Here is a 70,958-nt window from a genome sequence, read left to right as displayed (position 1 = left end):
GGAAAATACGTTGGGAAAACATTCATATACACCATTTTGACAACCAAACTGCAACGTTTGAATGCAACCTAAATAAAACTTTGCAACAACGTGTGTGTGCCCACTGGGTTTAAAAGTGCACAATTACCTATAAGCAACGTTGTTGCAACGTCCTTTTCAAACGTAAGACCGATGTTTCGCGTGCAACGTTGCAGAAACGTTCGGAAGTGGTTACTAATGTCGCAACCAGAATGCAACGTTTCTGAAACGTCCTTGCAACGTTATGATGAAACGTCCTGGTAACGTTTTGTATGCAACGTCATGGCAACGTTCGGTAATGGTTGTCGACGTTGCGACCTAATTATTACGTTTCGGTAACGTTCGCACAATGTTTGATGCCCATTGGGTATGCCACTTATCACCAAAAATACAAGTTGTTGTTTCATAACATTTATATGCATGCTACATTTATTACATTTCTCTTAGAGCGGGTTTTAGCACGTGCATTTTACTGCAATATTTTCGTTATTGATTCGGAACTATGTTCGAAACATTAAGCTCCGCCCATACATTAGCTCTATTGCAGAATAACCCACACTTGATTTCCTTCTTTGTCTATAGAAAACAAGTCGCGTGTAGTGTTAGAATCTAAAATTTACCATGCCCCAATGAACAATGCTCTCCATGTTTCAAAATGTTATTGATGTTGATGTTTTGATATAATTGTGGATGAATTGATCGTCTTTGAATCCCACAAATTTGGTCGATTTTTGTAATAAGACGTCGACTGGTCAAAAACAAAATAATTCTTATTATTGCTGTTCAATAATAATAACATTCGGTTGTCAGCGCATCATCGGGGGTATCTTTGGCTAGTTTATAAATACCTTTCAAAATGGATGTGGAACTATAGGTCGAGTAAAATTCGAGCATGCATATAAAACGTTAAATGGGACACGGAACGATTTTACTGGAGCACTTAAAGTTTTAGTGTACACAACGGTGTATGCATGTTAAAGAGACGTTAACAAAGTTTGGAAACATTACAATACATGTACAAATAAAATTGTGTAAACAATATTGTAATTTACCGCAAAACACACCTGATATCTTAGCTTTAGGGGAATGTGGTAGACTTCCTATATGTATAACATATATATCCCAAATTGCATCAAGTTCTGTTTGAAAATGACACGTATGGATAATTATAGATATCCTTAACAGTGTTATAAAATGTTAAACGAGTTAGATGATGCAGGTGGAAGGACATGGTCTAGTCATATCAGATAATTACTATTTAGTTATGGATTTGGTTATGTATGGTTTGCTCAAATTGGGCACGAAGACCATGTATACATCTGTTCAAAACACGAATAAAAGATTGTCATCTTCAAGTATGGGAATCAAAAATGGATAATTCTCATAATGCATGCATTATACAAAATTTTAAAACGATCTGTACTGTGAACCATATCTAAATATAAATGTGTCTTCTGTTTTTAGGAAAACTTTGTCAAGTTTTCGTTGCTCAGCGCATGATCTCATGATTAAGAAAGGTAGCCATTTATCAATAGATAGACATTAAGATTTTTTCCATTAGGTGTAACAAATAATATAAGTGTAGTTGAAGATGAATATCATTTCTTTTTTAAATGTAATGAATACGAAACATTTGGGCAAACATTCTTCAAACCTGACTGGTTAAGAAACCGATTTCATCAAATGTTTAATTCTATCTATTTATCTTTCTTTTTTATTTTATCCTACGCTTAAAAGATGGACATAATATTATATATCGCTAAGTGTTTTTCATAACTTGCTTGTAAGAAGAAAATACATTTTTAACATACTTACTTGAAATAGATTGGTGTAATGCTCTTTCTTACATTTAAATCATGTGTATAGATTTATCATTTTAAACAATTTTCTATTCCAGCATTAGTATAGTTAATGCTTTACATAAATTAAGTGTAAAACAACATGCTTTAATGTTCTTAATTTATGATAATGTATCACTCTGTTTGATATAGTTACATGTAAATAATGCTGAATTTTTGGCCGGTGGCCTATTTTACCTACAAAACATGTCTATGTCTAAAAAAATGTTGGTTCGTACATTGCCGTAACGGACGATGTTAATGAGAGAGTTTAAAACTACCACATTTATGTTAAATGTTGAACAACAATGTTAACAATATTTATAATAAATACATTGTTATTATAAACACGTGTGACACAACTGGCTTAACTCTGTGTTTAATTTATGATGATCTGTTTCGGACGAAAATATACATTTTACAAAGCGTTACACGTGTCATTTAAGTACGTTTTTTGGAGTTAACTTACTGCATGCAATTTTTGTGTAATTCACTGTTAAGCATGCATCATTGATTAATTAAGAGGTATATAGTAAAAAAGCATTGATTAGTGCAACAAAATTGTTCCCAAATATGTTTAGAACATCCCGAATTTGAGTCGAAGCTACTGGAAATGAGATGGAACTGACGTATAATGTCGGAAAAGGTATGTAGAGAAGAATATGATCATCTGCTTTATTAAAAAGTAAGGGTTAATTCAACAGAGAATAAACTCATATTCCATTTAATTTAATGTCACATATTAAACTATGATTTTACACCTGACGAAGTAACCAGGAGGAAACTAACAAGTGAGCCGAAATACCCGAAACATCTTTACATCATGGGAAATCCCCGTTAAAATCCATGTGTACTTACTTTCGATTTCATTAGAGACATCAACGGATAGCCGTGATACGCATATTTGAACGAAAATGTAAAAATTATTATATTTCTGTTAAATTATTAAATTTTGTTTAGCTATTGTTCCTCATTTGCGGGAATAGAGGTTTTAATTTTAGTAGTTACACTAGCAGGTATTCGAATGAGTATACATTTCAGTGAACATATTATTAATTGTATTGCATTCAAACATGTTGGTCAGTAAGTCGTCTCCTTTTACCATGCCATACCATTTATGAGAGAAAAAAACAAATACACCCTTTATAAAATGAATGCCATTTTGACAAATGATTCTCTAATGATTTACGCACATGTCATCATACTTTAGTAATAAGAAGACACATGTGTGAGTTAACAGCAAGCTGTTTTCAATATTCAGATGATTAAGAATTAATTATGCCAGTCATGAATATAATGGAGTGTACATCTTCAAATGTATTGAGGTATAATACATTTACCGGGAGAACACAAACATTTCTGGACTTTTGCTATAATATGTAAATATGTAAACCTGTATGATAATTCATTATATAGTTATAAACATGTATGCCTGTATTCAAATACATAGCATACTGCTAATCTATTGCACTGCAGTTTTTCATAGTTAATAAGACAATAAAAAAGCTACATTGAACCTACTACAATCCGAGTTTTTAATTGCTCTACTTTAATGATAATATTATGAATTGTACACAATTGATTGTTTAATCACAAACATTAAATGAATATCATAGAAATGGCTTAATAAGAATATTATACTAAATGTTCTGATTGCTGCGTGTTTCTATGCCTTGTTTCAAGAACTTTGAAGAAACATACAGATGAATACATTCATTCTTGTTTTTAGAGACCACTGAAGGGAGTAATCAAAAGAAGTCTCTTAATAAAATGGTCTTTAAATATAAAAAGGCCATTTGGGAAGAATGCGGACCTTCGATTTTTAATCCAGATGTAGGATTATCTCCTTTTGACACAATGATTTCAACTTTTGTAATCAAATGTATCTAAATATAAATAAAATGAACAAAACAATGTTTTACTTAAAATGTGTTTTATTTGTTTTCTCTTATTCTTAAATTTTCTAAATACAATGTAAATGGTCTGCACAGAAAATTTGGGGTTTTTGACTCCAAAAGCATTCACGATTTTACGTGCACATTTACTCTTGGACAATTCCAATACCCGATTTCTTTCATTTGAGATTTACACTTTCCGTTTTGAAAATTTAATTTCTGCATGTAAGCTTATGGAAATCTGACTCGATTATGGTACTAAATACTAAAAAATACTAAATAAACAGGCCTGTAAATTTACTAATTAGCATAATAAAAATAAAAAAACTAATTAACGGATTTCATCACATGTTACAGATTAATAGTTTATTTTTACACCTCTCGAGAACACTGAAAATGTTTGTCGCATCGGCGCATTGTTTCAGCAATTAAATCGGCGATCATGTTTGTCCCTTAACGTCCCAGATTGTAAACTCTTTAAACCTTAGACTGTGTGTTAATACCTCACTGTATTATTCAACGCAACAATATTGATACGCAGTCTGCATCAACAGAACAGAACAGAACAGCATTCTTTATTTGTAAATAAAGGCCCAAAATACATGTCATTAATACAGTTGTAAGAGTTTGAGTTGTGTCAAATTTCAATTTTAATGAGATATCAATAACATCAAGTGGTGCACATAAATATAGACTTTCCTTATAATATCAGCATCTTGAGATGACATCAGTACATATAAATCTTGAGGATCAATACCATGTGTATACCAGTTAAACAAATATGAATTTCTAACATCATCATATTCATGACATTCAAAAAAGGCATGAATTTCACAAACAATAACTAATGTGTTTAAATTATTTAGACAATAACTACAGATACGGTTTTCTTTCAAAATACCACTATGTCTACCGAGTTCAATATTTAATTTATGATTTGATAATCTAAACCTGGATTTGGTTGCACGGTATTTGGAATGAATGTCTAATAAGAAGTATTTAACAATATTTAAAAGACTTAAAGTGCCTATAGTGATAACATCTACTCGAATTTTCAACAGAAGAGTACCAGTCTAGCGTACAGCGATTGATAACACGCTGTTTAAACATTCCGATAAAGGTATTTATGTTTCCGACATCTTGACTTATCCATATAAACTAGAAGCCGCATTTGTATAAGAGAGTTTTAACCCAAGTCACCCAGCATTTTCTGCATACATCGTAAAGCGATTTTAACATATCGTAATATTTTTTGGGTATCTGTGTGATGGCATGGTTAATAAAGTGCACCAGTATCGAATACAATTGGTTACGTTTGTCGTGCATTAAGGTAATCTACCACAGTCCTCAAGAACCATACACGTGTTCGTGGTTTTTGCAACATACAGTATATTTTGAATTATTTGTTTTAAACAGCTTATATAGAATCAACGTATTCATAGCCCCAAATTTGGGACGCATAACAAAGAATTGGCTTCACCAAAGAGTCAAACAATTTAAATGAGTCTGGAGTTCAATAACAGCCAAAAGGTTTTTTTTAAATGTTTTGATCGGAAATAGAGCTCTTTGAGCTTGTGATATTAGTTTTGAATGGGCAGACGACCATGAGAGACTTAGCAATATACCCACACTATTCATAAACGCGATAAAACCAGTGTTCGTTTTTGCGAAGAGGACCGCCATTTCGAAAAACGGTTATCTCAGTTTTGTCCAAATCAATTTCCATACCAGATTCATTACAAAATTGGTCAATACTATTGATTTGTTGCTGAAGTTGTGAAGCAGTTACAGCACATCCGGCAACATCGTTTTCAAACAAAGAATGTCAGGGATATCGTCAGTAATAAATATACCTGTGCTACACCTGTTGCGTAAAAGGGCAGATAATTCGTGAAAAGATTGAAGATGGTCGAACTTGATTTGTTACCTTGACGCGTTCCGATGTTACACGGGAGCAAATCAGTGATGTGATTTTGAACCTTGATACAGGACTTAAGATTTGCATATATAGCTCCAAGGATTCGAAGAATGTTACCATGCACGACTAAAGAGATAAATAACTTGCTATGATTTATTTTATCAAATGCCTTACGAAAATCCACGTAGATGTAGAAGAAACGACCACCTTTCTTAGAAAGATATATTTGTACAATTGCTTGTAAACAGAAAATATTATCGACAGTTAAATAGCCCTTTCGAAAACCAGATTGTGATTCATCTATCTTTTTGTTATCTTCAGATTAATTGTACAATCGATTTTTTATAATGCCAGAAAATATTTTGTATAATGTGGTAAAATAGATACACCTCTGTAATTGCCAGAAATGTTTGTCCGACCAAATTTGTGAATAGGAGTTATGACACTAGAACCCCAAGATAAGGGGATACTACCGGTATCCTATATATGTTAAATAGAAGTATCAAGATGGGGGAAATGTCATCCGTGGTATATTTGAAAAATTCTGCTGATATACCATCAATAACGCTACTTTTTCCAAAAGATAAGCTAGAAATAGACCTTTGAATCTCCTCAATTGTGATTGGTTCGTTTAAGACAATGGATGTAGGATCAGCGAGATTATGTGAATTATCAGTATATGGGTCTACATTTATAACATTTTCATCATACAAAGGTATGATAAAGTACTGATACCATTTATACGGTGAAATACTATCATCTACTGTCGTAATCGTTTTATCTTTTTTTTTAAACTTTCCAAAAGGAGCAGGGATCGTTTCTACTTTCAAACAAGCATTTCTGTTGGATTCCTGAAATTTATTAACCGAAGGTCTGCAATATTTTTTGAAATCATTTCGCTATCTTTATATGTCCGTAGGTCAAAAGGAGAAAAGGAGAATGTGTTTCTCGAATTTTTCTTAATGCTTTATATGTTATCTGCATGAGGGTATCACATATCGAATTCCACCATGGGGGCTTGGAAAAGGTGTATTTACTAAATGTTTGACCAGCATACACTGAGCTGCGTTATATTACAAAAAAGTTATAGTAATTCTGGTCAGAATCGGTCATCAAGACAAAGGAAAATGGCTGGTGTGAAAACAAAACAAATATGTAATCGTACATCTTATCGGCTTAGATAAACCATTAACACTGATTTGTCCCTGAACGGTCAACAGATTTACCACTTGTACCGCTTAATTAAACATTTGGACATCAAAATACATTAAAAATCAGCGGTCGCTGATCGCGTAAGACAAAAGTTCCTTAATGCAATATGAAAATAAAGCGAACACGCTTGGGGGATTCAAAGTAGTCGCATATGACAAAAGTCGCTTAATTGGAGTGGTCGCAAGCGCAAGAGTGACTGAACTATTTTTTAAACAGAACAGGTGCATTTGGACTGGTCTTGACTTTTGTGCAGCACTTACTTTTCTTTTGGATAACTTGTTTGTTGAATTTAATGGTAAAATATTTAAACAAATTATTGGCGTTCCTATGGGTACTAATTGTGCGCCACTTATAGCTGACCTTTTTTTATATTGTTATGAAAGCGAATTTATGTTAGATTTATCTAAAACTAAGCAAGTAGATTTGATTAATTGTTTTAACCTTACTAGTGGGTACATTGATGACATACTTAATTTAGATAATCCATTATTTGAACAATATATTCACAAAATCTACCCAAAAGAACTAGTCTTAAATAGATCGTGTATATCCAATACAGACGCTGCGTATTTAGACCTACATTTAACTATTAAAAATAATTTGATCAAAACTAGTTTATATGACAAACGGGACGATTTTAACTTTGAAATTGTGAATTTTCCGTTTCTAGATGGCAACATCCCTAAAGGACATTCCTATGGTATTTACATTTCGCAGTTGGTACGTTATGCCAGAGCATGTTCGTGTATTAAAGATTTTAATGATCGTAATCTAATATTAACTAAAAAATTGCTAAAACAAGGCTTTTTGTATCATAACCTAAGAAATAAATTTGCTAGATTTTACTCTAAGTATTGTGATTTAATTTCAAAATATAATGTTTCTTTAAAATGGCATTTAAATAATGGAATCTCCCATCCATCATTTTACGGAGATGTTTTGAAGCGTGTCCGCAAATTAAAGTATGTTAAACCAAATGTTCATATTAAACTTTTCAATTAACTTGTTTTTATCAAAAGGATACGATGCTTATGTACTTAAAACACGTGTTTGATGGTTTTCGATTCACTATATCTTTCTTCCCTTAAATTTTGGAATCATTAGTGATATTATAGGCATTTTTCACTGTTGAATAAAATTATGCCATTGTGTCGTATGAACAAATCTGCATGAATACTAAATTATAGGCATTTTTCACTGTTGAATAAAATTGTGTCATTGTGTCGTATGAACAAATCTGCATGTAAACTACATTTGGACTCAAATCGTACATCAAATCATTTCTTTTTTCAGTTGTCAAAACACCTATATACTGTTTGATTCCAATAATGTCGCTTTAATGGAATTACCATTTTTATTCATTTGCTTCTTAATATTAAATCACCAAAGCTTGTTTTATTAGAAGCACAGCCCCATTAATATTTGTATTTAGTACTGCCCTTGGAATTTGTTCACGTCATGTCATTATGGATTTTTGTGACGTCATACGACCGACTTTCCCAGTTGTAATCTACATGCATAGGTCATTGGGTTTATAACGTTCCATTTTATTTATATTTTCTCTCTGATAGGCGTTTCTTGTTTGATTTAATTATTTTTAATTTGTTTAGCAGTCACATAAACAACCAAGCTATGTTATATGGAATTTTTACACCCATTATTGCTGCTTCTTCCTGTATTTGCGCGATGATTATCTGAGATATTAACTCTATGATTCTATATTCTCAAATCTTTTCTATAAAGAAGGAATGTAGTTGACAATTGTTAATAGTTTTATTTGATCGTTCGTCAAAAAGTTGTAATTCTGTTACTCTTGTATCTTCAATGCAATTGAGTAATTAAATTGAATGCGTTTTAATTCCCTTTTATTATTGTTTAATTTGAGTTACAATGCTATGACGTTAAAATTGTATTTACACTTAAATGTATTATGAATATTGCTGGGCCAAGTGTGAGGTTGAGCGCTGTATAACCAGGTTTAAACCCCCAATGCTTTGCATTGACCGTTCCAAGGCGGTGACCCCAGCTTTATTCATATTTTGTGTTTATGTTGGTTTGTATTGTGCTGTTTTGTACTGTTTGGGCAATCGGTCACTTGCCTTAAATAAAGGACCAACTAATTGTTTTGAATGAAAATTCAATACTGCTCCAGCAGCTGGAGTTTCACTTCTTTATATTGCCTGGGGATGACGATGGTTTCTATTGCGTTGTAATGGTTTATAAGTGTTCGAATTTACAAATAAACTGTACGCGCATGCGTTAGTTCGTAAGCTCAGACACGCCCTAATAATTACGCGGCTCTTTAAAACTGTCATGCCCTGCCCATATTGTTTCGTAACGCAGCTTATCCGTAATTGATTTTTTTAAATCTAAATATGAATCTTCGAATGAATTTTTTTCCGGATGTGTTTTTTTCTTCTAAAATGGACACCAATGCTGTAATTGAAGAATTGAAAAACTCGATTGGGATCAGGTCTTTTTGCTTTGGGATCGGGTCCATATTACTGATTTGTATTAGGGCCGGAAACACCCTTAAACATTTGAATACCTTACAAAATCAAGAAATGTCAGCACCCAGTCCTCAAACATCATATTAGTGCTGAATAATTTCGTATGCTCTCTACCTTGACAATAGGACTTAAAGGAACATTAATTACTATTTAAGTTGACTATGTAAACAGCAACACAGAACAACGTTTAGAAAAATCTTATTTAAATCAGTTTCTGTCACTATTGCCAAATATATTATGTTTATTTTTACCGTGATATATCTATCCTTGCAAATTGTTGTGTGGGATATGAAACCTTGTTTATTGATACTTCTAGTTTCTAAAAGATATACTTGTAAGGTTTGTGGAATGTTCATAGAATGTCTCAGCGACTTTGGTGTTTACTTTAACCATTGATTTATTTCAGTTTTGTGATTTTATAGGAAATTCAATTAATCAGATATGTGACAGGTTTTAAAATCTTACTTAATATCACATCAAAGTGTCTGTCATCAACACTCGACATTTTTAAGGTTTAAATACTTTAAACAAGTATAAACCATTCACTATTAAAGAAGCGAGTCCTATGTTAGTCAAAACGTACGTGCCAAATCACAGCTTTTCCACAGATTACACAGTATTAAAATGAAATATCTGTCTGATTTATGTGCGACTTTACATCGATAAAACAGCGTTTGTGATTGGGTGTATTGACAGGCAGATAAACGGATTTTAATATCGATTATGATTTATCGATCATGGCATTATCCTGTCAAGAGTAGTGGTTTTGCCAATGCATAGCTTATTCAACCCTTGCAAGATAAACATTTATAAAGTCACCAGCACCAAATAGAGACATCAACGGATTGACTTTTCACACACATTTAAACGAACAGGTAAGACAAGTTATTCATTTGTATTAACATGTTCTAACCGTAGTTTATCTTAAGCAGAAATGGGAAGTGATATATACGTAGCTATACTAGCAGGTATTTGACTGTCAACACATTTCTTAAATGTGGAAATTTCCAATTAGAACAACACCACAACATTTATGAGAGTAACAAACAAATTCAAATAATTAAAATGAAAATAACATCCACAGTTGGTCAAACTCTCAAAGAGGTCGCTTGAACTGAGCTCATGACACTTCCATTATTCTGACTTTTGAAAAACTTTACGAAAAACAAAAAAGCTGAACAAACATTACCTTAATAATAAAAATACAATTTTTACAAATGATATATTATGTTTAATTTACATGACATCATATTTTAGTAAAATGAGAACAGACGTTTGTGTCGACAGCCAGCCAATTTAAATATGATGATGGTTTTGTATTTAGTATACTAATCAAGACGATATGTAAAGTATTCCAATTAAGAATATAATTGAGTGAACATATACACTTTTTACTTTATCAGAATATTCGTGATTGATATAAATATCCGAATTCATTTGTTCTAAAACATATTTTGACTTCAGAAATGGCATCTTTAAAAAGGGAGCCCAACATTTGTTGTTAATCGTTAACTATTTTAGGACCATGATAATGATTAATATCAATAATGTTAAATTAAAATATATACCACACTTGGTTAGTTCTCTGTGTACTTAAATGTTTAATCCGATATGTGGAAGAAAGGTTAACTCGGCGAAGTGTTAACACATGTTCTCCACTTGGTCAGCTATATTAAACAACATCCGCCTTTTTTTGCCCCCGGTAGGGTGGCATATAGCAGTTGAACTGTAAGTCCGTCTGTATGTCAGTCTGTGATTCCGTCCGAAAACTTTAACATTGGCCATAACTTTTGCAATATTGAAGAAAGCAACTTGATATTTGGCATGCAGGTGTATCTAATGGAGCTGCACATTTTAATGGTTAAATGTCAAGGTCATCCTTCAAGGTTAAAGGTCAAAAATACAAATCCAAGGGAAGTAATAAGCTTTAAAGGGAGATAATCACCTGTACCTACCAAATGATTAAAAAAATCCAAGCGGAGCAGTAGGGGGCATTGTGTATCTGACAAACACATCTATTGTTTCAATTGTACACTTCTAAACAGTTAGGATAAGCGGACAGGCTTGCTTGGCAAACACAGACATGCCTTATGCACACACACACGCACGCACGCACGCACGCACGCACGCACGCACGCACGCACGCACGCACGCACGCACACACACACACACACACACACACACACACACACACACACACACACACACACACACACACACACCACACACACACACACACACACACACACACACACACACACACACACACACACACACATTTACAAAGTGTAAAATTTATTCTCAAAGTACTATTGCACAAAATCTGCACCAAAATATTTTTGCAAATATCTGGATTGGCCACGCTTTGACTGTTGAACACGTGACTGTTCAAAAAACAATTTGCCCCAAAAATAGTGTAAGGTGTTTTGCTTGTGATTCGTTTAATATGATATAGTAGTATGCATGCTTCAAGAAATAAAACTTATAAACGTTTGAAAATACAAATGCTCTTAAACGATTATTGGTATATAATATTTTTAGAATGTACGTGTTTGAAATAGTATAGTAAACGACAACTAAAATGATCTTTCAAATTATTTCTCGGGTCATTGTTTTTGCAATCTTTATACCTACTATACACAAATGTTAGTCTTGCTTCAACACGACCATGACCGCTGAGAAGTATGATATCACTGGCGGGATTCGACATATACGGTAGTTCGATTGTCCGGGACAACCAAAATATAAGTCCAGACAAGACAAAAACATTTTTTGCTAAACCTACAGTTCAGGTTAAAATCATCTAAGGTGTTCTTTTTCTCTAAAAATTAGCAAGTTATTCAGTTATGTGGCTGGTACTTGCTAACAAATATTGTTGTTGAAATTGAAACGATACAGCGCAGAATAGTCAGATACACACTATACTGTGCTGTTAATGATACATAGTTTATTTAGTTACATTGTAAGGTATGTACACATTACTTTTTGGTCAGGACTAGTGAAATGTTATAACATGTTGATAAACAGTCTTGTGGCCAGATGTATTTCCAAATCGTCATGAAACTTAGTCAGAACGTTTGTCTCAATTGTAATTGGAACAATGATTAATAAATATATATATAATATATATATATGTGTGCCATAGGCTACAGAAATCAGTACAAACGAGGAAAAATCACATTTTCGTTTTTTGTCATTTTGTAAAAGATAAATGCAAGCATAAGTCAAATCCAAAATTTTAGGTTTCTATCTATAATAGTTTTTGAGATAATGAGTTTTGAACACATGCACCCTTTATACGATCTTATAGATAAATAATGGTTTTCTATATCAATTGACATTGACAACAAACTTTTTTGTAAATACAGTACATGTATACATGTATTTACCGTATAGCATTCACACATAGATTTAATGCATTAGCTACACTGACCATGATTTTTACATTTTATGTGCGAACAAAAGCAATCATTTGAATACAGCGGTTGCTATGGTAACGAATTAACATAAAATACATTAATTTCATTTAAATTGTTTAAATATCAGGAAAAAAACTAAATTTTTACGTTTTTGTCAAATATATGATAAAACTGCTTATAGTCAATGATCTTTATTTCAACATGGTGTTTATTTAATACATAGTAACACAAAGAATCTAAGAAAATAGGTTGAGTTAAAGTGCAACATGTCCTTTTTTTAGAAAAGATCCACATATTTTACAGTGTTTTGATTTCAATCCATTTAAGACTTTGCACAACGTAAACATCATATCTGTAATTTAATAGTGCCATACATATATGCTGGTAAAAATGTTAATGTACAGACATTTTGCTGATGGTAACCATGGTTACCATGGCAACAAATAGATAAAATATCCATTTTTACTGTTTTTAACAGCAAAAACACCTAATTTTATTAGTAAATCATTCCCATACATATCAAACATGAAAAAAACAACATTATTTGACCAAACAATTTAACTACAATTTGTTTACGAAACCCACATACTAAAACCGCCATAAATAAACACAAATAATAACAACATGTACTTCTAATTCAGAACAATTAAAGATGAACATGTATTATTTTTAAGGCATTAACATATACATTCTATAAATCAGTTAAAATAAACATAATACCATTATCATATAAATAGAATTAATTCCATCAACAAATAAGCAAATGCCAAAAAAATGTTTCCATAGCAACCAACATTCTTATTTTACATGTATATAGGTTTCGCAATCATGGGTATGATGAGCTTCAACAAAACTTATATATTACCACCGGTCATAATAAATGAACACACATGGACAGTGGTTTATTTATATGGCTAAATGTTTTGACAAACTTTATAAATCATGTTTCAAGACATGACATTTTACATTAATAGCATCACATCAAAAGTTTAAATTTAGAAAATACCATACCACAGGCCAATTTAATATTAAAATTTTCACACTAGTAATTGTTGCTGAAAAGTTCACCAATGAACAGTTTATATAGTAAACAATAACATATAACTTGGTAATCAAAACAAATAATCTAAGGCTATTTGACAAACAGGATCATACAATTTTCAACCTAAAAACAAAGATAGGACAGGGCACATGTTTTTTGCAACTTCTGAGTTACACAGACAGTTTTTGTTTTTTTTACTTCGGCTTGGGACAGGTAGCTTGTCTACTGAGGTCTGATTAAAAAAATTGCCCTATTTCCTCATAAAGAACCATTGTCAGGCAATACTGAGTCAAGGTCCTTTAATTCAGGCTGGGCAAGACTGGCTAGACATTGATGGTAAGAGGTCAGCACTCTTTAAAGTTTAACATACAGTGAGTTTGAACTGTAGATTTTTCACTTGTTTTACAAAATACCAAGCCTGGTTTACCAGCATCAGTGAGGAAATGTTGGTACTTTCAAATGTTCTTCAAGGGTATGAACAACTGGGCAAGAAAAGTTTTCCAATCGTATAGGTGCACCGGCTACTCCAAATCACCAATCATGTGCGGCACATTAAGTCCAGACCTTGAGGAGGTGGATACAGTCTCAGCAACAGCTTCGATGGTCTCTGCATCACAAAGTCTGGAAAAGTGTGAGGCATGAACATTGGTTAAATATTGCAGAGCTTTATTTCCTTCTAAGAGAATTGCAGTTTTTCAAACATTTGATAAGCCTGTGACTCAAATGTTCACAATTTAACTATTTAACTAAACTATTTTTTCACAATTCAGAACAGTTCTCAACTCATTTTTTCACAAAATGAGGGGCCAAAGGCCACTTCACAAAGATGGGAAAAAGTCCATGTATTAAAAACATTTCTTATGAATACCGGAAGTAATAATTTTGCCAGTGCTCATTGCAATATGTATACTAACATTATCAGATGGTAAATCATTATCTACTGATGAATATACCTACACTTTGACTTCCATAATCCAAAATGCCAATCACGCTAGAACTTGATGTGGCCGCAGTCACCATCATCGAGTATCTCATTCGAGTGTGCAGCCCTAATTGAAAATGGAAAGAATATTAACATATCATTTTCACAATCTGTAAATAAAACCTAAAAAAACTTAAACATAAATATTATATCTATTCTAAGCCCTTCTTATTTGTTAACCATTTTATAACTAAATCCAATTCATCACGAGTGAGTTCATGGCAGCATTGTCTAAAAGAGATTGCTTGTTGAAAGTCAATCACATCGCTTTACGTTTTGTTATGAAATGAATAACAGCCACATGTTAGAATTTGGAATTTGTTTTGCTTTTCTTGTTCCTTTAATTGTTTAAATCAAACAAGGACTTCTCAGTAGGGACAGACACTCCATCTGTCTCTTTTAGCGCTGAATCCTGATAATTCTGTTTCTAAACAGTTTGACTCATAGTTAAAGGGATCTTTTCACGCTTTGGTAAATTGACAAAATTGAAAAAAGTTGTTTCAGATTCGCAAATTTTCGTTTTAGTTATGATATTTGTGAGGAAACAGTAATACTGAACATTTACCATGGTCTAATATAGCCATTATATGCATCTTTTGACGATTTTAAAACCTAAAAATTATAAAGCGTTGCAACGCGAAACGATTGAATAATTTGGAGAGTTCTGTTTTTGTCGTTAAATTTTGTGAAACTACGAAGATTGCTTATATAAGGTATAAAAAACGTCAACTATGTGTATTCGGCGGAATAGCTCAGTAGGCTAAAGCGTTTTTACTTCAGGACTCTGGCAGGACTCCAGGGGTCACTGGTTCGAAACCTGCTCCGGGCAATGTTCTTTTCCTTTTTTTAATTTTATTCTTGATTTTTTACTGAGGCTTTTACGATCCAATGTTTACATTTATCAATATAAAGCATTTAATGAATAAGTTAAAAAATGCCAAAATCTGTGAAAAGGCCCCTTTAATGTCTTCATCAGAATCTGAAGAGGGCACATTTTCATTTTAATAGTTCTAATACATGACGTATTTAGACTTACATTTAACTATTAATAATAATTTGATCAAAACTAGTTTATACGACAAACGGGACGATTTTAACTTTGAAATTGTAAATTTTCCGTTTCTAGATGGCAACATCCCTAAAGGACCTTCCTATGGTATTTACATTTCGCAGTTGGTACGTTATGCCAGAGCATGTTCGTGTATTAAAGATTTTAATGATCGTAATCTAATATTAACTAAAAAATTGCTAAAACAAGGCTTTTTGTATCATACCTAAGAAATAAATTTGCTAGATTTTACTCTAAGTATGGTGATTTAATTTCAAAATATAATGTTTCTTTAAAATGGCATTTAAATAATGGAATCTCCCATCCATCATTTTACGGAGATGTTTTGAAGCGTGTCCGCAAATTAAAATATGTTAAACCAAATGTTCATATTAAACTTTTCAATTTAATTAACTTGTTTTTATCAAAAGGATACGATGCTAATGTACTTAAAAACACGTGTTTGATGGTTTTCGATTCACTATATCTTTCTTCCCTTAACATTTGGAATCATTAGTGATATTATAGGCATTTTTCACTGTTGATTAAAATTGTGTCATTGTGTCGTATGAACAAATCTGCATGAATACTACATTATAGGCATTTTTCACTGTTGAATAAAATTGTGTCATTGTGTCGTATGAACAAATCTGCATGTAAACTACATTTGGACTCAAATCGTACATCAAATCATTTCTGTCTTCAGTTGTCAAAACACCTATATACTGTTTGATTCCAATAATGTCGCTTTAATGGAATTACTATTTTTATTCATTTGCTTCTTAATATTAAATCACCTAAACTTGTTTTTATAAGTAGCACAGCCCCATTAATATTTTTATTTAGTACTGCCCTTGGAATTTGGTCACGTCATTATGGATTTTTGTGACGTCATACGACCGACTTTCCCAGTTGTAATCTACCTGCATAGGTCATTGGGAATATAACGTTCCATTTTATTTATATTTTCTCTCTGATAGGCGTTTCTTGTTTGATTTAATTATTTTTAATTTGTTTAGCAGTCACATAAACAACCAAGCTATGTAATATGGAATTTTTACACCCATCATTGATGCTTCTTCCTGCATTTGCACGATGATTATCTGAGATATTAACTATATGATTCTATATTCTCAAATCTTTTCTATAAAGAAGGAATGTAGTTGACAATTGTTAATAGTTTTATTTGATCGTTCGTCAAAAAGTTGTAATTCTGTTACTCATGTATCTTCAATGCAATGCGTTTTAATTCCCTTTTATTATTGTTTAATTTGAGTTACAATGCTATGACGTTAAAGTGTGAGGTTTAGCGCTCTATAACCAGGTTTAAACCCCCAATGCTTTGCATTGACCGTTCCAAGGCGGTGACCCCAGCTTTATTCATATTTTGTGTTTATGTTGGTTTGTATTGTGCTGTATTGTGCTGTTTTGTACTGTTTGGGCAATCGGTCACTTGCCTTAAATAAAGGACCAACTAATTGTTTTTAATGAAAATTCAATACTGCTCCAGCAGCTGGAGTTTCACTTCTTTATATTGTAATATTATCATGTATAATGCTTGATGGTCTGTTTTGAAAATATTAATGTCAAGTTGTCAACCAAATTCATATCTTCAATAAAAAATATCATCCTGGCCCTGTGAGATTTCATATGGGATCGTGCTTGCTGAACTTTCTTGTGACATATTTACAATATAAATAAGTGCGCCATTACATTTTGTAACCAACAACAAAGTTTTCGTAGCGAAGTATTTTCTTCCGGGTTAACAGTTTCATTTTCAATGTTCTCTAAATAGGACCATTGTTTACCAAAATTAATGATTGTCAAGTTTATTAAAATATCTTACCTGATTTTAACTACGATCCTTCAATTGAAGAAATTATTGTCAGGATTGATTGACAATTTATTCCAAAGGAACTCGCAAACAAACGGTGAACAATGTCAATGCGTAGGCTAATTACGACACGCCATTTTTAGTAGAGGTCGCTCAACAAAGCAACGGTAACTTCCAATCAAATAAAAAATTATAAGTGTACATTGTCGATCAGAGCTCGGGGGCATTTCGTTCTTCGAAAATATGCATATATCTCAATTTTCAATAGGTTTTTCATAATATTTTTATAACTTTATTTTCATTTTCATAACGCCGCGCTTCAATCACGCGTAGCTTAAAATAACGTCGACCGCGTTTGTACTGATTTCTGCTGACGACGTCACACACATATATATATATATATATATATATATATATATATATATATATATATATATATATATATATATATATATATATATATATATATATATATATATATATAATATACTTTGAATTGCAAAACAACTTATCTAAACCGCTTAATCAAAAGCAGATTAAGCTCCCATGTTCAATGCGTCAAAACGTTCGTCATAAAAAAGTTACCCGTAATTTTTAATGTGTCCAAACATACTCCATACAAAATATAACCCGTAATTTTCAGCGTATCCAAACATTCGCAATTCAAAATTTAACCCACTACGTTAAATAATGGACGCAATTGCATTCAGAGAAAACAGCGGAACTGATCCAATTAACATGTTCAAAATAGTTAAAAATGTCCAACACAACGTGAGTAAAATTTAACATGAACAGGAAATGGGTTTACATGTCAACTTATCAATCAACTTTTTCGTTATCAGCTACCGTATATTCTGCGGCATAAATATAAAAGCTTGTTAGACATATACACGAATTGTGTTCTGATACGCGATCTTAAATTGGCAAATGAAAATGGACTACGCTTTTGAGATAAGCGAAATTGTAATGTGATTTAGCTACCTTGGAGTCGTGACACTAGCATGTTTGTTTTTGGTTGAAGTTGTGGACAGTTAGAAAGAAAACGAGGACGTTTAATTTCTTTTAACTTAATAATGTACCCATAGTTAGCAACGTGAATAATTCAGGTATGTAGTTTGATCACACGTCTTTTGACTAAGTTCTTGTTTGTTCTTTTGTTGTTCTATTCAAACCGAGAGCAAGTGTTAAATTTTCTTTTGCATATGTTAAAGTTTGGCTATCAGAATGCTATCGATATTATCTCTCGTTAACTTTCTAATGACAAATTATTGTTACAGCAGTAACAAGACACAGATAGCGTGGTTTAACATACGTATCAAGAGTACAAAATCCTTGCTTTTTTGAGTGAAATTTGAAACCATTTAGAGAGCGTATATTTGTTTCCGTGATCATGTGTAATATCAAGTAAGTTCATGTTTAAAACATTTGGTTAATACAATGTCAGAGAAGGAAACTTTTGACCATTTTAATATTTGTATGCACGTTTATTATGTGTTTCCTCAAATAATAATGGATTTAAGGAGAGAATTGGAATGTATGCTAGTTTTGGATGTGTGCTATTTTAGGATCGAAACCGAAACACTTACTATTATCTACTCCTTACACGTACATAAGTTATTAATATTATATTATTTTAAACATTATAAGAATTGAACGCCGCATGAAACGTTTACACAACTTACACTATTTGTTCCAGGAAATTAAAATTTTATACCACAAATAAAAAAGAGAATGCCGGATACGTGTAGTTTGTCTCTTTGGAAATGGCTCAAATCAGGCCAAGTAAAAACAACAAACCACAATCAAAGAAAAGAATGCGTGGAAAAGTATCAAAAATGTGGAAAGTAATTCGACATATGATAAAGAATTATTTCTATGTATAGAACACGAGCATGGCCACCCCACGAGCATGCGCGAATCATCCATTCAAATCGGACGGCGCGATGATAAACACTGTGCATGGCATAGATTATTACGAGGAGATCTAACCAGTTATTTGGCAAACTATTGCTGATTTATCTACAGTTTTACATTTGCATGCCCAAGAATACAGATTAAATAAAGATAAACATTTAAAATACGTTTGTCTAAAAATATGTTCACTTAAAATTCGTATGTAATTTTATTAAGGAGGCCTAGGCGATGGATAAACATTATTGACACATGTGTTTGTCTAAAATGAAGTTAATGGGCAATTCATGAGCCTAGTAACGAATCATTAAAATATTTTTAGCATTGTTTTCTACTTCAAAAGTTAAATTCATTTTCTTTCAATCAATTAATGTCATCTCGATGATCATCTTCGCTTTCATTGTCAATAACTTAACACTTGAACAACAATAGTCATGTTATTCAATAAAAATTTCAAATTCTCGAAAAACTGTCAGATTGGAAATTTGATCCATGTCACTTTTATTGTTTCAATTTTCCAATAAAAAAATGATTTCATCTAATGTTTAGTAGTTATCATGAATCATCAATGACAAAAATCTTGAACAATTCAAAATACGACACAATTAAAATATTCTTATTTCCCAAAAAATGTTTCTATAAAAGATACTTGTGGAAACATATCAAGAATTTAAACACATTTTTATAGTAATAAACACATTGCACACGAGCAAGTTATTATAACAAGTCTGTTTACTTATCAATTCTTTGTTTGTAGTTAATCTGAATCTTTCATATGTACTAAATATTTATTGCAATTATTTGCATAATCGACCATATTCGCAGCCATCTTGCGTATAATCTTTAATTTTATTTAAATTGATTCACTCTCTAAACATTAACCATCATAACATCATCCAAACAGATCCAACAATAATGGATAAAGTCATGATTATATCACCAAATACGTTAAAATGCTGAAAGCCATCTTGGACGCCATCTTGGATTTTTCAAAACCGCCAAAGATACCAGCCCGGCATCATTTGGTTTCTTCATCAGTAGCATGTTCCCTAACAAAAACACTCTTACATTTACTCTACACCACAATGTCGGGTATGTGTCATTTTCTGCCGGACTATAATAAAGTAATTTTACTGTCACCACATGACATGTCTTTAACAGGCCTTTCGGTTACGGTATACTAAATTAGTAAATTATCGTTTCATGTAAGGCTGCACTCTCTAAAAAAATATCATTGTTGATTCGAAGGCATGTCTTACACTTTAAACTCTTGTTCGGGTTATATCTTGTGAGATAGTTGTAGGGCATGAATAGATGTTCACTACTGAATCCCTGATGAACTTAGAGACTTTAGACTTATGATAAACTTAGAGACTTTAGTATAGCATTGCACTAAAAATGGTTACATTCCCCTAAGAAACGCCCGGAAAAAAGTTGCGAAAACAGTCGATTTTGATTTGAATCGGGTTCTTTCTTGGTATGAACATGACATTTTTTTTTTATTGCATAAGCCGATTCCGCTTAGAATGGTCTTTACGAAAAGTTATGTTGATGGGGGTCTCTATGTGCAAAATGTTGATTTTATTTTCGCTTAAAGTTGTCGCTTTTAAATTGATTTATTAAATGAAACTATTTAGTATATTACGACCTTTTTACTGTATCATTGACGGGTCCGTTAAACTAACCCATTCCCAAAGAGAATAAGTGAACAAATTCCCAATTTGAAAACAACTCTTAATTTAAAAAAAACTGTCTTATGGTTGTTATATCTTTATTTATTTTTTTCAATTACATCTAACAACGTATATAGCTACACTTTATCTAATTGTGTTCTTAAAATATTAGTTATTAAACAAAATTCACAAATCAGTGGACTTTTCCTCAACAAATTACCATTCCCCAATTTATTGTTCCCAATATGGCCAGAATAAGGCCTGTGTTAATAGAAATTGAATTCCAGGGAAAGAGTTATAACCTGCATTTCTTTTAAAAAACATTTTGCAAACTCAACTGAAATCGTAATGACGGTATTTTGAATCTTTTATTGTATTTATTTACTTTCATATGCGCATGTTGATTTTACTGTGTAACTGCTTCCAGCTGTGTAAGTGTTTTCATTTGTGTTTATTGTTTTTATCTGTGTGATTGTTTTTGTCTGTTTAATTGTACGCCACTTTCTTTCTTACCCACCAGTCTGAGTTCCACTTGTTAAACGTTTACAAACTATGGATACAGATGTCACATTAAACTATTAAGTACTTACTTTTATTTGATTTTATGCAGATATTTAAGATGTATATTTGCCTATTTTAACAACACATGTAATGCAATATCACTGCAGTCGGTTTATTAAGAAGATTTAACATTTACAATTTTTCAAAATATTGATGTTTTTTATGTAACAGGGTGCGCGGTAAGTCCCATAGGGGACAAGCTATACATCGTCGACCATTTTAAGCACAAGCTCCTCACCCTGGCCAGCGATGGAACAGTCCTGGCTACCTTAACAGACCCAGGACTACGAGGCCCAAGTTGTGTTCATGTCACCCCTGCAGGCCAGGTGCTCGTATGTGGACATAAGTCCCGTACTATAGTGCAGGTGGACAGTAAAAATAGCAGGAAGCTGATCACTCTTGCTACAGCGATGGATGACGTTTGGAATCCATTCTCAGTCTGCTACAGCAGCACCTCATCCTCATTCATTGTTGGACAGTGGAGGAATAACACGATCCTGGTAATTAAAGTGGAATAGTGTGTTCATGTTAATAAAAGGTGCAGTAATATTTGATTTACAGTACAATGACCATATGGTGGTGGGCATTAATATGTGTTTATCGTTATATGTTACCGTATAAACATGCTTGTATAGTTGCAGAGACGTGAACAAATATTCTTGCTTGATTTCACAGTGTGAACTTTGTGTTCTTTGCACATCAAAACTTATTGTTATATGTTATAAAATATCATATGTTAGGTTATATAACAATTATTATAGCATTGTCTTTGAATTGACACGTTGTCAATTACTATGTTTGTACGAACAAAAACATTTTAGTATAAAGTTCTTGTCTGTAAATACATTAAACAGGTATATGACATTTGCAATATTTAAAAATATCATTTCTACATACATGTAGAATATGAATACTGGTCTATAAATTTAAAACATTACATATATTTTTTAATATGAGTTTGAGCAATCTTCAAAGGAAAAGATAATAATCTTTTGAGTAGTTGTTACGGAACTTATAGACATTATAGACATTGAAGTACATTGGTTAATTTCATGTTTAATGCTGCTGATTATTTTACCATTGTAGATAATAACAACCAGACTATTCTGCTTGTAATTTGAATTTTATTTTGGATGACAAGTTTCCGTATAATCAATATAACGATTCAATTGTAAGGCAATATCATTGTCTTTTGACAACAAAGATAAGTGTTCGTGCATTACTAACTTGGTTTTTACTTCACTTTACTGTATGACATTGTTGCTACACTTGTTACATATGTTGAAACTGAAGAAATTCACAGACGATTGGAGTATTTTAAAAATTATATAATCTTGATGTTGTTACATGTATGTTTAAGACAACTGAAAACTTATATTATTCTATGCTATGTATCAGTAGGAAATTATTTGCTGTTCTGATGTTCATTTACTGTTATGCAAACTTCTATATGTTTCGTTGCACTAACTAAGCTAACTGTAAAATACCATATATTTTTCATATATGTTGTTGCAACTTTATTACAAAAGTTTCGCTGTATATGAAGCTTCACTTGATGAAAAATCACATTTTAAATGGCTTTTCTTTCGACCAGGAAGGAATATCAAAGAATTCGCATTTTATCCAAAATCAGTCAGCAAACCTGCTACAAAGGTGCTCACTGAATGGGCTAAAAACTGATTAAATTAAAGATTGTGAGAGCAAAGCTTTTTTTAAACAGTGTTTTAGAAACTGGGCATAATTTCATAAATAATCCACCAACCCCGTGAAAGTTACCTGCTGCAAGAAAACCAGAATAACACATTTTATTATATGGTATAATGCATTGTTTAAGAAGTAAGTCAGCTAATAATACTTACAACGGTTGACTCCCAGTCTTCGATGTGGGGGCGGATACACCTTATGGCTTCATGAACACGCAAGGGGTTATCACGTCATGAGCGTTGACATACTTAGCCACGCTCCATCCACTAACAGGTTGATATGCGGTTTTGGGAAAACCAATGACATGATGGACTGATCGGACAAGCTCCCTCACTCTTGTCATGCAGACTCATTGAAATCTGATCTCAGAACATATAAAGGTGAGGCGTGTTTGTTGATGGATTTACCGGTGTTGTAAACGTATTGTAGTCATGTAATGGACGTATGTTTGTAAATTTTGGTGGGTTGATCTTCATCAATGTGCTTGAATACAAAGAAAAAAGAAAAAATGTGTAATTTTTCTTAGTTGGATTTAGTTAACACAAGTGTTACTAATGTCACGGTAACTCCGTGCTATGTGTCCGGTAATGCACAGGTTTAAACCATTTCCTTAGGCAGAAATAATCGAAACAAAAGTCGTGTGTGTAACTTTGTGTTCCCGGAATAAACAGATTTAAATATATTTGCCTAGATGGACTTAGTCGACACAACAGTTGTCAGGGAAACTCTTTATACTGTCTGATACACAACGTCATAAGCTTAAGTTAAAATAAACATTCTTATACGTTTCTTGAAACTCTTTAATAGTGCATCTTATATAATATTTTGCATAAAAAAATGCACTGGGTGTATTATATGAAACCTAATGTTTTCCTATAATAAATTGGCATAAAATATTTTAAAGTTTTGTATTGGAAATATATACAGTCTGTAAACATTTTCACGAGAACTGATAATAAAGGCGCAGGTACAGATACATCAGTATTTAATAAGAAACTAATAGGTTGAAGTAGGTTTTTAAATCGTAACTGTCCCTGCTTTAAGAAAACTTTTTTTTAAATGAAGAATATTTGTTTTTAAATAATTTGTAATAACATAACGAGTGCGGTTAAGAAGATTTGGTTGCCTGTCTTGTCTGTTTTTAAGTCGGTTAGCCCGTCCATCCTTCCGTCAAACTGTCTTTCGGTGTGTATATCCGCCATTATAAAAATATGTATGTCAGTCAGGTCTTATGTCTTGCATGTCTGTTTACATATCCGACAGTCGGTCTGTTTGCTCGACCGATCGATCGCCCACCTGCCCACTTGAACGATCCCCGCTACTCCTCCCTAGTGACATATTCAATGCGTCTTTTCGTCCGTCCATTTATCTGTCATTCCGTCTGTATGTCTATCAATATGTGATATGTGAAACATCTGCTCTAAGGTTATAAACAATGGATCGATAATGAGTCTTATCCCTTTTCTAGAGCACACTTCTATTTAAAAGACTAACTGGTCGATCAGAAAAGGATGCATGCATATATGATGAATGAGCATTGCTTAATTTTGTGTTTCATTTTATTCATAAATTAATGTACTTAAATAGATTATATACGCAGAACGAGACATTGGTTACCATGAGCATTTCGTGCTCTGGAAAGCTAAACAAATTAAGCTTAACTTATACGTGCATTCCTTCAAAACTCTATTAAAATACGTTCATTTGCCATGGAAAAAACATATTTGTATTATTCGAAACAGTCCTGAGCAATCACATGACGTTGTTAAATATTTATGATATTTATATTATATAATATTATATTTGTTAATGATTTATTTATATAAACATAATATAGTACACTTGTTTCTTGGACTCTTGATAGACACACGCATCTTTTTCAAATGAATATAAACGTTAGAGATGTCTGCATTATTGTAGTGGCTGTTTATAACTTATGTCATTTAACTACAGATGCATACGACATACAATAATCAGTAGAAACACTAATATATAACATAGTTCATGCTCTATGGGAACAATTGTTGCATGCAAGTATTATGTAAAAGCGAGGTTAATAGTTTGTTAAATACATATATACAGCGTGTCTTTACATTGTTTAACAACAAAGCCATGAAACATCGCAAACTAACTGATCACAAAATGTGTGTGTAGCTCATATTTATAATAAATTGCACAAGCAACGTGTTTCTTTTGTATATTTAACCACTTAAAGACGCAGAACACGCCGGATATGCCAGTTAGCGGCATTGTTTTTGCCAAGATAGCGCAACGATGCCTCGTAGAGAAGTATAGCCATGATATAGTCATCTTCCATATTACAACAGTGATTCATCAAGTTCCATGCAGTTTCGAGGTGATACAGGTTGATTTTAATTCTTGTACATATGTAAGACCGCCATGATCTAAATGTCTGTAGCTGTTTGTCACGTTCACCGAGTCCTCCATACGTCAGGTATTGCCTATAGTGTAAGAAAGGACGAGCGTCTACCTCAGCCCAGTCCATCCAATGTTTTTTAAGCGCTGTCTCTCTGTGCCACTTCTTCTGCAGTGATGATGCAATTCATTTCAAGCAATATATGAAAAGAGTGGAATACAATTCTTCCCTTAAAAACGTGACACAGAATGCGAACATCAGTTCAATGAATCCGTTGACAACGATACCTGATAGCAAATTAGAAAACACGCGGAGATCCTGTTCTCCTCCTTCTCCTCGACATACACACACAGCCTTTACCTTGCTGTGATACCTCCTCTGCACATCCTCCAACACTCTTACGGCCGCGTGAAGATGTCCACTACAGTATGATATAGAAGCCAACTTTAGGCGACTAGATGCTACATCCTTGTTAAGGGAATATTTTAAACGCCCTAAACGTTCCGTTTCAAGTACGTTTAGTAGTCGCAAACATTTAGATGATTGCATTGAATTATATAACGCATTAAAGTGTCAAATAAATCCTAAAGAAACATTTGTCAATATGACATTTGTAGAGAAGTTAAAAGTATTGCGTAATATATATGCTATATCTTGATGTAGGGTTCTATTGGAACCGCATATAAACATACAACATCTAAATATGTTACACACATTTTGTAAGCACTCGAACTTCAACAGTAGGCTGATGCTGTTACGTCAGCATACACGTTGAAATTCTCCAGCTTGTACATTTCGCCTCATACAACAAGCTTGTATCCGACAGCCTATATTGTCGATATCAAAATAAAAAACATCTTGTAAGTTGTTCCTTATATGAATCTATATACACTAAAAGGCGTCTCTGCAGAACCGATAATAGCGTCCCATCAAACAAGTTCACTCCTTTAATGATATAATATATTTAGATGTTGTATGTTTATATGCGGTTCCAATAGAACCCTACATCAAGATATAGCATATATATTACGCAATACTTTTAACTTCTCTACAAATGTCATATTGACAAATGTTTCTTTAGGATTTATTTGACACTTTAATGCGTTATATAATTCAATGCAATCATCTAAATGTTTGCGACTACTAAACGTACTTGAAACGGAACGTTTAGGGCGTTTAAAATATTCCCTTAACAAGGATGTAGCATCTAGTCGCCTAAAGTTGGCTTCTATATCATACTGTAGTGGACATCTTCACGCGGCCGTAAGAGTGTTGGAGGATGTGCAGAGGAGGTATCACAGCAAGGTAAAGGCTGTGTGTGTATGTCGAGGAGAAGGAGGAGAACAGGATCTCCGCGTGTTTTCTAATTTGCTATCAGGTATCGTTGTCAACGGATTCATTGAACTGATGTTCGCATTCTGTGTCACGTTTTTAAGGGAAGAATTGTATTCCACTCTTTTCATATATTGCTTGAAATGAATTGCATCATCACTGCAGAAGAAGTGGCACAGAGAGACAGCGCTTAAAAAACATTGGATGGACTGGGCTGAGGTAGACGCTCGTCCTTTCTTACACTATAGGCAATACCTGACGTATGGAGGACTCGGTGAACGTGACAAACAGCTACAGACATTTAGATCATGGCGGTCTTACATATGTACAAGAATTAAAATCAACCTGTATCACCTCGAAACTGCATGGAACTTGATGAATCACTGTTGTAATATGGAAGATGACTATATCATGGCTATACTTCTCTACGAGGCATCGTTGCGCTATCTTGGCAAAAACAATGCCGCTAACTGGCATATCCGGCGTGTTCTGCGTCTTTAAGTGGTTAAATATACAAAAGAAACACGTTGCTTGTGCAATTTATTATAAATATGAGCTACACACACATTTTGTGATCAGTTAGTTTGCGATGTTTCATGGCTTTGTTGTTAAACAATGTAAAGACACGCTGTATATATGTATTTAACAAACTATTAACCTCGCTTTTACATAATACTTGCATGCAACAATTGTTCCCATAGAGCATGAACTATGTTATATATTAGTGTTTCTACTGATTATTGTATGTCGTATGCATCTGTAGTTAAATGACATAAGTTATAAACAGCCACTACAATAATGCAGACATCTCTAACGTTTATATTCATTTGAAAAAGATGCGTGTGTCTATCAAGAGTCCAAGAAACAAGTGTACTATATTATGTTTATATAAATAAATCATTAACAAATATAATATTATATAATATAAATATCATAAATATTTAACAACGTCATGTGATTGCTCAGGACTGTTTCGAATAATACAAATATGTTTTTTCCATGGCAAATGAACGTATTTTAATAGAGTTTTGAAGGAATGCACGTATAAGTTAAGCTTAATTTGTTTAGCTTTCCAGAGCACGAAATGCTCATGGTAACCAATGTCTCGTTCTGCGTATATAATCTATTTAAGTACATTAATTTATGAATAAAATGAAACACAAAATTAAGCAATGCTCATTCATCATATATGCATGCATCCTTTTCTGATCGACCAGTTAGTCTTTTAAATAGAAGTGTGCTCTAGAAAAGGGATAAGACTCATTATCGATCCATTGTTTATAACCTTAGAGCAGATGTTTCACATATCACATATTGATAGACATACAGACGGAATGACAGATAAATGGACGGACGAAAAGACGCATTGAATATGTCACTAGGGAGGAGTAGCGGGGATCGTTCAAGTGGGCAGGTGGGCGATCGATCGGTCGAGCAAACAGACCGACTGTCGGATATGTAAACAGACATGCAAGACATAAGACCTGACTGACATACATATTTTTATAATGGCGGATATACACACCGAAAGACAGTTTGACGGAAGGATGGACGGGCTAACCGACTTAAAAACAGACAAGACAGGCAACCAAATCTTCTTAACCGCACTCGTTATGTTATTACAAATTATTTAAAAACAAATATTCTTCATTTAAAAAAAAGTTTTCTTAAAGCAGGGACAGTTACGATTTAAAAACCTACTTCAACCTATTAGTTTCTTATTAAATACTGATGTATCTGTACCTGCGCCTTTATTATCAGTTCTCGTGAAAATGTTTACAGACTGTATATATTTCCAATACAAAACTTTAAAATATTTTATGCCAATTTATTATAGGAAAACATTAGGTTTCATATAATACACCCAGTGCATTTTTTTATGCAAAATATTATATAAGATGCACTATTAAAGAGTTTCAAGAAACGTATAAGAATGTTTATTTTAACTTAAGCTTATGACGTTGTGTATCAGACAGTATAAAGAGTTTCCCTGACAACTGTTGTGTCGACTAAGTCCATCTAGGCAAATATATTTAAATCTGTTTATTCCGGGAACACAAAGTTACACACACGACTTTTGTTTCGATTATTTCTGCCTAAGGAAATGGTTTAAACCTGTGCATTACCGGACACATAGCACGGAGTTACCGTGACATTAGTAACACTTGTGTTAACTAAATCCAACTAAGAAAAATTACACATTTTTTCTTTTTTCTTTGTATTCAAGCACATTGATGAAGATCAACCCACCAAAATTTACAAACATACGTCCATTACATGACTACAATACGTTTACAACACCGGTAAATCCATCAACAAACACGCCTCACCTTTATATGTTCTGAGATCAGATTTCAATGAGTCTGCATGACAAGAGTGAGGGAGCTTGTCCGATCAGTCCATCATGTCATTGGTTTTCCCAAAACCGCATATCAACCTGTTAGTGGATGGAGCGTGGCTAAGTATGTCAACGCTCATGACGTGATAACCCCTTGCGTGTTCATGAAGCCATAAGGTGTATCCGCCCCCACATCGAAGACTGGGAGTCAACCGTTGTAAGTATTATTAGCTGACTTACTTCTTAAACAATGCATTATACCATATAATAAAATGTGTTATTCTGGTTTTCTTGCAGCAGGTAACTTTCACGGGGTTGGTGGATTATTTATGAAATTATGCCCAGTTTCTAAAACACTGTTTAAAAAAAGCTTTGCTCTCACAATCTTTAATTTAATCAGTTTTTAGCCCATTCAGTGAGCACCTTTGTAGCAGGTTTGCTGACTGATTTTGGATAAAATGCGAATTCTTTGATATTCCTTCCTGGTCGAAAGAAAAGCCATTTAAAATGTGATTTTTCATCAAGTGAAGCTTCATATACAGCGAAACTTTTGTAATAAAGTTGCAACAACATATATGAAAAATATATGGTATTTTACAGTTAGCTTAGTTAGTGCAACGAAACATATAGAAGTTTGCATAACAGTAAATGAACATCAGAACAGCAAATAATTTCCTACTGATACATAGCATAGAATAATATAAGTTTTCAGTTGTCTTAAACATACATGTAACAACATCAAGATTATATAATTTTTAAAATACTCCAATCGTCTGTGAATTTCTTCAGTTTCAACATATGTAACAAGTGTAGCAACAATGTCATACAGTAAAGTGAAGTAAAAACCAAGTTAGTAATGCACGAACACTTATCTTTGTTGTCAAAAGACAATGATATTGCCTTACAATTGAATCGTTATATTGATTATACGGAAACTTGTCATCCAAAATAAAATTCAAATTACAAGCAGAATAGTCTGGTTGTTATTATCTACAATGGTAAAATAATCAGCAGCATTAAACATGAAATTAACCAATGTACTTCAATGTCTAAAATGTCTATAAGTTCCGTAACAACTACTCAAAAGATTATTATCTTTTCCTTTGAAGATTGCTCAAACTCATATTAAAAAATATATGTAATGTTTTAAATTTATAGACCAGTATTCATATTCTACATGTATGTAGAAATGATATTTTTAAATATTGCAAATGTCATATACCTGTTTAATGTATTTACAGACAAGAACTTTATACTAAAATGTTTTTGTTCGTACAAACATAGTAATTGACAACTTGTCAATTCAAAGACAATGCTATAATAATTGTTATATAACCTAACATATGATATTTTATAACAATAAGTTTTGATGTGCAAAGAACACAAAGTTCACACTGTGAAATCAAGCAAGAATATTTGTTCACGTCTCTGCAACTATACAAGCATGTTTATACGGTAACATATAACGATAAACACATATTAATGCCCACCACCATATGGTCATTGTACTGTAAATCAAATATTACTGCACCTTTTATTAACATGAACACACTATTCCACTTTAATTACCAGGATCGTGTTATTCCTCCACTGTCCAACAATGAATGAGGATGAGGTGCTGCTGTAGCAGACTGAGAATGGATTCCAAACGTCATCCATCGCTGTAGCAAGAGTGATCAGCTTCCTGCTATTTTTACTGTCCACCTGCACTATAGTACGGGACTTATGTCCACATACGAGCACCTGGCCTGCAGGGGTGACATGAACACAACTTGGGCCTCGTAGTCCTGGGTCTGTTAAGGTAGCCAGGACTGTTCCATCGCTGGCCAGGGTGAGGAGCTTGTGCTTAAAATGGTCGACGATGTATAGCTTGTCCCCTATGGGACTTACCGCGCACCCTGTTACATAAAAAAACATCAATATTTTGAAAAATTGTAAATGTTAAATCTTCTTAATAAACCGACTGCAGTGATATTGCATTACATGTGTTGTTAAAATAGGCAAATATACATCTTAAATATCTGCATAAAATCAAATAATAGTAAGTACTTAATAGTTTAATGTGACATCTGTATCCATAGTTTGTAAACGTTTAACAAGTGGAACTCAGACTGGTGGGTAAGAAAGAAAGTGGCGTACAATTAAACAGACAAAAACAATCACACAGATAAAAACAATAAACACAAATGAAAACACTTACACAGCTGGAAGCAGTTACACAGTAAAATCAACATGCGCATATGAAAGTAAATAAATACAATAAAAGATTCAAAATACCGTCATTACGATTTCAGTTGAGTTTGCAAAATGTTTTTTAAAAGAAATGCAGGTTATAACTCTTTCCCTGGAATTCAATTTCTATTAACACAGGCCTTATTCTGGCCATATTGGGAACAATAAATTGGGGAATGGTAATTTGTTGAGGAAAAGTCCATTGATTTGTGAATTTTGTTTAATAACTAATATTTTAAGAACACAATTAGATAAAGTGTAGCTATATACGTTGTTAGATGTAATTGAAAAAAAAAATAAAGATATAACAACCATAAGACAGTTTTTTTAAATTAAGAGTTGTTTTCAAATTGGGAATTTGTTCACTTATTCTCTTTGGGAATGGGTTAGTTTAACGGACCCGTCAATGATACAGTAAAAAGGTCGTAATATACTAAATAGTTTCATTTAATAAATCAATTTAAAAGCGACAACTTTAAGCGAAAATAAAATCAACATTTTGCACATAGAGACCCCCATCAACATAACTTTTCGTAAAGACCATTCTAAGCGGAATCGGCTTATGCAATAAAAAAAATATGTCATGTTCATACCAAGAAAGAACCCGATTCAAATCAAAATCGACTGTTTTCGCAACTTTTTTCCGGGCGTTTCTTAGGGGAATGTAACCATTTTTAGTGCAATGCTATACTAAAGTCTCTAAGTTTATCATATTTCAGGGATTCAGTAGTGAACATCTATTCATGCCCTACAACTATCTCACAAGATATAACCCGAACAAGAGTTTAAAGTGTAAGACATGCCTTCGAATCAACAATGATATTTTTTTAGAGAGTGCAGCCTTACATGAAACGATAATTTACTAATTTAGTATACCGTAACCGAAAGGCCTGTTAAAGACATGTCATGTGGTGACAGTAAAATTACTTTATTATAGTCCGGCAGAAAATGACACATACCCGACATTGTGGTGTAGAGTAAATGTAAGAGTGTTTTTGTTAGGGAACATGCTACTGATGAAGAAACCAAATGATGCCGGGCTGGTATCTTTGGCGGTTTTGAAAAATCCAAGATGGCGTCCAAGATGGCTTTCAGCATTTTAACGTATTTGGTGATATAATCATGACTTTATCCATTATTGTTGGATCTGTTTGGATGATGTTATGATGGTTAATGTTTAGAGAGTGAATCAATTTAAATAAAATTAAAGATTATACGCAAGATGGCTGCGAATATGGTCGATTATGCAAATAATTGCAATTTAAATAACATTGCCATTATATTTAATCGAAAGTTCATGCTATACAAACTGAAATAATTGTATTTCTGAATGTTATTTGAAAGTACCATGTCATATGATCTACTAAAAGCCCTCTAATGTAGTATTTTACCTAAACAAAAAGAGATTACTGACAAGGAAACTAAGAAACCACAATAAACATACAAAAGAACCGCATAACACACTAGGTGCGAACACCATGTACACACATTCGTTAAGCACAAATGATTTAAAGCCGTTTGATTTATATCGGGTAAGCATTGACTACGCAAATTAATTATTAATGTTTTTTAATTGTGTTTCAAAAATATTAAATACTAGTTTTCCAACGTTGCTTCCATTTGATGAGTGAAACGTGATTAAAGATTACTTGTTTGGTCAGTGGGAACGCTTATTGCAAATAATGTGTTGGAAGAGTTGCATCAGTCAACATTTGCTGAAATCCAAAAATTCTAAATGGGAGAAATATCCACAGAATGTACGGGCATTACAAAAAGTCACTAAGAATACTTTTCAGACATTTGATGATCTAGAAATGTATCTTAACAGCATAGCATGTGCCAGTCGTACGTCTAAATTGTTAAATTGTTTAATTAAGGCATGATTTCTTATAATGATGTATGTTCGAGCAGAAAGAGACGGTGTTTGGCCTCTGCACTTGGCATCAGTTAAGTCCATGTTACTATACCTCTTGCTTCTGCACGATCAAACTACTCGTGATACGGCCTCTATTATCTAAGTTCAATGGAAAACATGCATGAAATCTCAAAAGACCTGTCTTATAGGATGAGCATGTCGTGAGACATTTTCCAGGGGGTATGGGATGCTATATTGAGCAGCAAGTTAAAAGAAACAACTTTTATTAGATATAGCAATGACATGACGTGAATTATAGGTTCATCACTTCAACCTGAAAATCTCAAAGTTTTGAGTTTGAGCCTGCATATTTTTGCAATAGGATGGAAGAAGATCTGAGAGAAATGAGCAGTGCCAATTTAGTGGACACTGATGAGCAACACACAAGAGAAGCGGGCGAGGTTTAATGCAGATGCTTAGGATAAATCAAGTATTCTGAGAAAGTTGAAACCAAGGTTGTGTCTTGAAAGCACATTAGGGATGCAGCCACCAAAGTGTTTGACATCAATCTGATTAATTCAAGCGTGATTTGCTTACAAGCTAATTCTAGGGAAATTGATAATAACCATATACCAAACCATGTATTGGCTTCAGAACTCAGAATAGAAAAAAAACAGCAAATAGGTGCTGGAGTATCAATCAATGTGTGTGAGGGGAACATCGCAGCCATATCACATGTTCATTAATAGATGAATCTGATGGCATTTGTGTCATTCATTGGCCCTTGGACGAAAAGATACATTACTATATTGACAACTTTCATGACTATATTGACAACTTTAAGTCTTATATAAGAATCATCTGAATCAATGCGATGTCTACGTACTGTTTGGCCGAATGCATAGGGTTCAGCACAGAAGAGTGGCTAGGTCAGGTAGACAATCCTATGTCCCAAGGGTGTAGATTTCAAGGGTGATATGTCTGTACCACCACATAATATTATACAAGGTTTTACCGAGAACAAACAACAGCTGATTGGAAGCAATAAGGTGGCAGGATAGATCTTGGTTTTAAGAGCAATGTTTGAGCAGCAAAATTGATTCTGGTAGCCATTTTGGATGCCATATTCATTTTTTGTTTATACACGTTTGCATTTCTTTATTCATATTTAACATGTTAAGCTATATCAAAATGACATTATAATAAATAAAAAAATGCATTTCTATTTGATTAAACAAATTAGACTGAAAATGGCCGCAATCTTGAACGACATCTTGAATTTCTCGTAACCCCCAAAGATACAAGCCCGGCATCATTTAGATTCTTTATCAGTAGCATGTCCCCTAACAAAAAACACTTTACTATATACCCCAATTTCGGGTTAAGTGAAAAATGGACACTTTTCTGCAGGACAATTACTCATGAAAATCTTTAAAGCTATAATTTGTATCAATCAATGAACACATTTAAATAAAACAAATCTACACTCATTTTGAAATATATATTCTTAATGATAAAAGGATGGCATAACCATCATTCTTACCTAAACAAATACCTGATGGATCCACAAAGAGTCTGCTGACCAGTTTTCCACCCAGTGAGTACTTGTACAATGCGGTATAAGAACAGATAAACAAGTCTCCTTGGTTGTGGGCAACACATATACATTTATGTTGAAACTGAAGTTTCCTCCCTGTCTGAAGCTGGTGCTGATTGACTTCGATAAACTGGATCTCATGTGTGTCAATTATATTGTCCACAGCCACTGCAACCTCATTGGATGTTGTCAAGCACATGTCTAGAGGATAAGCAGTCACATCGCATTGACTCACCACCTGGTACTGCTGGTCTACGAGCTTTACTTTCTTATTACTTTCGTCTAGAACTAGAACCCGTCCGTCTTGGAGAGCACAGCAAGCTGTAATAGTGCATAGGTGTGAATCGTTTGATATTTTCACTGTGTGTGCAGACTTCCCCTTGACAGTGAAAACATTGCCTGCCTTTCCCAAATCTGTCAAAGCCTGCTGTAATTTTTGTTCACATTTCATGCAGGCTATAAAGCAGAGCTCCTTATTATCCCCAATTTTCTGAATTGAGTCATGGAGTTGAGACAAGTCATTCTGAAGCCTGGTGCATTTGGTGATAGATCTTGCAATTGAATCCTTTACGAATGTAACTTCATTTGTAATTTCTTTCAAAGCACTTTTCTCGAAATCTGCTACAACTAAATGTATTTTCAGACTCAGTTCTTCTTGCTCATGTTCCTTCTCACTTTTGCCAAGCATTGAGTTGATCATTTGACGCATTTGTTCTATCACGATTTGCTCATGTTCTCTGTATGACTTCTGCAAGGACTTAATTCTGATCTCCTGATTGTTCTGCAGGCTCTTCAGCTGAGGGAGAATGGATTGAATATTCAATGACAGCTGATTCGTGTCAACAAGTTGCTCTCTGCTACACTCTGATATTTGCGTCACTCCAGTGCACTGTCTAAAACAGAGGACAATCGCTATCATAAAATGAACTTAAATAAGTAACTGGCACTGATGCTCTCAAGAGAGATAATTTGACACATGCATATCCACTATATATTCTACAGTTTACACACAGTCATATCCACTTTATATTATACAGTATACACACAGGCATATCCACTTTATATTCTACAGTATACACACAGACATATCCACTTAATATTTTATAGTATACACACAGACATATCCACTTTATATTCTACAGTATTCACACAGACATATCCACTTTATATTCTACAGTATACAAACAGAAATATCAAATTTATATTCTACAGTATACACACAGACATATCCACTTTATATTCTACAGTATACACACATACATATCCACTTTATATTCTTCAGTATATACACAGACATATCCAATTTATAATCTACAGTATACAAACAGACATATACATTTTATATTCTACAGTATACACACAGATATATCCACTTTATATTCTACAGTATACACACAGATATATCCACTTTATATTCTACAGTATACACACAGACATATCCACTTTATATTCTAAAGTATACACACAGACATATCCACTTTATATTCTACAGTATACACACAGGCATATCCACTTTATATTCTACAGTATACACAAGACATATCCACTTTATATTCTATAGTATACACCTCGACTTATCCACTTAATATTCTACAGTTTTCACTCAGACATATCAACTTTATATTCTAGCGTATACACACAGACATATCCACTTAATATTCTACAGTATACACAGGCATATCCACTTCATATCCTACAGTTTACAAACAGACATATCCACTTTATATTCTACAGTATGCACACAGACATATCCACTTTATATTCTACAATATACACACAGACATATCCACTTTATATCCTATAGTATACACACATACATATCTACTTTATATTCTACAGTATAAACACAGACATATCCACTTTATATTATACAGTATACACACACATATCCACTTTATATTCTACAGTATACACCTCGACATATCCACTTTATATTCTACAGTATACACACAGACATATCCATCTTATATTCTACAGTATACACACACATATTCACTTTATATTCTACAGTATACACACAGAAATATCCACTTGATTTTCCACAGTATACGCACAGACATATCCACTTTATATCCTACAGTATATACACACATATATCCATTTTATATTCTACAGTATACACCTCGACATATCCTCTTTATATTCTACAGTAAACACACAGGCATATCCTCTTCATATGCTACAGTATACACACCGACATATCCACTTTATATTCTACAGTATGCACAAAGACATAGGTCTTTGTGTGTGTGTGTATACTGTAGAATATAAAGTGGATATGTCTGTGTGTATACTTTGGAAAATAAAGTGGATATGTCTGTGTGTATACTGTAGAATACAGTCAAACCTGAATTCAGCGGTCAGTCAAGGGAAATGACCAAAGTGACCGTTGTCCACAGGTGACCGTTGAATTCGGATCACAATTTTAAGTTGGTTGGTCAGTTGGTAGTATTGCTACGTCGTTACCCCAGCCAGTCGTTTGCATACAGTAGCAACCACCACATATTTTTAATGTCACCATAATCAATGGCAAATTATACATTTTCTTAAATAATTAGTGATACTAATCAGAAAATATACACTTTGTACCCTATATGTAAAAGAGTAAATGTTTAAATATAGAATAAAAATTGCAAAATTCAGGGGAGGTAATAAATGGATATACATTTTTGAAAGAAAATCTAACCCCACATTAAAAAGTACTATATATTTGTTTATTTGACAGAATTAAAGATTGCATTAACATATTTTACATATATTAAACATTTCACACAGAGAAAGAAACCCGGTTGGCTGCAACAGTGCTGTATACGAGTTATTTAGAACTTCCCCCCTCCTGGATTGCACGCTGTAATGAATTGAAATGTACATATTTTTATGATAATAATGAAAAATACTGTGTCTTTTTTGCAAAAAAATACCTCATTAAGAAAATATAATGTAATAATATAATAATTTAAAGTGCATAATTGTGTTATGAGTATTTAATTTATTATACCTGCACAATGTAATTTCATGACATGAAAGTTCATTTATATGACATTTTATGACATACCATTTTTTCAAATGGTTATATATGTACAATAAATAGCACATGCTAATCAGGGAAGACGCTTTCCGCTTTTATTGTGTTTTTTTCGTTTAAAGATCTCTCCCCTTAACAAAAATCCAGTTTTGGTAGAAATTGTCGTGCCTGATGAGCCTTTGCGGACTCCACAGGCTAATCTGGGAGGACACTGTATGCACATGCATAAAGCTGATTTTCCCAGATTGAGGCTCATATAATTTTTTGTGTGTACATAATTCAAAAATTGGGACTGTGAAAATACTAATGTAAATAATATACACTAAATATATCAATAATACCTCATTTGTCTACACTGTTTTCTTAGTCTCCGATCACCATAGGATGGAATATAAAAATAATAATCCTGAAATAGAGATAAAAATTAAATAATACATGGTTTTACTTTATCCCACAGTACTGCTGTATTAATTATGATGACAAATATTGAAAATGAAATAAACATTCAATACGTTTCGATTCATTTAAATACAACTTAAATGCAACTAGAAATGGCGCGGCAGAGGCCGACGCGTATCCCCACGTTCTCATAAGAGAAGTTCAGTATCAATTAGAAGTGAATCGGTGTAGAAATGAAGAAATTATAGTAAAAGGCAATTTTGGGTGGGCGTGGCCTATGTGGGCGGGGCGCCCCAAGTAAAGCACTGCAATATCATACTTAAAACAATATGTCAACCGAAATATATATTATTTGCGTATTTGCTAGGTTACTTATTACTGGCTTTCATTTTCTGCAGACAAACAAAACACATTTTATTTGATTCGCAAACGACGTATCTCTACCTGTTTTCGGACAGTCGTTTTCGGATACGGTGTGGTTCGTCGATTTTAATTTATTTCCAACGATCTTGATAACATTTTTTATAGAATGGCTAATACATATGCGGTGTTACGGATGGTCTGATTGATAAAATTTCGCATTGTACTCACAAAAAATTGCACATAGAAAGAAAATAAAGGATAACAATAAGCAAGGGCTCGAGAGGGCTCTGTCCTCTATTCCCTTTATTCTACGGTCTCTGAATCTCTGCTTAATTTTCCATATGTCGAATTTGGGACAATTGACACCCCTGATATATATTATGTCACTACAAGTGCGAGTGTTTTTTCGTATTGATTTCACTATGCTCACAATGTAGGTCACAATGTATGTTTACATTATCTCTTTTATTGACTGGAATATAAGAAATAAATGTTTAGATATTTGTAAATTTGTTGCTTTTTATATATTATATCTCAGTAATTTGCTTAAAGTACAAAAGATCATTGACTCTCCTGCGTTAAAATTATGACTAACAAATTTGATTTTGATTCTTGAAAATTTGGTCCTAAGAGTCATTGACTCTTGAGATTTGAGGTCTAAGGAAAGCCCTGCAATTTGAAGTAAATCGGTGTAGAAATGAAGAAATTATAGTAAAAGGCAATTTTGGGTGGGCGTGGCCTATGTTTCCGGGGCGCCCCAGGGTTGGTAATGGGGTCATGCATAGTTGAGATTGACTGTATTGTCATAAAAGGGGTTCAGTATCAATTTGAAGTGAATCGGTGTAGAAATGAAGAAATAGTAAAAGGCAATTTTGGGTGGGCGTGGCCTATGTGGGCGGGGCGCCCCAGGGTTGGTAATGGGGCCATGCATAGTTGAGATTTACTGTATTGTCATAAGAGAGGGTCAGTATCAATTTGAAGTGAATCGGTGTAGAAATGAAGAAATTATAGTAAAAGGCAATTGTAGGTGGGCTAGCCTATGTGGGCATGTCCTATGTGGGGGGGGGGGGCCAGGGTTGGTAATGGGGCCATGCATAGCTGAGATTGACCGTATTGTCATAAGAGAGGTTCAGTATCAATTTGAAGTGAATCGGTGTAAAAATGAAGAAATTATAGTAAAAGGCAATTTTAGGTGGGCGTGGCCTATGTGGGCGTGGCCTATGTGAGCGGGTAGCCCTAGGGTTGGTAATGGGGCCATGCATAGCTGAGATTGACCGCATTGTCATGAGAGAGGTTCAGTATCAATTTGAGGTGAATCGGTGTAGAAATGAAGAAGTTATAGTAAAAGGCAACTTTGGGTGGGCGTGGCCTATGTGGCCGGGGCGCCCCAGGGTTGGTAATGGGGCCATGCATAGTTGAGATTGATTGTATTGTCATAAGAGAGGCTCAGTATCAATTTGAAGTAAATCGGTGCAGAAATGAAGAAGTAAATGTAAAATAACATTTTACAAAAATGAATGAAAATCTCTGACCCGGCCCCGCCCAAAAAATTCCGTCACTGTCACCGTCGCACATATGCTCATAGCTACCATGTATGAAAGTTCAAGGTTCTAGCGCTAATAGTGTAGGGGGAGTAGGTGGCCAGGATGGACGGACAGACGCACTTCATCACAATATCCAAACTTTTTCTCCGAAAAACGTGGGGATAATAAACATAGCTTATATGCTATATTAAATCAAATTACGTTAGAAAAGAAATAAAACGCATCGCAAAAAGTATGCGTTGTCGGAAGGATTCGAACCTGCGCGGGAAAATCCCAAAAGATTTCAAGTCTATCGCCTTAACCACTTAGTCACGGCAACTTTACACTGGCTCTTCAATCTTCGAAGAAATCGCGGGAAATCATATGGGTGCGCTACCTTAAAATTTGCAATTTTACAAGAATACATGTAACAATTCAGTTTTAACTGCAAATAATGCATTACTAAAAAGTGGCAGGTGGAAAACAACTTATATATGCTCAAGAACTTTAAGTGTTCTAGTTTTTCATGTTGTTTTTTTATCAAAATGTATTCATTGTTTTCAAAACCTATTGCAATACCAGTTAACAGTAGTGCAGAAAATAGATATCATGGTTAGCATACGTACACAGAATAAATTTGTAATTTAAAACTAAACAAAATGATATGTAACATTAAAGTAATTTCTATTTTAGTAACATTTCATTAGGTATAACATATCTTCTATTGAGCTTGCATGACGATTTAGCTGAACGGAATTCACTGGGGAGGGATATCATGTTTAGTCTATTTGAGGCGTATCAACCCTCACCAAGTTCATTTCTTTGTTTTATCAATGACAGGAACAAAGAAACACTGATTGTTTTTTTATGAACCTATTGAAGAACAATGTACTTATACGCTTATGGCTGCCTTTTGTATGTTGACATTTCTTTTTAATTTGAATTTCATACTACAAAGTCATTTAAAGTGACAAACCGGTACCTTCAATGAATATGTAAAACTATACTTTTTAAACAATAGATAATATTTTGAACCAATAATGCATTGACAATTAAGATAGACAATATAATTTCATGTGTTAAGCTACTGAGCGGAAACAATATTTTTACTGCAGTAATTTTGAATTGCAAAACAAACACCATGTGCAATGCAAAGTGCCATTATTATAGCATAAATAAATCTCAATTTATTGGGCTAAAACCAGTTGTGTATTATTCATTACACTTATCATATAGACCTTGAATCCAGCATCAAACCATTATCAAGTCATTATAATTTATTAACCATGATATAAAGTTTCTCATTTTCGATGATCACTTTTTAATAAATTAGCTATTTTTGTTTCATTCAACTGAGTAATTGAGCTGAAACCGTTTTACAAGACTGGTCTTAACAGATCCCATAATTCATATATAGATATATGTATGTGATATCGGGAAACTATCATGATTACCGTAGAGATCAGCAATATCTCGTAGAGATCAGCAATATCTGCCTTCATGTCGTATTTGTACATGTATATTTTTTTACCAAAGTTAATTAATAAATAATATGTTACGTGCAATAATATTGCTTTTAATGAATATATAACAATTAAATTTCTAAAATCCGCAAAAAACAGATAAAAAACATGTTTTCACAATATTTCACATTGAAACAGTTGGTGACGTTTTCTTAAAGCATATGCATATATTCAAAATAATGAGTACCATAAGCGTTTTTAAATGTTGTGTAATACAAACACTTTGTGTAAATAAAATGTGTAATCTGATTAAGGTAATAATTGTGTTCGCGTACAATGTTTTTATTGTTGTCAATTTAATTACAAGAACCCAAATTAATTTATTTTACAGGTGTCTGGTATACCGTATAGCAAATCTGCAAATTGCGTAATTTACCTTAAGAGATTTGTTCAGAGATTTGTGCATTTGTGAACAATGTCGTTAAAGTAATATACTTATAAAACTGCAGAATTTTACCAGTTTTATATAAGTATAACTACACTTGAAAACATAGAAATTACAAGAAATAGCGAGGCAGAGGCCGACGCGTATCCCCACGCCGCATGTTTGACCCAGGGGCGCCCCAGGGTTGGTAATGGGGCCATGCATAGTTGAGATTGACCGTATTGTCATAAGAGAAGTTCAGTATCAATAAGAAGTGAATCGGTGTAGAAATGAAGAAATTATAGTAAAAGGCAATTTTGGGTAGGCGTGGCCTATGTGGGCGGGGCGCCCCATGCTTGGATATAGGGCCATGCATAGTTGAGATTGACTGTATTGTAATAAGAGAGGTTCAGTATCAATTTGAAGTGAATCGGTGTAGAAATAAGGAAATTATAGTTAAAGGCAATTTTGGGTGGGCGTGGCCTAAGTGGGCGGGGCGCCCCAGGGTTGGTAATGGGGCCATGCATAGTTGAGATTAACCGTATTGTCATAAGAGAGGTTCAGTATCAATTTGAAGTGAATCGGTGTAGAAATGAAGAAGTTATAGTAAAAGGCAATTTTGGTTGGACGTGGCCTATGTGGGCGGGGCGCCTCAGGGTTGGTAATGGGGCCATGCATAGCTGAGATTGACCATATTGTCATAAGAGAGGTTCAGTATCAATTTGAAGTGAATCGATGTATAAATGAAGAAATTATAGTAAAAGGCAATTTTGGGTGGGCGTGGCCTATGTGGGCGGGGCGCCCCAGAGTTGGTTATGGGGCCATGCATAGTTGAGATTGACCGTATTGTCATAAGAGAGGTTCAGTGTCAATTTGAAGACAATCGGTGTAGAATTGAAGAAATTATAGTAAAATAACCTTAAAAAATGAGTAAAAATCTCTGACCCGGCCCCATCGTAACCCCCATAACTTTTGAACCAGGGGTCAGATCAAAATTCCAAATAGTGCAGGGTCGCTCATATACTCATAGCACCCATGTTTGTAAGTTTCAAGGTTCTAGTGCTAATAGTGTAGGAGGAAATAGTGGTCAGGACGGACGGACGGATAGACGGACGGACGGCGGAGATAACCACAATATCCCCACGCTTTTCAAAAAGCGTGGGGATAAAGACAATTTTGGGTGGGTGTGGCCTATTATGGGAAGGGCGCCCCAGGGTTGGTAATGGGGCCATACATAGTTGAGATTCACCGTATTGTCATAAATAAAAGATGTTCAGTATCAATTTGAAGTAAATCGGTGTAGAAATGAAGAAATTATAGTAAAAGGCAATTTTGGGTGGACCTGGCCTATGTGGGCGGGGTGCCCCAGGGTTGGTAATGGGGCCATGCATAGTTGAGATTGACTGTATTGTCATAAAAGAGGTTCAGTATCAATTTGAAATGAATCGGTGTAGAAATGAAGAAATTATAGTAAAAGGCAATTTTGGGTGGGCGTGGCCTATGTTGGCGGGGCACCCCCGGGTTTGTTATGGGGCCATGCATAGTTGAGATTAACTGTATTGTCATAAGAGAGGTTCAGTATCAATTTGAAGTTAATCGGTGTAGAAATGAAGAAATTATAGTAAAAGGCAATTTTATGTGGGCGTGGCCTATGTGGGCATGGCCTATGTGGGCGGGGCGCCCCCGGTTGGTTATGGGGCAATGCATAGCTGAGATTGACCGTATTGTCATAAGAGAGGTTCAGTATCAATTTGAAGTGAATCGGTGTAGAAATGAAGAAATTATAGTAAAAGGCAATTTTGGGTGGGCGTGGCCTATGTGGGCGTGGCCTATGTGGGCGGGGTGCCCTAGGGTTGGTAATGGGGCCATGCATAGCTGAGACTTACCGTATTGTCATAAGAGAGGCTCAGTATCAATTTGAAGTGAATTGGTGCAGAAATAAGGAAATTATAGTAAAAGGCAATTTTGGGTGGGCGTGGCCTATGTGGGCGGGGCGCCCCAAGGTTGGTAATGGGGCCATGCATAGTTGAGATTAACTGTATTGTCATAAGAGAGGTTCAGTATCAATTTGAAGTGAATTGGTGCAGAAATGAAGAAGTTAATGTAAAATAACATTAAAAAATGAGTGAAAATCTCTGACCCGGCCCCGCTCCAACCCCCATAACTTTTGACCCAGGGGTCAGATCAAAATTCCGTCACTGTCACCGTCGCTCATATTCTCATAGCTACCAGGTATGTAAGTTTCAAGGTTCTAGTGCTAATAGTGTAGGAGGAGCAGGTGGGCAGGACGGACTGACGGACGGACAGACGCACATCACCACAATATCCCCACTTTTTCTCCGAAAAACGTGGGGATAATGCTAGAGATGAAATATGTATAAGCAATACTATATGATTACCAAATACATGTATTTGCAAACAATGACATTGAAAAACAACCATAACCTTATTTTGCATAACATTATTTAACAAATTGAACTGTTAGTTTAACGTTTGTTGATGATAGTTAGAAAGAATGAAAAAGGCATTTATATCATGTGAATGTGATTTTTTTTAATCCATTTCAGTTCTTAATTGCTCCAATGAGACCACATTACTGATGTTATTGATGTGTGTTGATGAAAATGAAGTGAACATTGATGTAGTCTTATAACTTGGATGATGTCTTACAATCTGCAATCTGCTACTCCTTCCATTGACATTCTATGTAAAAAGTAAAATATAACTCAAAGCACAGACATTTGAAAAAGTATGAAGGACAGACGGACATAAAGACGGAAATGCAATAACTAGATGCCCACCTTCGGGGGCATAAAAATGTAGTCCTGTTAAAAATCACTTGACACTTTTTAACATGTTTACCTTCACCATGACTTACCAAATATCCTAATGGTGACTGGGACCATTCAACTTCCTGACCACATTCCTCTAGAGGTGGCTGTGTTTCTTTGTCAGATGGCGGCAAAGTTTCGTCCGAACCTGAAATCTTTATTTTAAAAAAGTATTATAACATTGTAATAAATGTATTAAAACACATGTATTTATTTATAGTTATTAGTTGTACATTGTATATAGTTACTTTAAACAGTATGAACATGTGTATGATATTTTATTTAATATACAAACAAGTTATTGTTTCATGTCAAACACAAACAAGTCAATGCGTTAAATAATTTCCTTTCATCTAAAATATGCCATATTTATGTATTAATGTTATGATCAAATCAATATCTTATTTGCTCATTTAATTAAATTAATAATCTTATATCTTTTAGAGAATATAAACTAATTATATCTTCCAAAAATATATATTACATAAATTGTATTGCTTTTAAAACATAGCACTTATACAAATTGTTAAACTATTTATAAAACGATTTTCTCAAATAATCCTTGCTTTCCCCTTGCTTGCCAGTGTCTGTACCTCTATAACTGCATCACTGCCATCATTTTCTTCAGAATCATACTCATACAGGTCTTCACTCATAGTTCATTAGTGACTGTATAATCTATAAAATATACAAAATTTCAATCAATAGGTACGACTATCTGTATCAATGTTTTTTTCAATAATTATGTAAAATAAATGAAATTTGGTTCGAATGAAGTTTGGTACAAATCGTAAAATTTTGTTTCATAAATAAAACAGTTATATTCGATTGTTTTCCTTAATGTTCACACAAAAACAAGTTCAATGGGTTCAAACAAATAAAAAAACATACACAGGTGTAAGTATTATAATTATATTATTAAACAAACCAATAAACTTCTCAAGTGTTACAGCCAGTTTGTTGTTGTTTGTTTACAATGTAACAGTTACCTCCCTTGTTGTTTTTTACCAGGTAATTATAAAATAACAAACATAACATATACGCGCAAAATATTTCAGATTTTTATTTTTTATTATGTAAAGTATACATTTTTCTTCTAAATAAAACCATTAAATACTTAGAATTCGTAATATAACAAATACATAATTTAAAATGAAAACTTACCATAAAAAATCGGCAAAGAAATCAACGCGATCGCGAAATATGCTGGTCAAATTCTTCAAGTTTGTTCATCGTTCTATTAAATCCATGTATTTTTTATTTGCTAAAAATACGTATTCAACGAGTAATTGACGCGTATTTTGGCAACCTACAGTGGGGTCGGTTTTCGTGAATATACAAAAAACTTATCTCCCCTGAATTAGGTAGGTGCGGTGGTTGCTACAGTGTAAAACAAATGCTCATTGCCGTGAACTAAGCATATTAACAGAATTTACTTACATTGAATAATACAGAATAATATCTTATAGATTGATTTAATTTCATATTGTTAAACTAAAGCAATGACTTTATCAACGCTAGTATAATTGTTTACTCATGCATCTCGTTCATTCAGTAAATAAAGCTTGTCACGTGCCATTGACGTCTCGTCCGTACAAGTCTAAAAAGCGGATTGGCTGTCATAAACCGATAGTACGGTCTAACTGTTCCGTTCGCATTCAAAGAAAAAGACGCAAACATCACACAAACAGCATTTTCATTCAACAACCTCATTCAAAATACAAACATTCATTCATTCTTTATAACAAAAAAAATAGCACATCATGCACAAAAAACAAGATGACTTATCACGCAAAAAAACGCAAAACACACACAACCATTATCACTCGCAACAATCAAAACAATTCACTCCACGCTAAAAAACTCGCTAATCTTTTTTTGAATACTAGAACACATGACCCGGTGCGCAAAGAATTCGTCTTGAAATTTCATGATGGAGTAAAGCATTACCTGGTTATTCTTTGACAAAGCAACGTTCTTAAAGTGATCGATGTACTGGCACGTTTCGCTGACGGAGCAGACTGTGCTGGATGGTGGAAGTGCAGAGTACTTATTAGCGGTCATTTAATTAGCGATAATTACTTTAAACGTGTCACAAACGCTGACATATTTTTTTTAAGATACCCCGACAATTATCCCCGGAAAACAAACCTTCTCAACACCTTATTATTTGTTTACTCGCAGCGGGCCGCCTTTATTATATCAAAGGCAATTACCGCTATCAGATGCTTTAACCGCAAAATAGACGGACAAATGATGTGCTGTGTTTTTAATTTTCGCGACTCGAGACGACTGACGCGTGACCGTTGATTTCAGTTCAAACATGAATTTCGGAGTGGAATATAGTGGCCGTTGGCCGTAATGGACAGGTGGCCGTTATTTTCAAGTGTAATATATAGTGTTTTTCGTCGGGGGGGGGGGGGGTTCCAGACGGACCGTTGTCTGCAGGTGACCGTTCATTTTAGGTGGCCGTTAGGTCAGTTTCGACTGTATTCTACAGTATACACACAGACATATCCACTTTATTTTCCAAAGTATACACACACACATATCCACTTTATATTCTACAGTATACACACACACACATATCCATTTTATATTCAACAGTATACAACTCGACATATCCACTTTATATTCTACAGTATACACACATACATATCCATCTTATATTATACAGCATACACACAGACATATCCACTTTATGTTCTATAGCATACACACAGCCATATCCACTCTATATTCTACAGTATACACACAGACATATCCACCTTGTATTCTATAGTATACACACAGACACATCCACTTTATATTCTACAGTTTACAAACAGACATATCAACGATATATTCTTTAGTATACACACATATCAACTTTATATTTTACAATATACACACAAACATATCAGATTTATATACTACAGTATACACACAGACATATCCACTTTATATTCTACAGTATACACACCGACATATCCACTTTATATTCTACAGTATACACACAAACATATCCACTTTATATTCTACAGTATACACATAGACATATTCACTTTATATACTACAGTATATACACATACATATCCACTTTATATTCTATAGTAAACATCTTGACATATCCACTTTATATTCTACAGTATACACACAGACATATCCACTTTATATTCTACAGTATACACACATACATATCCAGTTTATATTCTACGGTATACACACAAACATATCCACTTTATTTTCCACTGTATACACACAGACAAATCCACTTTATATTCTACAGTATACACACACACATATCAATGTTACATTCTACAGTATACACCTCGACATATCCACTGTATATTCTACAGTAAACACACAGGCATATCCACTTCATATTCTACAGTATACACAAAGACATATCCACTTTATATTCTACAGTATGCACAAAGACATATCCACTTTATACTCTACAATATACACACAGACATATCCACTTTATATCCTATAGAATACACACATATATATCTACTTTATATTCTACAGTATAAACAAAGACATATCCACGTTATATTCTACAGTATACACACATACATATCCACTTTATATTCTACAGTATACACCTCGAAATATCCACTTTTTATTCTACAGTATACACACAGACATATCCATTTTATATTCTATAGTATACACACAGACATATTCACTTTATATTCTACAGTATACACACATACATATCCACTTTATTTTCCAAAGTATACACAAAGACATATCCACTTTATAATCTACAGTATACACACACACATATCCATTTTATATTCTACAGTATACAACTCGACAAATCCACTATATAGTCTACAGTATACACACATACATATCCATCTTATATTATACAGCATACACACAGACATATCCTCTTTATGTTCTACAGCATACACACAGACATATCCACTCTATATTCTACAGTATACACACATACATATCCACCTTATATTCTATAGTATACACACAGACACATCCACTTTATATTCTACATTATACACACAGACATATCAACGATATATTCTTTAGTATACATACACATATCAACTTTATATTCTACAATATACATACAGACATATCAGATTTATATTCTTCAGTATACACACAGACATATCCACTTTATATTCTACAGTATACACACAGACATATCCACTTTATATTCTACAGTATACACACAAACATATTCACTTTATATTCTACAGTATACACACAGACATATTAACTTTATATTCTACAGTATATACACATACATATCCACTTTATATTCTACAGTATACATCTTGTCATATCCACTTCATATTCTACAGTATACACATAGACATATCCACTTTATATTCTACATTATAACCACATACATATCCACTTTATATTCTACAGTACACACAGACCTATCCACTTTATATTCTACAGTATACACACAGACATATCCACTTTATATTCTACAGTATACGCACAAACATATCCACGTTATATACTACAGTATACACACAGACATATCCACTTGATATTTTATAGTATACACACAGACATATCAACTTTATATTCTACAGAGTTTTCACACATACATATCCACTTTATATTCTTCAGTATACGCCTCGACATATCCACTTTATATTCTACAGTATACACAAATACATATCCATTTTATATTCTACAGTATTCACACAGACACATATCCGCTTTATATTTTACAGTACACACACAGACATATCGACTTTATATTCTTCATTATACACACAGCCATATCAACTTAATGTTCTACAGTATACACACAGAAATATCCATTTTATATTCTACAGTATACACACATACATATCCACTTGATATTCTACATAATACTAAGAAACATATCCACTTTATATTCTACAGTATACACACAGACATATCCACTTTAAATTCTACAGTATACACACACACATATCCATTTTATATTCTACAGTATACAACTCGACATATCCACTTTATATTCTACAGTATACACACATACATATACATCTTATATTATACAGCATACACACAGACATATCCACTTTATGTTCTACAGCATACACACAGACATATCCACTTTATATTCTACAGTATACACACAGACATATCCACTTTATATACTACAGTATACACACAGACATATCCACTTGATACTTTATAGTATACACACAGACATATCAACTTTATATTCTACAGAGTTTTCACACATACATATCCACTTTATATTCTTCAGTATACGCCTCGACATATCCACTTTATATTCTACAGTATACACAAATACATATCCATTTTATATTCTACAGTATTCACACAGACACATATCCACTTTATATTCTACAGTTCACACACAGACATATCCACTTTATATTCTACAGTATACACACAGCCATATCAACTTTATATTCTACAGCATACACACAGAAATATCCATTTTATATTCTGCAGTATACACACATACATACCCTCTTTATATTCTACAGAATACTAAGAGACATATCCACTTTATATCTACAGTATACACACAGACATATCCACTTTAAATTCAACATTATACACACACATATCCATTTTATATTCTACAGTATACAACTCGACATATCCACTTTATATACTACAATATACACACATACATATCCATCTTATATTATACAGCATACACACAGACATATCCACTTTATGTTCTACAGCTTACGCTCAGACATATCCACTCTATATTCTACAGTATACACACAGACATATCCACCTTATATTCTAAAGTATACACACACACATATCAACTTTATATTCTACAATATACACAAAAACATATCAGATTTATATACTTCAGTATACACACAGACATATCCACTTTATATTCTACAGTATACACACCGACATATCCACTTTATATTCTACAGTATACAGACAAACATATCCACTTTATATTTTACAGTATACACACAGACATATTAACTTTATATTTTACAGTATATACACAGCCATATCCACGTTATTTTCTATAGTATACATCTTGACATATCCTCTTCATATTCTACAGTATACACACAGACATATCCACTTGATATTCTACAGTATACACACATACATATCCACTTTATATTCTACAGTACACACACAGACCTAGGCACTTTATATTCTACAGTATACACACAGACATATCCACTTTATATTCCACAGTATACACACAGACATATCCACTTTATATACTACAGTATACACACAGACATATCCACTTGATATTTTATAGTATACACACAGACATATCAACTTTATATTCTACAGTTTTTTCACACATACATATCCACTTTATATTCTTCAGTATACGCCTCGACATATCCACTTTATATTCTACAGTATACACAAAGACATATCCATTTTATATTCTACAGTATTCACACAGACACATATCCACTTTATATTCTATAGTATACACACAGACATATCCACTTTATATTCTACAGTATACACACAGCCATATCAACTTTATATTCTACATTATACACTCAGAAATATCCACTTTATGTTCTACAGTATACACACATACATATACACTTTATAGTCTACCGTATACACACAGACATATCCACTTTCAATTCTAAAGTATATACACAGATATATCCACTTTATATTCTACAGTATACACACAGACATATCGACTTTATATTCTACAGTATACTCAAAGACATATCCACTTTATATTCTACAGTATACACACAGACATATCCACTTTATATTCTACAGTATGCACACAGACATATCCACTTTATATTCTACAGTATACACACAGACATATCCACTTTATATTCTACGGCTTACACAAAGACATAACCACTTTATATTCCACAGTATGCACACAGACATATCCACTTTATATGTCACAGTATACACACAGACATATTCACTTTATATTCCACAGTATACACACAGACATATCCACTTTATATTCCACAGTATACACACAGACATAACCACTTTATATTCCACAGTATGCACACAGACATATCAACTTTTTATTCTACAGTACACACACATATCCAGTTTATATTCTCCAGTATACACACAGATATATCCAGTTTATATTCAAAAGTATACACACAGTCATATTCACTTTATATTCTACAGTATGCACACAGACATATCCACTTTATATTCTACAGTATACACACAGACAAAAAGCCATGATTCAGCGAAAACTGGTAGCAGTCAAAAAACCCTTCATGCACGATCTTATACACATTAAACTGTCATTAAACTGTGAAAATTTGAGGAGTAAAAAAGTTCAGTTCAAAAATACCATCACACGATTTGGGATTATATATAACACAATTTAAAAATACAAAGGGCAATACTACTGCCATAAGTCAATGAAGGCAACATCCGTTTCTAAACCATCATGTGCACATTACGGTCATTCCACTGCGAAAGGATCAGCAAGATCTACACAGCAGTTAAAGAGGAGTTGAAAACACATACTTATATGACTGTATAATCATTCGTGGGGAAAGAAACGACACGCGTAATCATTCGTCCAAAACCGGTTGCAGCAAAAAATGTCATTTCTTTAATAACATCTTCACATTAAGGTCATGCAACTGTGAAAATTTAAGCGAAATACACACATTATTTGATGACGAGTTAAACACAATCTTCCGGGTACTACATATTCTTTAGTGGAAAATCATTACCATAATTCTTTTAAACTCAATACAACCAAAATTTCTTCCTTACGAGCACCCATACATTAATGCCATTAAGCCGTTTAAGTTTCAACGAGATCCGCCCAGTAGTTCAAAACGCAAGGTACGGGACATACGTACGGCCATACAGACGGACAGAAGCAATTCTTAATTACTTCCTCCAGCTCAGTGGGAACAAACTCATCTTAATTCAATATGTATGCAGATTTACAAGACATATCGAGATGACAATCTCACACACATTAATTTAAAAATGATTCCTATGTTTAAAACATGTGATCTTCACAAGCAAAACACAGTTAATGCTCATAAAAATACTTGAAAAATTATGAGTTTTAAACATATATGTGGTAAAATGTTGTGATGCTATTATACCGCTGCGGAGATCTGGTGTTTGAGACGCAGTTCGTTTTTCGGAAGACACGCAAAAGCAACACACAACGTGTTGATTAGTGTAGCGTTTATTATCACAAAGTAATAGGTTTAACAGCAATGATAACAATAGTCCATAGAGTTCACAGTTCTTGCACACAGTTTAAATTGTTAAATTAAATTAATGTTTAAGTATAATAAATGTTTTACTATATTGTTTAATAATTTTAGTTATATTACACAGAAAATCACAAAGTCAAATTTCACTAAGTAAGGCTAAATTCTTTCATGTTCAATATTCTTCACTTTTATACACAATTTAATGAAGCTTAACATTTCAAGGCAATCAACAAATGCGAATGCATAATCGGTGGATGGGTGGATGGTTTTTTGTTATGGTCACAACCATTTATGTACTATAACATTAGCATATGTTATTGTTTTTATTTACATATCTTTACACAAAGTGCTCAAGGGTTAGCTGTTCCTTCCTGTCGAAAAAGGAATAATTAAGAGGCGTCTAAGCAACAACAGCGGCGGACATAATCCAGTTGGCAGTAAATAACCACTCAACTGTGTCGCAGCTTCGTAAGTGTATACGCTCAAACTTGAAAATAAACTAATTTAAAACATCTGACGTGAAGTGATGTTAGCTTTTGTCTAATACGAATGTGTTATTATTGTACACGTTAATACTTTAATGCTGACAAAGACACCTGCATAGAAGGTCATAGAAAATAATTTGCTGTCACCAGGTGACTTCATCAAGGTTCTTTGTAATATGTAAAATGTTATCATTGGGCCATTCAAGTTTTGTATGAAATTAATGTAAAGTGAAAACTACAAATGACTAAGGCCATTTTAAACGAGTAGGATCATAAAAATTGCGAATGCCTAACTTCCTATTGTAAGTTAAATGCATGCAAGTTCCCATGTTGAATGTTTAAATTTTAGGGAAACTTAGTTGAACATGTTTGTGTCTATGAACCTACAGATGAATGCCCATGGTGAATATAGTATATCTCATTCTACTCTGTAGTGGAGGCAAATGGAAGTAGAGAGGGTATTATTATATTTCAATTCTAGAAATCAGACACTTAAGCTTAAGTTAAAAAATAGTGTCTTTCTTAAAAATGTATCCTGTCTAAAATGGTAACTTGAGAACAGATTGTCCTTAAAACGCTACCAGCAAAAAGGCTAACTCTATTGTTGATATATTAAAATATACATTTTTTTACTGTATCCTTTCCCCATAATCCAAAATAATCACGATCTCTAATTTTAAAAACAAATATGTAGCCAATATTATAATTAAATCTGAATCTATCATTTATCGGAAGTACATGTTAAAGGCTTAGGTGAGCTTGCAGTTATTTTATTTTGAAACGAATGCCTGTGCGAATCGTGTTCTTCAAAATAGTAAAACTTAAATGATGATGATCTGAAATATTAACTATTTGATGATGAATTCTTAAATATTTTTCTAAAAAGAAGGGATGTAGTTGACACTTGTTCGTAATTTCATTTCATCATTCCTCAAAAAGTTGTAACTATGTTGCTCTGGTATCCTTAATACCATTGAGTAATTAAATGGTAATTAAATTGAATGCGTTTTTATTCCCTTTTATTATTGTTTAATTCAAGTTGCAATGCTATGAGGTTTAATTGTATTTACACACGTATGTTACATGCAATATTGCTTGGCCAAGTGTGAGGTTGAGCGCTCTAAAACCGGTTTTAAATCCCCCAATGCTTTGTATTGACCGTTCCAATGCGGTGACCCCAGCTTTATGCTTCTATGTATGTATGTTGTTTCGTATTGTGCTGTTTCGTTCTGTTTTGGCAATTGGTCACTTGCCTTAAATAAAGGACTAACTATTTGTATATTATGAGAATGCAACAATGCTCCAGCAGCTGGAGTTTCACGTCTTTATATTAGAATTTTAATCATAAATAACTAAAGAAATATAAATGTGTCAGGTACCTGTGAATTGTTACAACACAATCAGGGCAGCATATCTGGCTGTGGTTATGGCAACACTGTGTCAGTGTTTTACCCTCATGCACCTCACACTTCATGAGAAAATCCTCCACCTCCTTGAAACCTGGCCATTTCTTAATTTCTCCTCTTCCACATGGCAAATGGTTTCTAAACAACTGACTATGGGGGATAATACATTTTTTACAAAACAGCCTCACACATGTCTCACAATAAATGTCTGCTGATTTCTGAAGATTCCGCTCCTTACAAGATGTGCAACAAAATACTTCAACCATAGGCGAACGTTTTGCAGAAGCAGTTGCACCCATCTTTCAATTCTATATACAATGTAAAACCTTTATGTTTCAACGGTTCAATTATATTTCTGGTAAAATATTCCACAAAACACAGTATTGTAGCTAGTTTTTTTAAGTTAATTGACCTAAGAGATTACACCGAAAACTGAAACACAGAAACATAACAACAAAACTAGTTAAAGCCAGTACAGTACAGGAAGTAACAATGTGAAATGTGAAATTTGATCTTCAGGTTTAAAAGTAAACCAAATGTAGGTTGTACATAAACAGGTTGTGTTTAACGCTGTGTAAAAATCAATAATTACTATCATCACTGCTTGAAGTTTAACTAGTTTTTTAAACACTCATTGTTGCCGTAACACGTGGGTGTTTAAACGGTTGTATTAATTGTAAGTGAACACAACACCATTATCAATCATGAACATCGTTTGCTGTGAACCAATGCTGAATATGACTGAACATGTTATATAAGCAGCACACATGTAATATAAGCAACACACATGACTCAAACAATTGTAATGTTACCAAACATGAATTGCGCAATTTTCATGTTTATGCGATAATGTAAAAAATTAAATGTTTTCCTCTTTTTTCAATTACCCTTATAATTATTAATTTTCAAATCGTGTGATAAAAAAACAACATTTAGCCCTAAACGCGCTAAAAGGAAGTGTTTTAAATAGCACAAACAATCATTTTACAAGTATAAAATGGTTCAAAACTGATTCACAAATATGGTATTTTTCCTAAAATATTGTGATTCATAAACACAACTAAACAACGATCCGTCTTACCATTTAACATTTTGTTGACGTGATATTTAGTAGTAAATCTGTTTAAGTTGAAGTGAAACAAAAAAAATGTAATCATTTTTGTTGTAATACAGCAAATGTTTCGCGTGAATGTCAGAAAAAAAGAGTATTGTTCCCTTTTCTTAGGAATAATTAAAGGGGGCCGAATTGATGTTGGTATATTTTCCCAATTTTGTTATGTGTCGCAAAAAAAGTGATTATGAGTCAAAATGTGATGTTATTTATGTCAGATGTGCAAAAAAATTGGTCAAAATCGGTCAAGAAATGCCCAAATTCAGTACAAAGATACGGCTTTTCAATTTCTGTGCACGCACAGAAATGATCTAAATTTAAAAGCGCGGGTCACATGTAAAACCACTTGACCATTGCATCATTGTATACAAGCCATTTGCAATGGAGAAACCGCGTCTAGGTAGGCCTCCAACATTAACGCAATCAGCTCGTAAACGACAAAGAAAAGCATCGTACGACAAAAAGAAGGCCAGAACTATCGATCTGGGAAATTCGCTCGGGGCATGGACTCGCCTGAAGAATGAAAATAAATGCACAGACTCGGAGTTGGTGAAAATGCTCATCGCATCACATGCAAAAACAACCGTCTCGGCAAAAGAAAAGTACGTATAGATCTAGGTCTATAAACTATTAAAATTTTTACGTAGTTTTGTTTATCAAATTTTACTTCTTTATGAATTCGATAATTTGATAATAAGCAAGCAACTTGGTTTCCGATTGTTGTTACATCGAACATAACTGGTGCAGTACTTAAATTCGGACAGTATCATGTCCGAATTTATTGATCACTCATTTAGCTATGGAGCCAGATAAATGTATCAAGTTATCAAATTGTTTTCTTAACATTTAGTTTCACAAAATCAACATGAAAACAAACTTTGTCACAAATATATGTGTAGATAACATTTTCACTGTTTTAAAGTTGAAATTAAAACATTGCCACATAATTGTGTTAATAAATGCCCGTAAGCAGTCTTTTATACCTTTTAATACTGGTCATGCATCTTAATACTTATGTAAACTCTGCTCTTCACATAAATGAAACAATCATAACACTTATAAGGGTTTTCAACTTATTCTTTGTTCTTTTTATAAGTTATACCTTATCCTTATGTGTATCTATTATATCACGGTAAGAAATGTAGTTCACAAATTGCCTTCCTTTAAGACATTCTGAGTCAGAGGAAAGTTCAACTTCAACACACTCAAAAAGAAGAAAGCTGTTTACACCAAAGTCAAAGCTTGTGGAACAACCACACTGGTCAAGTGAATTGTCAGATGTTGCACAAGCAAGTGGAAGGTATGATTATAAAAGTGATAGATATTGAATTTTAATAGCATTTTGCAGAGTTCTCTTACACAGCCTGCAAAATTTGCACAAGCCCGCAGGGTTTTGGCTAGTGAAAATCCATTCGAGCTAGTGGGAATTAAACAATTTATATTGTCGGGCTTGTAAGATTTTTTTCTTGTTATATATGTGTATAAGAATTTGGGCTATTACTTTAAAATCTTAATTTTGCACACTGCTAACATGAATTTTATCAAGTGAACATGCTGCTTTGTTACTTGTATAAATAACTGCAATTATGATTACAGTTCAGGAATATCTGGCGTCCACGAGATGTCGGACTTCACAGACATGGACCATGATAGGTGAGATTTGATAAAAAATATGAATTATGGAATTACAAACTTGTCTTATCAACATATAGTTCAGTTGGTAAGAGCTTCGTTTTATTATTCCAGGGGTTTTGGGTATGACCCTCTACCCAGCACCACACACAAGTGGTGATTGGTCTTTAAACTATTTATATTGCCATTTGCCCACTAGTAGGCACTACCTCTGAATAATGATCTAAGTAGGGCAGCAGTAAGTTTCTTGTATGAATATGTGTGTGTGTGGTACCTAGTGCATAATGCCTCGAGCGTTACACATCATAGAGAAAGTTTTCTTCCAGTAGAATTAAACCAGAACACCCTTGCACTCCAGATTTATAGGCTGTCTACCAATTACTAAGCTTACTGTACCAGCTAAATGGCATAAATGTTACAATTCTTCGTTACTGTTCATGTTGAAATACATTCTTTTTCAGTCCGAACAGAAGTGGGGAAAGAGCTTTCATAAGGTATGCGATAATTCAAAAAATAAATATATAAACATTTGCCTTGTTCATATGCTTCAGGCTTTACCCAAAAACAAAACAGAAATCATATGCTTCAGGCTTTACCCAAAAACAAAACAGAAATCATTGTTTAATCATATTATCATGTAAATTTAAATATTTGGACATGTATAGAAATAAGTGTTTAAAGTTCTTTTCTGCAATTTTGCCAGAGTGAATAATCCAGATCCCCCGTCCAGTCCAGATGCAGGTGCCATCCGTGATAGTAACGACGCAACTTTCAATTTGAGGAAGAGCTTGACATTTCCTTTGCACATATGTAAGCATTATATAACATAGTTTGTTGCAACTTAGCTGAAAGTATAGATAGAATTTTCTCTTTTAAAAGTAGGATTGAATAGTTGTGCTTTCTTTTTTGACTGAGCACTAGTTGATGTGATATGGTTCTTTTTCATAATAAACATCACATGCTTTCTTTTAGATGGGAAGAAATGATTATAAGTAGTAGAACAAAAAAGAGTTATTGGTCAAATCTGCATAAAGGGTGCATCTGCAACTAGATACACATACACTTTACTATAACTACTTTGGGATGAACATTGTAAACATCATGAGTATCTTTTTGTGTATATAATCACATGTCATGTTTTGTTAATTTTACCTTAAAATACTATAAACCCTTTACTTGACATAACAGGGAATCAGACATTGAGGTGAGCAACGTGCCAGATGTAGGGCCGATTGAAGCTGAGGTTCATGGAGACTTTGGTGATGAAGAGAATGATGACGATGAAGAAGACAATTGTTCCCCCAAGTTTCAGAAATTGAAAAGCGTCACTGAGGAACACTGCAAGCAGCCCATGTACCTGCTCACAGATTCTTGTTTGGATTCCCTGCTGGCTGACATCCCAGTATCCTGTAGATGTAGGGAAAAACCAAAGCCGACAAAAAAGAGAGTTGGGTCGGCTGTCACAGTAAACTGGGTAGGATATGTGACAAAATGTAAATGTCTGTTAACTGAAATAAAAAAAAACTGAAGAGTATGAGATTTTCCTCAGAAAAAATAAGTAGTGGTAGTAGTAGTAGTAGTAGTAGTAGTAGTAGTAGTAGTAGTAGTAGTAGTAGAAGTAGTAGTAGTAGTAGTAGTAGTAGTAGTAGTAGTAGTGGTAATGTTAGTAGTAGTAGCAGTAGTACTTGTAGCATTGGTTGTAGCAGTAGTAGTAGCAGTAGTGGTAGCAGTAGTAGTAGTAGTGGAAGTGGTGGTGGTGGTGGTGGTAGTAGTAGTAGTAGGAGTAGTAGTAGTGGTAGTGGTATTGGTAGTAGTAATAGCAGATTTAGTAGTAGTATTGGTTGTAGCAGTAGAAGTAGCAGTAGTAGTAGTAGAAGTAGTGGTGGTGGTAGTGGAGGTGGTGGTGGTGGTGGTTGTAGTAGTAGTAGTAGTTGCTGTTGTTGATGTTGTTGTTGATGTTGTAGTGTTTGTTCTTGTTGTATTACTAGTAATTGTAGTCGTATTTGTGAAAGTAGTAGTAGGAGTAGTAGTTATTGTTGTTGTAGTAATAGTAGTAGTAAATGCAGTCGTGGTAGTAGTTGTTGTAGTCGTAGTAGTGATGGTAGTGCTTGTAGTTATCTATTTAGTGGAGGAGTATAGGCAGGAATGGTGGTGGTTGTGGTGGAAGTAGCTGTAGTGTATTAATATAATGACCTTATTATACTCTTTCTTCTTACAATAATAAATTATAAAAATAATAATAAATGGTGGTTTGTTTTTCTTCAGATTTGTGATTGTGGGAAGACGTTGAAGTCTTGGGCAAGCCAGCCAGCATTGCGTTACGGCTCTTTTCTGGGCAATGTTATGCTCATGTCATCAACAATTTTGTCTGGCAACAACTATCAAAAAGTTGCACTGCTGGCCAAGTTCATAAATCTTGGTCTCCCTCATAGAACAACCTTCCAAAATATCCAGGGACATTTTGTCGCTCCTACAGTTGAGCAGTACTGGAGTAATATTCAAGCCTCAGCCATTGAAGAGACCAGAGCAACAGATGTAGTCATTTCAGGTGTGTTACTTTGTTTCATGTCACTGTGTTTTTAATTTGTGTTAAATAATGTTTAGAAAAACAATAATGCCGAGTTATATGAACACTTTAAATGATCAAAGCGCTGAAGGCACTGTAGGTGTTCGCTGTTGTATAAGTTTAGATGCAACTCAGTTTTAAAAATTATGTAATAGCTTTTTATATTGCAAGTTTTAAATGAACACAACCCATCAACATTTATAAAGAGTGTGTCTTAAAGCACAGGTCCAGATGTTGTTGTTTTTTAATCATTAATAAAAAATATAATTTAAGCTCCATTTTGGATTAAACAGGGCTTAATGCATATGCATTAATTATTATCCCAGTACCAGAGACTCTTTAAATGAAAAACATTATACAATCAGAAATGTCGTCCTTGATCAGCTTGTGTGCATTGCTCAGGCTAATCAAAGTGCACAGGCTAATCAGTGTGCACAGGCTAATCAGTGTGCACAGGCTAATCAGTGTGCACAGACTAATCAGTGTGCACAGGCTAATCAGTGTGCACAGACTAATCAGTGTGCACAGACTAATCAGTGTGCACAGACTAATCAGTGTGCACAGGCTAATCTTATTTGACATCCATTAATCCCCATTTTCCTTGAAAACAGCCAATATATACAGATTTTAATGATAAACACTAGACTGGCCAATGTTGTCTTACAAGCTGTTAAACACTAGTAGTCATATACACCCACTGCAGTGAACAGGCAGATGTGGTGGTTATCTTTCCCAGGAGACGCTTCTAGCATAAATTTGTCGTCTGCTAATTTTACTGAAACAGGCAGTGGTTGTCTTTCCATAGCGTAGTTAAGCAGTTAAGCACATACTAATTTGCAAAATTTGCTCTGTAACATTAGAGTGAGCGTTAGCTCACACTAAAAACTGATAGATGCCTTAACCTAGTGATCAATATGAATTGCATAGTTTACATTGTGTACATGTGTAATTAAAGGTGATGGACGCATGGACAGCCCTGGCCATTGTGCTAAGTACTGCACATACACCTGCATGAACCAGCAGACAAAAGGGATCCTTGCCATGGAGGTGGTTGACAAAAGGGAAGCCAGCTTAAGGTATTTCAATCATGTGTGCCTTTTGTTTATACACAAGTTAACTACATTTTTAAAGAAAACTAATGTAGCATGTACAAAACCCTACCTGATCTGACATCAAATTGCTGAGCATGCTGGCAGTGATATTCATAAAATAGTTAAGGGTAATCAATTTTTTGTCGAGACCGCTTGCGGTGAGCTCGAAATAGTTGTTACAATGGCGGTTCAGTGTAGGTGCGTCCGTCCGTCCCGCTGGGCGTCCGTCCGGATTATGCTTGTCAGGGCGTAACTATGTCATTAATAGGCGGAATTTTAAATAACTTACCATAAATGTTCATAATAATGAGACAGCCTGTTATGCGCAAAAATTGTGTCGCTATGAAAAAGGTAAAGGTCACAGTTTGTGGTCAAAGGTCAAAATTAGGTAATATTTTGTTGTCCAACTCGTAACTTTGCCATACCTTGGTTGATTTTGATATAACTTGGCACAAATGTAAAGCACAGTAAGAGGAAGTGTCGGGAATAAGACCCAGGTATCTTTCTAAAAGGTAAAGGTCACACTTAGCCTTTTAAGGTCATAGTTCAAGATTGTGTTTTAATAGGCTTGTCCCGTCCATATCTTTGTAATAAATGGATGGATAAGTAGCGGGGTAGAAATATGATGATTAAATCAGTAAATTATGGCAATCATGCAAAAATCATGTAAGGTTTCTGATGGGTTGTGCATATTTACACATTTGCTATAACTAAGATATATTTTTCGTCAATTTATTTTGGTGAATATCATCATGCGAGATTTTTTATATAAATACAGGACATGATAGCACACTTCAGACAACAATGACACAGATGGAATGTCTTGTGTGCGATACACTGTCTCACCGTGTTCACTATCATAATCCGAAAGCTCCAGATAAATGACTATGCCAAAAGAGCAAACAACACACTTTGTCCAAATTTCACTTCTTTTCATAACCTATTCACAGTCAACAGGCTCAATGTTGGCATTGGGCATCTAGTTATTACTAATTGTTTCGTGTAAAATAACTGAAACATGTATTGAAATGTTAAGGATACAGTGGTCAGTTACAAATAGCAAGATATTTTTACTTGTCATTATTCATTAGAAATCATTATTTTGGACAACCAATTGATGTCCTCACGTTCCAAGTTTTGATTTTATACTTATAGTCTACAGTGATGGAAACATTTGCCTTCATGAAAGCGCTTCCGGGGTTGTTGAAGGAGGGGGTGCAAGTGGTGGAGGTCGTAACTGATGTCCATTCTCAAATCTCGTCAATCATGAGTAAGTTTTTCTCTTCTTCCAATAGTATTTCTTACTTAAAAATGTTTTTTTAGTTCTTTGATTGAAAGGAACACTTTTGTTGTTTGTTGTAAATTTTGCCCCAAAAGCTGTAATGTGGAATTTACTTGCTGAAATGAATTGGTTGTTTACAACTGTTTGCATAATTTATATTCTTTTGCAGAGAAAGAACATGGCAAGATTAAACATAGTTGGGACATGTGGCATGGTGCGAAGAATCTCGGAAAAAAGCTATTTGCAGTAAGGCTTCAGCATATTTAATTTGTTTCAGATACATTTCTATTTTCATATTCTTTATTTCTGAATTTCAATGATTATGTCCCCCTTTGAAGAAGAGGGGGTATATTGTTTTGCACATGTCGGTCCGTCGGTCTGTCGGTCCGTCCGTCCACCAAATGGTTTCCGGATGATTACTCCAGAATGCTTACGCCTAGGATCATGAAACTTCATAGGAACATTGATCATGACTGGCAGATGACCCCTATTGATTTTCAGGTCACTAGGTCAAAGGTCACAGTGACTAGAAATAGTACAATGGTTTCCGGATGATAACTCAAGAATGCTTACGCCTAGGATCATGAAACTTCATAGGTACATTGATAATAACTGGCAGATGACTCCTATTGATTTTCAGGTCACTAGGTCAAAGGTCAAGGTCACACTGACAAAAAACGTATTCACTCAAGGGCTGCCACTACAACTGACAGCCCATATGGGGGGCATGCATGTTTTACAAACAGCCCTTGTTTATTTGGATATTGAAAGAAATTATTCACCTAGGTTGTTGATCACATGAGAAGAATATAGACAGATAATAGTTCAAAGTTTGATTTTTGATATAATTGATATATGTTATATTTCGACCATAAGTATTAGCAGCTTCATACAAAATGTAACAGTAATAGATCTGTTTCAATGATAGCAGCATGATATGTGTAATTTTTTTGTTTGTACTTTATTGTTCTTATCAAAAACTTGCTTTGCTGAAGGTTGCTCAAGAGAGAGGGAATGAGTCGCTAAGACCATGGGTGGAGCCTGTTGTCAACCATTTCTACCATGCAGCAGAAACATGCGAAGGGGATGCTCTGAAACTAAGTGTAAGAATAGCTCAAGTTAATGACTACATTGGCACAAATAAGAACTTAATATACTTTGAAAGTCTAACAGGCTGATAATTTTTGTACATGTTTTTTCTCGATTGTTTGCAATATGATCTTTTTTTTAGATGAAGATGGTAGCAGTCCTCAACCATACTGCCAATGTCCACAGATGGATACTCGGTGAATGTGACAATGAAGCTCTGGATGAGGATCAAGACAGGGGAAATAAGCAATGGCTGGATCCAACAGGACATGAGATAGTGGCCCTGGAGAAAGTTGTACGTGACACAAGATTCCTTGGAAATCTTTACCACTACACCACATGCCAGTATGTATCTGCTTCGTTATGAAAAGAGTGCTGAATATGATTTTACTATCAGGAAATAAAGCAATTGAGTAAGAGTAATTGATTGGTGATTTGAAATAAATACAAATATAGTGTTATTTGTTTCGCATATATCAAAGTACATACAAACATCATTCTGCTTTTTGCTTTTACTGCTTTCAGTTGATAAGAAAACCAACCAGCCTCAAAAGTTGTTTTGTACACTTAAATACAGTCTTATGGCAGACATTTTAGAATATTTTTAGATACATTTACAGTGAAAGTTAATCAATATGTGTATTTGCTTTTAAGGACAACATCAGAGCTTGAGTCATTCCACAACCACTTGTTAATGTATGCATCCAAAAGACAGGCATACACGTAAGCATTTGATTTAATTTGTTATTTAAGTTGTACATTCACATACTTTGGAAAGATATCTAGTATGAACAAACCGATTTGATATCTTTCTTCTGTGATTAAAGTTAAAACATTGTAGTCATGCTTTATAATTGATTTGACAGTATTTTCTCTAAAATAATGTTGGTTATGCATTTATCTTTTTTTCTAGGTATCCAATATACAAGTGCAGATGCCAGCTTGCAGCAATAGATTATATGCAACATTTGGACAGGCCTTACAAGAAGGATGCAAACGGTGAGCTCTGGTAAGTGGAAGAATGAATCATTTAAAATACTTGGAGTGTATTTTGCGCTTCCAAAGGATCATTCATTATCAGATTATTTGCTCCTTTTATATTGAATTCATCTCATTATGTACATGGACTTTGTGGTCCTATACCACATGGAATGTTTGTTAAAGTGTTTTAGCTTATTTTGTAACAGTATGTCTGTTTGTTTTAGCTACAAGAGGAAATTTTCCAAGAGAGGGAACAAGTGGACAGTGTACCCAGTGAAGGTGACGAAGGCCTACAGCTACATTGAAAAGCTGATGGTTGCAGCAGTCAACGAGTACTGCATAGGCCAGAAACGAATCTACCATCCAATTAAAAGGCAGTCTGGCGATCCCAGAAACATTGCTTCCACCATTGCTTCCATCGAACCACCACCGACTGCCGAACATGTCGCTAAAAGGAAGTCAAGATTGGCAAAATGGAGGAAGAATCTGAACTAGGCAGATTATCTGCAAACATTCAAAGACACAGATGTCTATTGTGTTGGAATTTATTGATGCTTTTGTTTTATATTTGTCAAAAAGAGTCAGAGGCAATCAACGTAATACTTTCAAGAATTAACACAGTATTATTAGCTCGGCTGTTTTCGGAGGTATTGTCATAGCCTCCTCGTCGTCCCCCGTCGTACTAAAACCTTTACATTGGCTCTAAAATTAAAGTTTTTTCACCTACAACTTTAAAACTTCATATGTACATGAACCTTGATGAGTTCTACACGTCACAACCATTTTTGGGTCACTAGGTCAAGGTCACTGTGACCTCTAATATAAAACTTTAACTTTGCCTCTAACATCACAGTGCTACCACCTACAACTTTGAAGCTTCATATGTACATGCACCTTGATGAGTTCTACACGCCACACCCAATTTTTATTCACAAGTTCAAAGGTCAAGGTCACTGTGACCTCTAAAAAAATCTGTAAAAAAATATGTCAAGCTTTCGCAGCCGAGCGTGGCACCCGTTATGCGGTGCTCTTGTTTTCATCAAACTTTGATCAAATGTTCATCTCAATAGTGCTGTGGAGAAATTATGCCACCCTTGTGCTGGCTGCTCAATGTCAAAGGATTTTTTAAATGCCCGTTTAAAAAAACGGGACGTATTATAGTTTCACCTTGGCGGCGGGCGGGCGGCGTCCACAGCAGTGTCCGCTCTCTAATTCAAATAGTTTTCATCCGATCTTCACCAAACTTGGTCAGAAGTTTTATCTAGACAATATATAGGTCAACTTTGAATATGAGTTATGCCGGGTCAAAACCAAGGTCACAGGGTCACTTAGTGCATTTCAAGCATTTAGCATGGTGTCCGCTCTCTAATTGAAGTAGTTTTTATCCGATATTCACCAAACTTGGTCAGAAGTTGTACCTAGACAATATCTAGGTCAAGTTCGAATATGGGTCATGCAGGGTCAAAAACTAGGTCACAGGGTCACTTGGTGCATTTCAAGCATTTACCATGGTGTACGCTCTCTAATTGAAGTAGTTTTCATCCGATCTTCACCAAATTTGGTCAGAAGTTGTGTCTAGATGATATGTAGGTCAAGTTCAAATATGGGTCATGGTTTAGTTATAGAGTTGTCTAAAACCTCCAAACGCGCCTATCTTGTGACAGTTTGGCACTCTTCTTCACTCCTGAAGCAAAGCTGTAGCTGTTTATGTCTCCCACTCTGTACTGGGGGACATATTGTTTTTGCCCTGTCGGTTGGTTTGTTTGTTAGTGTGCGTCAAACTTTAACATTGGCCAAAACTTTTGCAATATTGAAAATAGCATCTTGATATTCGGCATGCATGTGTATATCACAGAGCTGCACATTTTGAGTGGTGAAAGGTCAAGGTCATCCTTCAAGGTCAAATATATGGGGGACAGTGTTTCACAAACAGATCTTGTTTTTTTTTCAAACATAACATTTTCTTCTATGTCTTCTTATTATTCTTGACAAGTATTATGTAATAAACAACAGTTGCATGATTTGCAAATTTACACTCGGAATGATGGTGGTTATATTGCCACCACATAAAGCTGGGAGTGGTTGGAGCTTTACTGGACTCACTGTTCTGTCCATTCATCTCCAATGTGTCCGCTAAATAAATCCTATACCCCTAAAAGGATTTTCATCAAACTTTGTTCAATGTTCACCTCAACAAGGTATGTATATAATTTATGCCACCTTTTTATTGGCTCAATGTCAAGGTCCCTTGAGGGTCAAAGGCCAGTATTTCATGTTATGTCCATTCTCATTAAATGATTTTCTTCCCACTAGGCTCAATGTTCACATCAGCAAGGCAATGTGCATAACATATTTGGAAGTTAAGCCACCTAAAGGTCAAGTTTATCATTTATGGTTACGTGACAAACGGTCAAATTTTAGACAGTCATATTTGCACTATAAATCCCATACCCATTGATGTATTTTTCAAACTTTGTAAATTGTTCTAATGGATAGAAAATGTACATATTTTTTGTCTTGTATTTTAATCTCATGCCTCATACACATTTGTGTCTAGTCAAGAGTTAAATATGGTAGAAACTGAGGTAACAACGGTTGATTATTATGAAATTATATAATACATCCTTAAAATAACAATGCTGCAAATTACCTTTTGTTTTCAAATTTAAAAAGAGCATATTGTTTCCTAAAATAATTCTACAATTTCATTTCTGGTTGCCATTGTAATTGCTATTTTCAAGCAATATATATATTATGATATAATAAATATCAAATAAATCTGATGAGTTTTGTCAATTAAGCCTACATTTTTAATTCATTATAGTGCTTTGGATTCAGAGGATAACTGGTTAGTTTTAAAAACTCATTTGCAACTTGCCAAGACTCACAGCTTCCTGAACTTTGGTTAATTCAATCCATTTTAGGTACATAAAATGTGCTGAAGTACTTGAAATTTGAAGAAAAAAAACATTTTAGTGATTTTATAATCACTAACCTGTTTCATGCTGATGGATATACAATACATGTTGCTCAAAATTATTCAATGCGAGCAAATCTGCTCGAGACACTTTTATCCATCTTCACTATTTAAACAAATCTCAGCATGCATTCCAGCCATCTCTGTTACTTTGTTAAAATTTTAAACTTAATGATTTATTAAAATCATTATAATAACCTATTTAAGCAAAAACTACTGACATATTTGACAACGCATAGACAGTGTATTTATTATACAAAATAGCAACGAATAAACACATTATATAAATGCAATGAACTGGTCTTTCACCAAGAAGGTTCATATGGAACATAGAATTCATCAGGATCAGGGAAGGTGTCTCGTATGTCCCAGGTGCAGCAGGAAGGTACTGGTCGCCTCACGCCCAATCCCAGCCGGCCATGGTGAATTAGGGTGTACTGTCGATAGCCAGCATGTTGATATGACTTGTTTACATCCTTTTCTGATGCTGCATGCCTAGCAAAAACATCGTTCCTGTACAGCATCTGGGTGCGCAGGACACCAGCATCTAGGATCATTAGACGCATCTCCTAAAACGTTAATAACAAGTTTAAAAAAAAGCTGTCATCAGAGGACAGCGCGCTCGACTATTCGAGTTCTTGACAGTATAACGTAACCCATCATGGGGAAATTGCTGATATCCAATAAGGTCAAGGTAATATAGTCATAGTCAAAGTGGAAGAGGACCATAACTGAAACATATTGATCCATTATTGTTTAAAAAAGTTGTACTCTAAACAATTCTTAGTTCAGGTATATTTTCCACAATCTATTGAACATTTGTAGAGACATAAAACAAACTAATAGATTTTATTTTAAGTTTCATAGCAATAGCGATGGTTGGAAAGTCCTTCAAAAATAAAATAAATGGTGTTTTTTTTTCCATGCCTAAAAAAAAATATTTTGGGGGATGGTTTGGGTGGAGTCCAATGTGTTATGTCAGGTAAGTGTTGTTTTGTCAAAGTGTGAATCAAATATGATAATAAATCAAGAAGTTATGGCAACTTAATCAAAATTTATTAATTTGACCTTGACAGTCATGGTCCTTTAAAGGTCAAGGTCAATTCACCTTGCGAAGTAAAGTACCATCATGATAGTAATAAAGTTTTTAAAGAATGAAAGCAATAGCTTTGATACTTTAGGAATAAAGTGACCCTAAACACAAAACTTAACCAAATGTTCAATTTTCTAAGTGAAAAAAGGGCCTTAATCCTTACAAAATGCTTGATACAGTTGTCTGCTCTTGTTTATAGATTGTGGTCATGTTGGTAGAGAAGTATGCAAAATATAAAAGCAATATTTCAAGGTACATAGAAAAAATTTGAGGTGGTATGCAAACTTTAACATAGATTTATCAATAATGTGCAAATTCTAAGTGAAAAAAGGACCATAAATCTAGCAAAATGTTTGATACAGTTGTCTGTTCTTGTTAATAGATTGGGGTCATATTGGTAAAGAAGTATGCAAAATATAAAAGCAATATGTCAACCACAATATATATTTCATATATTATAGTCGAGCTAAGAAATGCAAACATCAGGGTTATCAAGTAAAAAAATCTAATAAAACACACAAGTAGAACAAATGGTTACTAACTAAGTTATAAGTTATATATTCAAAGTTATATACGAACAAGAGATGTGTTTGTCAGATTCACAATCCCCCAACTGCGCCGCTTTGAAGCCATATATTTGACCTTGAAGGATGACCTTGACCTTTCACCACTAAAAATGTGCAGCTCCATGAGATATACATGCCAAATATCATGTTACTATCTTAATTATTGCAAAATTTATGGCCAAAGTTAATGTTTTCTGCAGACGGACATGCTGACTGACTGACGGACAGTTCAACTGCTATATGCCACCATACCGGGATATACAAATGTTTCTGTACAAATAACTTACAGCATTTATGCTATGGCACAGTTCTGGGCGCATACCACAGCACACATGCTGCTGCACTGTCTCCATAGGCCTGCACCGTGTGCAGATACACCAGTCCGGAAAGTCGCCCCGGGGCGGTGTAGAATGTGGACCAGCCTGAGTTTGTCCGCAACGTCAAGGACGAGGAATGGCATCTTCTTTGAAATCTCCTTCTTTGAAATCTCCTTAAGGAGATCCTTGGCTTCTTCACCAGTGAGTCGGTCCACCAAGGCATTGAGTAAAGAAAACTTACATTGATTGGACACCGAAGTAATGCTCTTGTACTTATACATACAGTACCAGTTAAACAGGTCAATTTTATAATAATGCTAATACCACTATTTGTGAAAATGTTTAATTTGTGGTTTTTAATATACTTTATCAAAACTTGTATTGATTTTTTATGATGAAAGAAAACAATCCTGGCTAAGCTGAGAACAGGACCTTGAGAGTTTCCGCTAAAAAGTAGCTTTAAGCCATTGAATGTTTATAGGATTTTGTACATCATAGTCCTCAAAAAATGTGTAATCTCAAAAGTAAAAATTACGACAATTAAATAACTTACATCAAATTGCTCCTTCTTTTGTTGGTGTGTCAGCTGCAACCTGGTAACATCGTTTGCTGACAAAGTGAAAGCCATCTTTGCCTTGGTTTTTCCCCGCTTTCCCCTGGATCTCCCTCGACCAGATTCTTTACTTGGTCCTGGACGGGGTTCAAGCTGCCTACTGGCTCCTCGTCCTCTTCCCCGACCACGTGAAGGAAGAACAAAATCATATGATTCTGTACTAGTAGACCCTGAGCCTTCACTCCGATTCGATGATATTGAGCTCTGTAAAAAAATTGACATGTAAATACATGTATATT

At 34.1% G+C, this 70,958-nt stretch overlaps 4 protein-coding genes and 1 pseudogene across 5 annotated transcripts; 3 read left to right on the top strand and 2 right to left on the bottom strand.

The window, feature by feature from the left end:
• Positions 1-31,163: 31,163 nt before the first annotated feature.
• LOC127839871 (uncharacterized) lies at positions 31,164-36,215 on the bottom strand. Its single transcript, XM_052368261.1, has 2 exons — positions 35,255-36,215; positions 31,164-31,510 (listed from the first exon to the last, which is right to left on the bottom strand). Exons 1-2 carry the CDS (start codon positions 36,213-36,215, stop codon positions 31,164-31,166), a joined length of 1,308 nt encoding a protein of 435 aa, XP_052224221.1.
• A 314-nt stretch (positions 36,216-36,529) lies between these two features.
• LOC127839870 (uncharacterized) lies at positions 36,530-37,449 on the top strand (annotated as a pseudogene).
• A 21,396-nt stretch (positions 37,450-58,845) lies between these two features.
• On the top strand, positions 58,846-63,042 carry LOC127839869 (uncharacterized). The gene is made up of 5 exons (XM_052368260.1): positions 58,846-58,954; positions 59,333-59,618; positions 60,410-60,692; positions 61,666-61,786; positions 62,937-63,042. Coding segments are annotated over exons 1-5 (798 nt in total). The 5' UTR covers positions 58,846-58,952.
• A 216-nt stretch (positions 63,043-63,258) lies between these two features.
• On the top strand, positions 63,259-66,083 carry LOC127839007 (uncharacterized). 2 transcript variants are annotated; one of them, XM_052367150.1, is made up of 6 exons: positions 63,259-63,329; positions 64,079-64,186; positions 64,315-64,517; positions 64,827-64,895; positions 65,107-65,181; positions 65,378-66,083. In XM_052367150.1, the coding sequence occupies exons 1-6, from the start codon at positions 63,288-63,290 to the stop codon at positions 65,646-65,648; spliced, it is 768 nt and encodes a 255-aa protein (XP_052223110.1). In that variant the 5' UTR covers positions 63,259-63,287; the 3' UTR covers positions 65,649-66,083. The 2 variants fall into 2 exon arrangements, with proteins under 2 accessions (XP_052223110.1, XP_052223109.1); XM_052367149.1 differs by having other exon boundaries at positions 65,086-65,181.
• Positions 66,084-68,247: 2,164 nt separating this feature from the next.
• On the bottom strand, positions 68,248-70,255 carry LOC127840189 (uncharacterized). Its single transcript, XM_052368695.1, has 2 exons — positions 70,077-70,255; positions 68,248-68,699 (listed from the first exon to the last, which is right to left on the bottom strand). Exons 1-2 carry the CDS (start codon positions 70,140-70,142, stop codon positions 68,436-68,438), a joined length of 330 nt encoding a protein of 109 aa, XP_052224655.1. The 5' UTR covers positions 70,143-70,255; the 3' UTR covers positions 68,248-68,435.
• Positions 70,256-70,958: the final 703 nt, after the last annotated feature.

This window comes from Dreissena polymorpha, chromosome 7, assembly GCF_020536995.1.
Source record: "Dreissena polymorpha isolate Duluth1 chromosome 7, UMN_Dpol_1.0, whole genome shotgun sequence".
Taxonomy (NCBI): domain Eukaryota; kingdom Metazoa; phylum Mollusca; class Bivalvia; order Myida; family Dreissenidae; genus Dreissena; species Dreissena polymorpha.
Note: the sequence above shows the minus strand (reverse complement) of the source record. Positions and strands in the feature narration are given on the sequence as shown.

Bases quoted from the DNA above. Each gene is read 5' to 3' on its own strand.
- LOC127839007 (XM_052367149.1), top strand. From the start codon at position 63,288: ATGTGGCATGGTGCGAAGAATCTCGGAAAAAAGCTATTTGCA. The intron at 64,187-64,314 runs GTAAGAATAGCT...TCTTTTTTTTAG, and splicing joins GGGATGCTCTGAAACTAAGT to ATGAAGATGGTAGCAGTCCT. The intron at 65,182-65,377 runs GTAAGTGGAAGA...TGTTTGTTTTAG, and splicing joins GATGCAAACGGTGAGCTCTG to CTACAAGAGGAAATTTTCCA.
- LOC127839871 (XM_052368261.1), bottom strand. From the start codon at position 36,215: ATGATAGCGATTGTCCTCTGTTTTAGACAGTGCACTGGAGTGACGCAA. The intron at 31,511-35,254 runs GTATTTGTTTAG...TTTATGTAACAG, and splicing joins ACTCTTTGTGGATCCATCAG to GGTGCGCGGTAAGTCCCATA.
- LOC127839869 (XM_052368260.1), top strand. The intron at 60,693-61,665 runs GTGTGTTACTTT...GTGTAATTAAAG, and splicing joins AACAGATGTAGTCATTTCAG to GTGATGGACGCATGGACAGC. The intron at 61,787-62,936 runs GTATTTCAATCA...TCACGTTCCAAG, and splicing joins AAAAGGGAAGCCAGCTTAAG to TTTTGATTTTATACTTATAG.
- LOC127840189 (XM_052368695.1), bottom strand. From the start codon at position 70,142: ATGGAGACAGTGCAGCAGCATGTGTGCTGTGGTATGCGCCCAGAACTG. The intron at 68,700-70,076 runs GTAAGTTATTTG...TTAACGTTTTAG, and splicing joins TGTGCCATAGCATAAATGCT to GAGATGCGTCTAATGATCCT.